Source organism: Sapajus apella, unplaced genomic scaffold (genome assembly GCF_009761245.1).
Source record: "Sapajus apella isolate SASKATOON/1434 unplaced genomic scaffold, GSC_monkey_1.0 scaffold70, whole genome shotgun sequence".
In the NCBI taxonomy this organism is placed as follows: domain Eukaryota; kingdom Metazoa; phylum Chordata; class Mammalia; order Primates; family Cebidae; genus Sapajus; species Sapajus apella.
Genome location: NW_022437010.1, coordinates 413,642 through 485,730, shown reverse-complemented (window position 1 = coordinate 485,730; position 72,089 = coordinate 413,642). Strand labels below are relative to the sequence as shown.

At 43.7% G+C, this 72,089-nt stretch overlaps 1 protein-coding gene and 1 long non-coding RNA gene across 2 annotated transcripts in view; one reads left to right on the top strand and one right to left on the bottom strand.

Moving 5' to 3' along the window:
* The window catches only part of NEDD9 (neural precursor cell expressed, developmentally down-regulated 9), a 124,059-nt gene extending 121,379 nt beyond the window's left edge, over positions 1-2,680 (bottom strand). The window contains exon 1 of the mRNA XM_032249940.1: positions 1,557-2,680. Coding sequence (XP_032105831.1) covers positions 1,557-1,568 — 12 coding nt within the window. The 5' untranslated portion in view covers positions 1,569-2,680. The remainder of the gene's footprint in view (positions 1-1,556) is intronic.
* Positions 2,681-63,351: 60,671 nt separating this feature from the next.
* On the top strand, positions 63,352-64,634 carry LOC116531254. Its single transcript, XR_004260338.1, has 2 exons — positions 63,352-63,677; positions 64,486-64,634. It is a non-coding gene; the product is annotated as an uncharacterized LOC116531254 (long non-coding RNA).
* Positions 64,635-72,089: the final 7,455 nt, after the last annotated feature.

The window sequence follows — 72,089 nt, the reverse complement described above, 5'->3', positions numbered from 1 at the left end:
GGCCTAGATTTCCAAAAATTGAGAATCAACATGTATTGGAAATACCAAAGAGCTAATGTTAATCACAGAGACGCAGCTGGAATGAAATACTGACTTGCTTCAGGGAATGTTTTTCTCCCTGTCTCTCTTTGTTTTTGTCTTAGTTTAATAATGCTGGCTGAGTAGGTATAAAAAAATGAGAAGAGAGACATTTTTTGTTTCACTATTCATGAGAAATTAGTATTTATATTGAATGGCTTGAGGATTCACAAATAAATATAGTTTGTTCTAGTTTGGATTAATAATTTGGTTTGGTGGAAGCCTCTGAAGTATCCAGTTCTGTGGCAGACCGTTGCCCCAGAATCTAGTACTAAGGAGAATTTTTTTTTTTTTTTTTTTAAGATGGAGTTTCACCATGACGGTCAGGCTGGTCTTGAGCTCCTGACCTCAGGTGATTCATCCACCTCGGCCTCCCAAAGTGCTAGGATTACAGGCGTGAGCCACTGCGCCCAGCCACTAGGGAGGATTTTTAAGAGGTCATTACCTTGAGTTTAAAGCATCACCGTGATAAGACAATCAAATTCATTTTTAATCCCTTCTAGGGAAATCCTTTTGTTACTTATTAAAGCATTTAAAGAAAACATTTCTTGTTATATTTAACTTGGAGCCTTTCCCCAGAAAGGAGATGGGGCTGTCCTCGGCTTGATGTGGCGCCCAGAGCTTTTTCATCTGTGTGCAGTTGACGGTTGATTCTCTGAGATACAGAAAACAGTTGATGGATCTCAATAGATAAGGGAATTCACTTTTTTTTTTTTTTTTGTGCACGAGTTATTCTGTATGCGTCTTCTCATTTCATCCTCTGAACAATCTTCCTGTCAGCATTTTATAAATGCAGAAACAGAGATTCAAAGGGGTCAGGTAACTGGCTCAGCTCAACGCTACTACTAAACAGAAAAGCAAGGACCGAAATTCAGGTCTTTGTGACACTCAATGCCACCATGCCATGTGACGACGCCTGCCTCCTTTAGAGGCCAACCAGTAGGTAAAACTACATATCACTTCATCTACTGAATTTTCATAAAACCTTCAGGAAGCCTTGGTTGGATAGAAACATTGATTACTTTAATCCTACACTGTACCCCCAGGCCAACTCGATTTTCTTGAGGAACGACCAAATGGAAACTGAATGGTTTGAAGGTGACTGGCAAGCAGAGAAACTTGACTATTTCCAAACCTGGGTAATCAGTTTCTGAATGAATAGTTCAGTGAGTATAACTTCCAGGCTTGCATGGGCACTGTTATGTTAAGTGGAATAATCTGTCTGCCTCCCAGAAGACTGTTTCCCCAGAGATTTCTAAATGTGTATCCATGTTAAAAACTCACCTAACAGAGCAAAAGCTGGCAGTCTAAACTTAACGGTATTTCCCCCGAATGTTAGCTGCAACCCCCAATCGCTGCATGCCTGTATGACAACAAAATGCTACTTGTAGTATTATTGCAGAGGATTTAGGCTGAGCAAGCTGGAAAAGGGGAATACAAATTGCATGGGTTTTTTTTTTTTTTCTATCAGTACTCACCCTTGTCCACATTTTCCCCCAAGGAATGTTGAAGCTCTGGATCTCGGAAAGGACAGCTCCACTGTTTTTAGTTTCCTGACCAGTTTCTTCGTTTTCATAACTCTACTTGAAGAACATGTGATGTTTGCCAGCGTCTGACGTTACGGACCTCACAGCTTACTGAATCTGAAAACAGGAGATAGAGGTGGAAAGGTTGGTAAACTCTGAAAAAACCTGAGATGCTTTTCATCATTTAAGGATTGCATCATAGCAGTTGGAAAAGCCAAATTCTTAGTCTTGAATGGAATCCATCATCCGTTCATTCATGCAACCAAAGAAGGCATTGATGGGGTCCTTACTGTGCATTAGTTGGAACTTCAAAGACACATAAAATATAGTCCTGTCCTCAAGAAGCCCACAGTCTCACTGAACAAACAAAAAAAATATAGCACAATAAAATATTACCTCATTTCTGGTCAAATGTGCAGAGGGCACAAAGGAAGAAAGTTAACCTTGGCGGAATCTTGAGAGATGGGTAGATGTTTGCCAGGTATTTTTTATGGATGGTAGAGGTGGGAGTGAACCTTCCTTGCCTGTAAGTTTTGGTCTTGTCATTTGTTTATTATTTTCTATTCTCCCATCCCTGTGACCTCACCGTTCCCCTCTAAGCCAACTTAATATGTGGCTGCTTTCATCACTTTGTAACCACCAGATGTGCCTGACTCTGCCTCTCACCAGCAGCTTGTGAAGGTCACCGTAGCCATATGCTTTTCTTGTTTCCAGAAAAGGAGAAAAACTGGTGTTTTGGAAATGTGGCTTTTAAATAGCTTAGATGCAAAGCCCAGAATTTGATTTTTTGGGAAAAACATGGACTCAGCTTTCGGTGAGTTAGAACTGGCCAATTTTTCACTTCTCTTTCAACACCTTGCAGTTGGAAGGCTGTTTTGAGATGGTGTGTGTGTATGTATGTGTATGTATTTATAGGCTATAGTTGGGATATATATTCTTAGAAAACCTGATATTTAAGCCACATGGGGCACATGAATATCCTCTTGAGAACTGGTAATGTGAATCTTTGTAAAAGGACAGTGTTTTTCCTATCAAGAATAAAAAAATCAAAAGTAAATGGTTGTTTTAAAAGGGGAAGCAGAAAAATAAGAATTGTGTCTGGCACATAATAGAAGCTCAGCAAACGATTTAATGAACCTATGCAGCCACCTGAGGGGGAAGAGAAGTCTTCCTCGAACTCCTTTCCAAATAGGAAAACTGGGAGTTGGTCTCCTTTTGCTTCTACCACGATGGGAACAGACTCCTGTAATTTTGGTTTGATAAACACAGTATTTATAGTCTTGGCTAAGAGGGGGGAAAAGGAATTTTCCTCTGAGGCACTTGCAGTGGCTAGGCAAGAGGACATGGGCCCATGACTCATTTGCTCTGCCTGAACCCATGTGTGGTTACCCCAGTATCTTGGCCCCACACCGTGTGGAGAACCAGAAGGGAGAGTGATTGAGTTTCCAGCGCCCTGCCTCTCGTTTCTTGAGGTACTCACACTGTGAGGCATTTTAACTGCCCAAGGCATCTGTGCTCCTAAGACAACCTCTCAGAGCTGACTTGTCTATAGGGACACCATAAACTACAGTATGAGAAATCATACACACACACACACACACACACACACGCACACACACACACACACACATACACACACACCCCATTAATTATTTACTGGGAAATATAATGCACATATAGAAAACTGTATAAAATAAATGTATAGCTTTATAAATATAACTGCCACCCAGGTCAAGACAGAGCATACTGCCAGGACTCTAGAAGCCTTCTAAGTGCCCTTTCCAATGCAACCCCTTTCTTTCCCATAAAGGCGGTACTACCCTTACCCCCATGCACCGGGGACTCTGCGTTGGGCCTTGTGCTTTTGGGCTTCCGGCTCTCCTCCAGTCATGCACTTTCTCAAGGGGAAAGAGGTCTGTGGGACCAAGAGACCACGCCCCCCTGGGACCCATGTCCCCTTATCTAGACCCCGTGCCAATGACCAGGACATTGGGACTTCCTGTCTAGATGATTCCAAACCTACTTCCAGGTCTTTGTGGGCTCTTCCTTAAGTCCTTCTTCTTGATATGGGGTCTGGAAGCAGATATTCATAAAAGGCCATGGGTGGAGGTTAACTTGAGGGCTCAAGAGTGATATATACGAGCACCAAAGCCCTTGGGTTGTGGGATGGAGCAGGGGTAGGGCATCAGGGTGGATGGCTGGGTCTAGGGGCTGCTGCTTCTTGTGGCAAATGTTCCAGCAGGAAGATCCAACACGCCACGCCACTGGGAAGGCAGCTGGTACCAAACTCATCCTTTCACAGGGGTTCGTGTCCCCAGAGCATGCTCTGAGAGTTGTGGCAGCGCTGTGCGCAAATTGCTGAATTGCCCAGATGGGACCAGTCAGGACCGCTGCAGAGGAGGGAGACCAGCTGGGGAGTCTGTCAGCCTGCAGCTCATTAGTATGCCACATCTGGCAGCATCTGTTCCTCCAGGAGGCAGCAACGGCTATGCTCTCTGGTCACCAGAAAGCAAGGGGCATGAGTAAGTCTTTTCAGCAGAAATAGCCACATCCTCCTCACACGCCCACTTCTCTCTCTGCCTACTAATGCCCCCAAGCTTACCCACTTCACCCTCTTGCCAGTGTGCTCAACCTCCTTGCCCTTTGTTCTTTTAATGCATTACCCAGCCAAAGCCCAGCCTTGGATGAACTCAACTGCTTACTTACTCTACGTCAATCAACCAGCTGTTGAGCATGGCTGGAAAAACCACACACGCTGCAGATGGCGCCACTGCAGACTCAGGGTCACCAATGCCATCTAGACCCTTGTTACTGTCAGGCAGCCTTCTGTAGTTCCCTGGCCAGCTCGCCCTCCTGTTCTCCTACTTTTCTAATTAAAATGAAAGTAGATCATCTTCTGCAATGCTACACTGAATGGGCCCTAGTCTAGAAACAGCGGGCTGTTGCAGTTTATACACAGCAGATGTTTCCAACTTCCCCATGTTTTTCAAAGTCTCTGGTTTTATTGCCTGTCCCTCTTCTGAGCCCCAATCTTAAACCCTGCTGTTAACCTCAGTAGCCAGTCTCCCCACATGCTCCACAAAGAAAGCAGGAGCCCTCAACTTCCCTTCTCCATATCTGCAGATGCACTTTGCATTTCAACTCATCCCCTTTTCCTTCTCTCATCCTTGCGACAGCAGAGAAAATGTCTCCTCTCGTGCCCAAGTGAATCCCTCCACCTGTCACTCAGTGCCGTCCTTTCTTGTCATTGATGGGACTTTTCTCCATAAATGACCTCTCTCCTGACTTGCTACCAGCAGTCATGCCTTGCCCTTACTACGCTGAAGTCAGGTTTTTCCCCAGCTGACCGAGTCCTTCAGCTCACATGGCCTTCATCTGTTCGGGGGAAAGCAGAGATTTCTGGTGTCTCTTCTTGTGAGGACACTAATCCTGTTGGATCAGGCCCTCACCCTTACGACTCCCCTTAATCATAATTACATCTTTAGGAGCCCCATCTCCAAATATAGCTACACTGGGGGTTAGGGCTTCACATAAAGATTTTAGGACAACATAATATTCAGCCCATGACACTGGCATATAGTATATAATAATTATCTATCTATTATTATTATTATTATTAGATATTTTGTGCTCAGCCTGGCCACTTTGCTGCCCAGGCTGTAGTGCAGCGGCACTAGCATAGCTCACTGAAACTTTAAACTCCTGGGCTCAAGGCATCCTCCTGTCTTAGCCTCATAAGTAGCTGGGATTACAGGCACATGCCACCATGCCCGGCTAATTTTTTAACTTTTTGTAGAAATGGAGCATCCTACTATGTTGGCCAGAGTAGTCTCGAACTCCTGGCTTCAAGCAATCCTCCCACCTCAGCCTGTGTCGTTGCTTTTAAAAGTCCTCCCTGAACTCTGCTTTTCCCTTTAGCTATGGCCCTGGTTCTCTCCCACCTTCATAGCCAAGTTGTCCATATTTACTACTTTCAGTTCCTGTTTTCACTGGTGACAGTCTTGTGTTTGTTTTCTCTCCCTCACTAAGGGGTCCTTCCTGACATCCTTTCTTCTAAATCCTTTTCCGTAAACCCAGTGGACCACTTTGAGTCTGACTTTACTTGACATCTCTGCAAGATTTGACATCACTGAACACGTTTCCCCTTTTAAATGATGTTCTTTCCTTGCTGCTAGTCTGTCTGGGTGTTTCTCTTCACCTCCCTTCATGGCATTGAGCCTCCAGTTCTGTCCTCAGCCTCCTCCACTTTCTTTTTTTTTAAATTAATAAATGTTTTAAAATTATACTTTAAGTTCTGGGATACATGTACAGAACACAGAACATGCAGGTTTGTATAGGTATACATGTGCCATGGTGGTTTGCTGCACCCATCAACCCATCATCTACATTTGGTATTTCCTCTAATGCTATCCCTCCCCTATCCCCCACCCCCTGACAGGCCCCAGAGTGTGATGTTCCCGTCCCTGTGTCCATGTGTTCTCATTGTTCAACTCCCAATTACGAGTGAGAACATGTGGTGTTTGGTTTTCTGCTCTTGTGTTAGTTTGCTGAGAATGATGGTTTCCAGCGTCATCCACGCCCCTGCAAAGGACATGAACTCATCCTTTTTATGGCTGCATAGTATTTCATGGTGTATATGTGCCACATTGTCTTTATCCAGTCTAGCATTAGCAATGGCAACAAAAACCAAAATTGCCAAATGGGATCTAATTAAACCAAAGAGCTTCTGCACAGCAAAAGAAACTATCATCAGAGTGAACAGGCAACCCACGGAATGGGAGAAAATTTTTGCAAACTACCCATCTGAGAAAGGGCTAATATCCAGAATCCACAAAGAACTTACACAAATTTACAAGAAAAAAAGAATCCCATCAAAAAGTGGGTGAAGGATATGAACAGACACTTCTCAAAAGAAGACATTTATGTGGCCAACAAACATATGAAAAAAAGCTCATCATCACTGGTCATTAGAGAAAGCCTCTTCCACTTTCACCACCTGCAACCACAGCTTCAGTTTCCACCTGCAGCTTCAGGACTCCTGAACCTGTCTCTCCAGCCCAGGCCTTCTCTCCAAGTGGCCCTGGACAGCTCCCCTCGATGCCCGTCTCCTACTTTGTGCTCCACCTCTCCAAAAGACGCACCCCATCTGCTAATCCAAACGGATGTTTTCAGCTTTTGTCTCCTCTCAGTGAATGGTGCCACCACCCACATTAGATACTGGGCCTCATCCTAATGCTGTCCATTGTCCATCTTTCCCCATCAGCTTCAAGACGTCCTCTCAGCAATACCTCCTGCAGTGCTCTTGCACCTCCCCGTTCCTCTCTGGCCCTACTGCTGTCACGTTCACGCCACTTCCGTTCTCATCTGGATTACTGCATGGGCTCTGGAGACTTAGCTCCTGCCTCATCTCTCTGTAATCTTTTCTTCAGGCTGTAGCCAGAGCTGATGTCTCTAAAATGTAAACTCTATCACGTGAATTCCTGATCCCTAAAGTTTTTTTTTTGTCAAGTGATGAAATTTCTAAGGTTATGGAATTACTATGAAATGTTTTAAGTTTGATAATGGTAATATATATATATATATATATATATATATATAACACACACATACACACACATTAAAGAGTCCTTATCTTTTGAAGATTCATACTGAATATTTGCAGGCCAATAAACCAGTGGGGTGAGGTGAGTGGGGAGACAGTAAGACAAGGTTTTTCATGTGCTGAGAATTATTGAAGCTAGGTAATTGATACTACTCTTTCTACTTTTGAAACACTCTACAATAAAATGTTTTTAAAAGAAAATCCCTAAACTCAAGCAAAACAAAAAGTACTGCAATGTCTTTCTTACTGTTCTTAAGACAGAGTCCTAAATTCTTAGATGGCTCATAAGGCCATGCATGGTCTGGCCTCTGCCTACCTTTCTTTCAAGTTCAGGGCATCCAGTGCTTATTGAAGATTTGTGAAGTGGATGGATGGATAGATGGATTCGTGGGTAGGTAGATGGATGGGCAGACAAATGGATGGATTAATAGATGGATGGTGGATGGATGGGTAGATAAATGAATATCTGGATGGGGAATGAATCAGTGGGTAGATATATGATGGATGGATGGACAAATGAATAGATAAATGGTGGGTGGATGGATGGATGAATAGATGAATGGGTGGATGGTTGAATGGATGAATGAGTTGAAGAGATAGATGGGTGGATAGTTGGTGGATTGATGGATGAATAGATGGATGGTGGGTGGATGAATGTGTAGGTGGGTGGATGGATGTGTAGGTGAATGGATGAATGAGTGGGTAGGTGGATGGATCAATGGTGAACGAATGAATAGATAAACGGGTGGATGATAGGTGAATCGGTAGATGGATGATAGATGGGTGGGTAGATGAACAGATGGATGGGTGGGTGGGTGAATGGATGGGTGGATGGAAAGAGAATAGCCAAGGATCCTAAGTTCCTACCCTCACTCTGCAAGTAACTTTCTTTGAGATCTTTGAGCCCTCACCCTCTTTGGGTCTCAGTTTTCTCATTTGCTACAGGAAGAGTAAACAAACTCATCATTTTTTTTGGAGAGAGGTGCCAGTTTAAACTCTTTTATTTTGGAACTTATGGTGATATTTGTTTTTAAAAATTGTTTCATCGTTACAAAAAACTAAAAATTTACATCTTCTGGATTAGGTGACATTCAGATCCTTCCCAACTGCAATAGACTGTAGTTATAAAGAGGTTTTACAAGTTAAAACATGGATTTGGTGAACATACAGTACAGATTTTTCTCAAAAACCCTGATTTAATAAAAATTTTTTTTTCTCTGGTAAAGGAAACTTGTTATAGGACTTACTAACACAATTCAATTTGTAAGCCTTTTAAAGACACTCATATAAAACATTCGTAAATTAGAAAAGCAGTCTTTTCTTGGACCATATGTTGCTATTTGGGGTTTAGAAGTATGCTCACTGTCCACATGGTGCAAGCAAGCACTCTACATAAACAGGACCTTTAGGTGAGGAGATCCCTGTGGATTATAACTGTGGCTCCTCCATACTGTTACCCCGACTCAGCACTTGGTGCATAGTAAGTGCTCAGTAAAATTTTGCTTTTAAATGAGGACCTAGGATGAAGAAGACTCTCAGTGGGGCTCTGTTAGAATTTTCAGTGATAGGAAAGGAAAACAGCTTCCTTCCAAAGAAAGGAGTAGGTGGGGAGAAATGTGGATGAAGGAAGGCGTACTCTTGGCCCAGGCATGGGTAAAAACGGAAAGGCTTCTGCTTGTAGGGTGGTTCTCTCTATAGATTGAAATAAGCAGGATTGAGCAAGGCAACTTTTATGTTCCCCTCTAAACAGTCTAGGTTCCTAATTTCCTGGCTAATTTACTTCATTTTGTACACTGAGGCTTGTGAACCATCCAGTTTACGTTTTTCTGCTCGTTCCTTGGATGTTTCTCAGTCTGATATCTGACCCTTCTATGTAAGGTCCTTGATGGAAAGCCACATGGCAGCTGCTGAGATCAGCCAGGTTCTTCAAACCACTGTAACTCCCATTCAGCCACGTGCAACTGGCAGTATGTGATGGTATTCACAGCAGGAAGGACTGCGGGATGCGAGTCAGGGACCAGGCTCTAGTCCCAGGTGCGCAGCTTCGGGCAACTCAGCCACTCCTGAGTCTCAGTTTCCTCATGTGTAAAATAAAGAGATCAGACAAAAATGCATCCCCAACTTTGCATCTTATTTAGGTTATAACCTGGATATATAATCGATGTGATACGAGTACAGACCTTTATCAGTTATGAATGTTATAAATTTAGTGATGCGCTCTGGTTTGCCTGTCACCAAATGAGTAGTATCTTAAGGGAATGGAGACTGATCTAGCTCTGTCTTCCAGATGGTTCTGCCTGAGGGTTCTGGACCCAGGACCAACGCAGCCAACAAAGCTACTTCCTGACCGCTGACAGTGTTTGAAGTAGAGGTCTGTTGAAACTACAGAGTTGCTGAGTTGTCTTCCTTAGCAACTTTATTTCCCCAGGCTGTGGAGCCCTACCAAGGTTTTGCTTGACAATTGATGAGAAAGTCCTTCTACCACATTGGGATCCACACAGTTTATTTTGGTAGGTAACTAAGACAGACAGAGATCATTAAACCCTTCATAAAACAGCCCATCAGCCACCTGCTTGCTGAGCAAAGGCTGCTCTTTTGCGGGAAAGATTGTTCTTCAGCCCACTCGGGTCCCATGCAAGATTCTAACCAGGTTGCCTGTGAAAATTTCTTGGTTGTGATGTATTTCTTTCCATTTATATAAAAGCAACCAATAAATACCAGTGATCTCGTCAGGCCATGCCAAAGAAGAATTTGTAGGGGATTTAATATCCCAATGCATTGGACATACTTGAATTTGGCTGAACAGTCAAATTGGGTGGTTTGGCTCAATTTAACCAGTTTAAATGTTGTTGGTGTACAGCTTTGCAAATGACTTTGGTTGTTACCGAATGATTGCTGAAGGGCATTGACTTATACATGTATTTGAAATCCTCAGGTGTGTTTTAAAGATCTACAAAACAAGCCTTTCCTTTGTTGTAAATGGGCAAGACTCAATAAAGGGAGTGAGATGAAAAGAGCTATTAGTTCATCTGTTGGGGCATCCAAATATGCACCCTGAAGGAATAGCAACAAATAATTCATGCTTTAACGTGTTCTACAAACAGCAAGATGTTCCAAACTATTGCCAACAACCTGACCAGGAAAAAGGGCATGGTGGTGATCATGAAATAATTGAGGGTAAAAGGCAGGGTTATAAGTCCTTTAAACCCTTTTGAGCTTAGGTAATGTCTTGCTGGGCACATGGCTCTGATTCTTTCTCTGGTCTTTGCCAGCAGATTTTTAGGAATCTCCTGGCAGAAGAGCATTGTTTGCGGCACCTTCCATTCCTGCAGAGCTCTTGGACGCTATTTACAAGGACTTTCAATTGCCTCCTTTGCCCATCTGGTATTAATTTTTATTTCTTCGTTACTGGGTCTCTGATTCATCTCTACCCAGACCTTTGAGTTTCCTGAAGGCTTTCCTTTCCCAAATGAGGTGCCACACCCAGGTAAGTTCACTTGCTGTTTGCTTTGAGGAAAGTCAGGATCTAGAGTTCCCTAGCTCAGAGAATAAGACTATGATTCATTTTATCATTCAAGTCAGGATGGAGAGGATTTCCTTCATCTCCCTTTACTCTCACTCCCATGTCTGATCGGCTTATCAGTGATGGGGTTTTGCCATTTTTAGCCTGTAGGATTTTCCAGCTCCCTTTTTCTGCCCGTGTCTCCATCTCAGTTGCCTCTGTCTTAGCTCACAGTCTCTCTCCTGTACTGTTGCAATTGTCTTCACATTGTATCCTAAAGGCAACGTGGGTAGGCTTGGAAAAGCTTTCATTGGGTCCTAAAGGCAATGTGGGGTAGGCTTGGAAAAGCTTTCATTGGATCCTAAAGGCAATGTGGAATAGGCTTGGAAAAGCTTTCAATTTCATTTTCTTGCCATAAAAATCACACTGAAAATAGTGGCTAATTAATTGAAGGGGCAGTTGAAATGGAGGTAGAGAGGATTATATAGCCGTGCTGCTGCAAATGAGAATTATAAGGAAGGTTTGGATTAAGCTGGAAACAGACACAGCGAAAAGGAGAGAAAATAGTTATTTAGCAAGGAGAACAGAAAGAGCATAGTAACTGATTTGAATTACAAGGTGAGGGAGAGGGAGCCCTTGGTAACAAACATCTCCAGGATAAAAGCTTTGGAGGCTGCATGGATGCTAGTCGCATTCTGAGAAAGAAGAAATTAAGAATTAAGCTTATGGGGAAACGGTGAAGCTGAATGCAGCATGTTAAGTTCTGGTTTCGCGTGGAGAATGTCCAATGGGGAGAGAATCTGTAAGCAGTTACATATCCCAAGTCTGAGATTCAGAGAGAGCAAATGTTGAAAGCAGAGATTTTATAGTCATGAGCTTAGAGCTGAGAGTTAAAGCAACAGCGCTTATAACATCAGCCAGACAGAGCTCGTTAAATGAGATAGGCCGGGTGTGGTGGCTCACGCTTGTAATCCCAGCATTTTGGGAGGCCGAGGTGGGCAGATCACCTGAGGTCAGGAGTTCAAGACCAAACTGGCCAACATGGTGAAACCCCATCTCTACTAAAAATACAAAAATCAGCCGGATATGGGGGTGCAGGCCTGTAATTTCAGCTACTCGGGAGGCTGAGGAAGGAGAATCATTTGAATCCGGGAGGTAGAAGTTGCAGTGAGCATTCTAGCCTGGGCAACAGGGCAAGATTCTATCTCAAAAAAAAAAAAAAAAAAGAAAAAAAAAGAGACAGATGGCAGGATCCTGGGGACTATCACTCCTAGAGGGCCACACAGAGGAGAGAGGGCTGGAGGAGATTCATTATGGTATGTTATTACGCAAAGAAGACAGGAAAGAATTGACAATTAGAATATGGAGATTCTTGAGATCACTTTCAACAAAGTGCGGGGGACAGGTGCCAACTGCCACTGGGTTGACCCGTGAATGAGAGATGAAAAACTGCAGATTCTAGACTTCTTTTTCTAGAAACTTTGCTGTAAAGAAAAGACAATGAACCTGAAGCAGGTGATTGCATGCGTGGCCAGTGCACCCGAGAACAGGAGGGCACATATGATGGTTAATTTCATGTGTCCACTTAACTGGCCGCAGGATGTCCAGACATTTAGGCAAACATTATTCTGAGTGTTGCCATGAGGGTGTTTTGAGATGAGATCAACATGTAACTCAGTAGATTGGATAAAGTGGGTGGCCTTCCCGAAGTGACTGGGCCTTGCTCAATCAGCTGAAGGCCTGAATAGAACAAAAAGGTGAACCTTCTTCTGCATAAGAGAGAAATCCTCCTGCCTGGTTGTCTTTGAACTAGAACATTGGCTTTTTCTCACTTTGGACTTAAACGGAGACATCAGGTCTTCCTGGGTCTCAAGTCTGCTGGCCTTTATGCTAGAGCTATATCATCAGCTCTCCTGGGTCCCAGGCCCTCAGACTCAGACAGGAACCACCCCATCTGCTCTCCTGGGTTCTCAGTTTGCCAACTCATTCTGCAGATTTTGGGACCTGCCCCCCTCCCTGATCACATGAGCCAAGTTCTTATAAGAAATCGCTTTCTAAATATATATATGCATCCTATTGGTTCTGTGTCTCCAGAGAACCCTGAGTAATACAGCACAAAATGGAAAAGAAAACAGAAAAAATAGAAAGGAAGGAAGGGAGGATGAAAGGAAGGTGTAGCGGGGGATGAGAACCACAGCCTGCGAGCTTTGCAAGTGTGGGAAGACAGTGGGTCACTGCTCCATTGTCTGTGATCTCTGACGGCATTGATGATTCATTCATGTTACATAATTAGAATTCACCTTCAGACTTTACTGTCTTACAATTTCGTCTCATAGAAACAAGGCTCCCTAGCTTGGCTTGTTTTCTTGTTACTCAGGGGCTGTTGCTAGCATAAGGTCATACTTAGAAAACTGAACCCTCAATAAGATTACTCAGAGACTTGGCAGCTTTTTCTCTGGCCATTTTGTCTTTAAGTTAAAAAAAAGAAAAAACAGCTCACTCTTCTAAAGTAATATTACATGGCAGTTTCAGATATGTCCTGTAGGCCAGCCCTGAAATGTATGGTCTTTCTGGATATTCGTGAGAGAGAAGCTTTGTTTTTAAAAATGAAAAAAAAAATTGTTTTATGAAAAAGCATCTCTGATAACCCAGTTTTTAGGAAACTGTCTGCTGAGAAGAAGCAATAGGAAAGGGAGAATCGTCCAGTTTATCCCTAATTCATTTCTGCCACGGTGATGGGATAACCCAGAAACCACCAGGGCCATTTAACCAAGAGATTTACTAGGCTCTTAGAGTTCATGACGTTTCTGCTTTGTTTTTATAAAATTTTTGTTATAATATCAAAGTGACAAAGATAAACCACTTTATCTGTGGTTGTGCAGATGCCATTTGGAGTATCTGCCCAGCTTAAAAGATTCCCCTGGCTGTTCTGCCCACTCAGAACAGCAGGACCCACATTTTAACTTAGACACCATGACCAAGCTCTGCTGTTCACAGCTGCCTGGCCCAGAAATGGGCGCCTGGCCCCAAGTTCAGGGCCAACGCCCTTCTCTGGGAATGGGGAACCAAAGCAGAAAAGCATCCTGTGCACTCACACTCACACACACAATCACACGCACCCACACACTCACATATACATGCACACTAACGTGCACACATGCTCTCTCACACACACCCATGCACACTCACACATGCACTCACACACTCATGCGCACTCACTAACATGCACATACACACTCGTGTACACTCACACACGCACCTTCACACACTGTCACACACACGCACACAAAGATGCAACGCACACAAACATGTAACACACACGTGCACACAAAGTCACTCAGTCTCTCTCCAACTGTGAATTTAGTCACTGTGAGCTTCCACCTTTACCTGTTGTGAGGATTGAATAGAAGAGAGAAAAAAATATTTCAAGAAAGAAGACTCAAACCAAAGCAGCAATGGGTGACAGGCCCAGTATCCCCGGCTGTCCTGCGGTCTCCCAGCTCCTGGATGCTGTCCCTTCTGGGAGCACAGCTACACGTCTGCCCTTGGTACTATGAGATGTGTCCTTGTCCTAAAAGTGACCAACCCCTGCCTCTCTTTCCCCCCCAGCCCACCACCAAGCTGAGTTGAACTGTATTTGTTACTCACAGTAAAAAAAATCCTAATTCATTAGGTTACCATTTTAAAAATAAAAATATATCTCTTTTGGGTTGTCTAAAAAAGAATCAGGTTTGATAATTTTGACGGTTGCAGCTGTGGGAAGTGAGGGGGGAACTGGTCTTCTAAATAAATAACCTTTTATACTCTCCCACCTTTTTCTTATCCCAGGAAAGCCTCAGGAACTTGTTGAAATAGGGACTGCCACGCCCTGTTGCACTATTGGTGAAAGAGAGGTCCATGCAGTGCCTATGATGACCAATTTGTTCATGTCTATCCCAATTGTACGTGCATACACCCACTCATCCCCAAATTCCATCCTCAGGAGTTGATGCTGCATAGAGACTTGCACATGTGCAAAAAGACAGTGCAGAGCTGCTTGGTACAACATTGTCGGTGATAGCAACATATTGGAAGCAACCTGAGTTTTTGCTAATAGAGAATTGGCTACATAAATTATGCTAATCTATGCAACTTGTGTACTATGATGCTATAAAAAAGAATGAACAAGGCCTTTATGTTTGGAAAGATCTCTAAGCTATAATGGTAAATGAAAATTGTAAGGTGCTGGGTGCAGTGGCTGACGCCTGTAATTCTAGCACTTTGGGAGGCCGAGGCAGGTGGATACAAGGTCAGGAGTTTGAGACCAGCCTGGCCAAGATGGTGAAACGCTGTCTCTAATAAAAATACAAAAATTAGCTGGGGGTGGTGGCGTGTGTCGCTAGTCCCAGCTGCTCAGGAGGCTGAGGCAGAGAATCACTTGAACCTGGGAGGTGGAGGTTGCAGTGAGCCGAGATTACGCCATTGCACTCCAGCCTGACAACAGAGTGAGACTCCATCTCAAAAAAGAAAAAAGAAAAGTGTAATGTACAGAACTGTTTTACAGGCTATCACTTGGGGGCTGACAACAGCTATTCAAATGTGCTTACACATATGTTGAAAACAGTTTGAAAAGAAAAATAAATCAGTACCAGCGGCTTACTTGCGTGTATGAATCGGTGTATGGCAGGGGTGGGGTGAGGGCAGGTGGCTTAGGTACAAGACAGGAATAGCAAAGAGACTTTTTAACCATATACCTCTTAAGAGGTTAAAAAACCTGTTGAAACATGGCTGTTAACTATGAGAGAGAGAGAGAGAAAACGAGAGAGAATGGAGGGAGAGAGATAGGGAAGGAAGGAAAAAGAGAGAAACAGAGGGGCAAGGAAAGCAAGAAGGAAGAAGGGAGGGAGGGAAGAAGGGAGGGGAAGAAAGGAGGAGGGAGGGGAAGAAGGGAGGAGGGAGGGAAGGAGGGAGGAGGGAGGGGAAGAAGGGAGGAGGGAGGGGAAGAAGGGAGGAGGGAGGGGAAGAAGGGAGGAGGGAGGGGAAGAAGGGAGGAGAGAGGGGAAGAAGGGAGGAGGGAGGGGAAGAAGGGAGGAGGGAGGGGAAGAAGGAAGAAGCAAGGGAAGGAGGGAGGAAGGGAGGGAAGGAAAGAGGGAAAGAGGGAGGGAACTGGCTGTTTCCTGAAGCTACAGCTTAACAAATAAAGCCAAGCCCACCAGCAGCAATATTTTGAGCAGTGAAGGATGATGAAGTCATGACTCCGAGAGGCTGACTTCCCTGCGTGTAGTGTGAGTGAAAACCTGGGTCTGTTCCATCAAAGAAGGCTATTTTAAAGGGCCATGAGCCCAGTGAGGGCTGTAGGACAGACGCACAATTGCTTGCAAACAAGCAGCAGGGCAATGAGCTGTGTTTTGTGTTTGTCCGAGGTTTTTTTGGTCTCTCAAGGGAGCTGGGAGAAACTCAAGTCTGAAACTCAAAGCCCTCTCAGTCATTCCTTTTCCTTCAACTAGATCTGAACCTCAGGAGATCTGGAGCCTTTGCTGAATTCTGCTGGGAACCGAGCCTTCTGCATATTATTATTGTTTTGCTAATACTTTTTGCTGGAAAGTACATCAAACCAGCATGTGCTGTACCTCTTGCTTTGCCAGACTATTTAAAAGCAAAAGTGACCAAATATCCAACTTAAGGCTGATCCAGGCTTTTCATGATCTAGCCAGCGGAGACAAAGTTTCCAGGAAAAGTACCTAGGGAAGGCCAAGGATTTTAGAAAGTATGTGTGGACAAACAAATGCAATATTAGTGGGCTAATTTCCACTTTGTGAATTCATGCCCATCAATGATACACTGGATAAAGAAAACGTGGCACATACACACTGTGAAATACTATGTAACCATAAAGAAGAATGAGTTCAAGTCCTTTACAGGGACTTGGATGAAGCTGGAAACCATCATCCTCATCAAACTAACACAGGAACAGAAAACCAAACACTGTATATTCTCGCTCATAAGTGGGAGTCGAACAGTAAGAACACATGGACACAGGGAGGGGAACATCACACACTGGGGCCTGCCGGGGCGGTGGGGGACAAGGGGAGGGAGAGCATTAGGACAAATACCTAATACATGGAGGGCTTAAAACCTAGATGATGTGGTGATGGGTGCAGCAAACCACCATGGCACGTGGATACTTATGTAACAAATCTGCACGTTCTGCGCATGTATCCTAGAACTTAAAAAAAAAAGAAAAAGAAATGCTTTGTGACTTAGTCAGTACGCTGATGGGAGCCTGGGTCCTGGCACCTGAGGACTGAGCTAGGGGAACCCACACCCAGGCTGCCCAAACACACAGTAGCAGGAGAGGTCAAGGGGCCTCTCATGGCTGCGGATTTTTAGACACGGTATTGCCATTGTCAGACGTGTGGCTAAGCCTGCAAGGACAAGAGGGGAAGGAGGGAACCCCCTCCTCTCAACCCTGCATCATCCTGAGTGATTTCAACCTCTCTCAACCCTTCTCCTCTCTTTTCTCTTCTCTCTTTCTCTGATGGCTCATCAGACATCATAGAATAATGGAGTTCAGTGTTTCTCAAGGGACAGTCACCTGCACCGTTGTCACCAGAACTGTCCGTTTCAAATCCCAATTCTTGGGGTCTGCTCTAAATTTGCCTACCAAGGCTCTAGGGGTGAGGCCTGGGAACCTGCATTGTTTGCAAACACCCCGAAGTGATTCTTACATGCTTGAAATCAGGGCTGCATTGATAGAAATGAAAAGGTCTTAGATCAGCAGCCAAAACACCCAAGTTCAAATCTATTTACTACCTGTGTGGCCTGGAGCAAGTTACCTATTCATTCCCAGCGTGGGAGTCTATACTATTTTACAGGATTTTTTTTAGGAGTTATAGGAGATATGCTGTTATGTTAAAGGAGTTATTTTTTTTTCTCTTTGAGGATTAAATGAGACAAAACATATGACAAGGCTGGGGAACACTGAGATTTTGCTACACAGTAGTACACGGTACCCTGGAGAGTTAGAAAAGGGATGGTGAGCTCACATAAATCTTTGTAGGCCTCAGGATACATATATTTTTGCAGTGACTTTCAAGGCTGACCTAACTCTCTTTGGATGGACACAGATCGAGGACACTTGACCACTGAGTGACTTTACTATACCTGAAGGCCTTACTAACTTGCCCAGGAGTGGGGCATATAGTGCTCGAAGGAAGACAAAGCAATAAAGAGACACTTTGGTGTTTTAGTCATGAAGTCCTCACCCATGCCTATGTCCTGAATGGTATTGCCTAGGTTTTCTTCTAGGGTTTTTATGGTGTTATGTCTTATGTTTAAATCTTTAATCCATCTGGAGTTAATTTTTGTATAAAGTGTAAGGAAGGGATCCAGTTTCAGCTTTCTGTTTATGGCTAGCCAGCTTTCCCAACACCATGTATTAGATAGGGAATCCTTTCCCCATTGCTTGTTTTTGTCAAGCTTGTCAAAGATTAGATGGTTGTAGATGTGTGGTGTTATTTCTGAGGCCTCTGTTCTGTTCCATTGGTCTATATATCTGTTTTGGTACCAGTACCACGCTGTTTTGATTACTGTGGCCTTGTAGTATAGTTTGAAGTCAGGTAGCATGATGCCTCTGCACATGTATACCTATGTAACAAACCTGCACGTTCTGCACATGTACAAGAACTTAAAGTATAATACAAAAATCAAATAAATACAAATAAAAATTTAAAAAATAAAAAAAAAGAGAGAGACACTTTCAGAAAAGCAGGTACTGCAAAAACAAAGAACCAGTCCAGCTGTAAGAGCACGTGGTGGGAGTGGCGTCTTCACCATCGTGTTCCTCTGTGGGGCCCATGTGCTCAAAGCCACAGGTTCTCAACCAGGGTGATGATTTCCAAAAGGGGGCATCTAGCAATGTCTGGAGACATTTTTGATTGTCACATGGTAGCGAAAGGGGGTTGCTACTAGCGTGTAGTGAGCAGAGACCAGAGATGCTGCTAAACATCCTATGGTACATTAGACAGTCTTCTGCAATGGCAAATTGCCTGGCCCTGAATGTTCATGGTATCAAGGCTGAGAAACCTTGCTCTAAGCTAACGCAGAAGACTCAGTCATGGGTGACAGAAGGAGGCCCCTAGGTGGGTAAACACCTCTGAGGGTCAGCCGCCTGCTGCGGTGCTGCAAAGTCTCCCAGCTGCACAAGGTCCCAGCATCCTGCTCATTGGCGGGTCACCATTAACCACCTTGCACATCACATGTTCAGCATAGCTGGTTTCCTGCCCGTTCTCATGCTGATAAATCAGGAAAAGCATTCTTAGAACAATAGAAAGCAGAAGTGTTGCTCTCTACAGGGCAGCGGAGAGGTTGCCTCACTCCTAGAAGGTGTCTTGTTTTTACCAAGAGCGTAGAGGGATGAGAGGAGCTGGAAGGCCACGCTGAGGAGCCACGTCCAGACACATGAAACATACAGCCCCCCACAGGATGCCGGGGAGGGCACTCAGTGCTTGGGCTCAGAGCCATGTGGCCACTGGTTTCCAATGACCCTTTGCTGGTATCTCACTTCCGTGATTCCCTTGCCTTCATTTGTGGATCTCTTCCGATACTGCCAGCAGGATGTCTTAGTTAACCGGCACTCGGGCTCTTCTCCCTCCACTTTGATCTTCCTGTCTCTGCTCATCTCCTCTTTCCTGGCATGGCATGTACTCTCGGGCTGTACCTCTGGTAGTGAATCTCTGGCTACCCTGGACTTCTGCTTGTACACACTGCCCTGTGTGCAGGTCTGGACACCTGGTGTCCCTTCTCAGTGCACCGCCGGTCCCCTGGGATCTCTTCGCCATTTTCATGCATGCAGGGCCAGCTTTGTGGCACGTCACCTGGGTGCTTGCTTAGGACTTGGTGCTCAGAAGCACTTCTTGATGGGTTTCATGTTCTGTGGCCACCATGTTAACACTGTAATAGTTTCCCCTTTGAACTTGTATTTTGTAAGTGGATTCTGACGAGATGGCATGGTATGAGCATGAACACATGAGATGCGTGTGCCTGTCCTTTCTTGTCACCCCATTCACATGGAACATTGGCCGTGAGCACAGAATTCTGGTGTATTCATGATGTGTGCAAGTTCATGGAGTTTCTAAGTGACTGCAAGGGAAATGTGTTTTGTCTATGACTGAGTTAGCTGGGGAGGGGGAGGGACAGTGACAGCCGTGAGAGGCCACACTTTCCATTTGAGAACAAAAACTTGTTTCAAACACAAAGGCTGCAATGGTATTCTAAGAAACACAGATGACCAAGGAAGCTTGGCTTGTCCTTTCTTACTCATGTTACTTCTTTGCATTTGCAAACAACTTACACTGAAAATGAAGACACAGAAGGAAAGGGAAAGATAAAGCAACCCATAAGCTTTTTTTTTTTTCAATTCTTCCTTACTTGTCAGTGAGCCAAATGTAGAGAGCACTGATAGAATGTACATGTAATCAGGCCAGGCATGGTGGCTCATGCCTGTAATCCCAGCACTTTGGGAGGCCAAGGCGGGTGGATCACCTGAGGTCAGAAATTTGAGACCAGCCTGGTCAACGTGGCAAAAACCCGTCTCTACTCAAAATACAAAAATTAGCAAGAAATGGTGGTGGGCACCTGTAATCCCAGCTACTCCGAAGGCTGAGGCTTGAGAATCACTTGAACCCGGGAGGCAGAGGTTGCAGTGAGCTGAGATAGCACCACTGCGCTCCAGCCTGGGGGATAGAGTGAGATTCTGTCTCAAAAAAAAAAAAAAAAGAGTTTGCATTATTGAGAAGTGAAATAAAAGGGGTGCATCATTTTTCACTGTTCTGTTAAGAATGAAATATGCAAATTGCATCATTTTAAACAATTTAGCATAAAAATTAAATGCTCACATTTTCTTTTAAAGCTGGTTTTGCGCAATATAAAGATGAAAGGTAAGATTCATGCTAATGATTTAACATTTTAAATTTCCTTTACTTAGAGTGGCAGTAAATTGCAAATAATAATGATTTTAAAAGCCTTGTGACAAGTCAAAAGAGACACTGCAGAGGAAAGAAAGCAGCTTTTATTTTAATACCTCTCACAGCAGAGGTTGTTTTGTTCCTGCTTTTTAAAAAGGGCACCTACATTTTCAGTTTGCACCGGCAAACCTTTCAATGAAACAATAAAGCAAATTTCCTTCTATTAAATAGGAGCCACTTTTTATCTCCCAAGTCTACACAGAACCAATGTTCATTTTAACAAGTTTCTCAGCCGGGTGCAGTGGCTCACGCCTACAATCCCAGCACTTAGGGAAGCCGAGAAGGGGAGATCACCTGAGGCCAGGAGATCGAGATCAGCCTGGTCAACATGGTGAAACCCCGTCTCTACTAAAAATATAAAAATTAGCTGGGTGTTGTGGCCCACGCCTGTAATCCCAGCTACTTTGGCGGCTGAGGCAGGAGAATCACTTGAACCCTGGAGGCAGAGGTTGCAGTGAACCATGATTGCACCACTGCACTCTAGCCTGAGGGACAGAGCAAAAACTTCATCTCAAAAAAAAAAAGAAAGAGAAAAAGAAAGAAGAAGGAAAAAAAGGACGAGTTTCTCCCAAGTCCGCTGGACTTTGTTACCGGAAAGTCTTGGGAGCCGGGTATTTAGCTCTGCTGTGAGTTAAAAGCAACAGAGGAATAAAGCACAGCTGCAGAGCCCGGGTCCTCCCCGCTCATGATTATAGCTTGCTGTGGGACTCCGCCAAAATTGCCTTGTGTGTTTATGGCATCTAAGAAATTCTTGAGAATGGTACTGATCTACCAATTAAACACACTGGTATGTTTGGCCCCATGTGGCAGACAAGGAAAAGGGTTTATATTTTCTTATGGGAAATATTTTCTTTCTTATGCTTAACTTTTATGTTCACATAGATTTTCAAAGTATGGCCAAAGTCTATGAACTCCATACTGGAGTCGCCTGGACATTTTGGACTTTCAGAGCTGCACGGGTGGTGTTTTACAGTGTATGTTTTTCAACACAGTGGGGATTCACATTTTTTACATCATAAAAATTCACCAGCGTCCCTCTGCCCCTCCCAGCTTTTGTCACTGAGAACATAGAAGCAGGTGGGCTGCCTGAGGCTTGGGCAACGCCCTGGGCTTGCCTGGGGCCCAGCTGCCCCTGCCCCTGTACCACCTTCCTTCCTCCTCCACTCAGGAGTGAAAGGCCCCACGGTTCAGGCCGTCTGGATTTGGAGCTGTCATTTACAGTTGCCCAAACTTTGAGGATGACTAACTTGTGAGAACAGGAGATGCAATCAGATAAGAAGAACACTTTTGAGAACCACGAAAGAGAGAGAAAGACGTAGCGTTGTGTGGTGACAGCAGGGATGAATTGGCGGTTGGAGACTTGGGTTTTAGGTAGAGTAACCATATAATTTATTAATTGAACTGGATTTCTTTTGAAAGTGACAGGGATTCCTATTGGTGTTGATGCTGGGACAACAGGAGCACATGGGAACTATCCTGGTGTGGCAGAGCCACCATAGTTCTAGGACACTTGTCATCCAGCTGCCAGCAAGTCACATAGCATCTCTGGACCTCAAGTTCTGAAGAAAGAGACAATTGGGCTACAATTTCCTTAGTTCTTTTACCATTAAGGACCTATTACTAATCTCTCTCCACAATCATGATTTCAAAATTATCATGTCAACTAGGCACTGAATGACATATGATGAGTGCAAGTTCTGTCAAACAGAACTTTTTTTTTCTTTTTTTTTTGAGACGGAGTCTCACTCTGTCACCCAGGCTGCAGTGTAATGGCACGATCTTGGCTCACTACAACCTCTGCTTCCCAGGTTCAAGCAATTCTCCTGTCTTAGCCTCCCGAGGAGCTGGGACTACAGGTAAGTGCCACCCACGCCCTGCTAATTTTTGTATTTTTAATAGAGACGGGGTTTCACCATATTGGCCAGGCTGGTCTCAAACTCCTGACCTCGTGATCTGCCCGCCTCGGCCTCCCAAAGTGCTGGAATTACAGGTGTGAGCCACCACGCCCAGCCAATCAGAGCTTTTTGTCAGCGTTGAAATAACCAGTTACTGCACCGTGTTCATACAGTTTTAGGCAAAAGAAAAAAAAAATACCTTGACATTTTAATATGCCTGTGAGTCCTATTTAAAGTACTTTGAACAGTTCTGACACCATTTTTGAAAATGATAATAGTTTTTTAGTCCCTCCCACTATCTTCCCAGTCAATGGACATCAAAGTCTGGAGGTTAAAAGCCATGTGACTGGATGATCTATTGGTTTGTATCCAGTTCTAGTCTTCTCCGCTCACCTGATAAGTTTGGTACCTCATGCTGTAAAATATAGACAGAGAAAGATGATGGCAAATGAAAGAGGGCCTGCTTGGAGTCAGAAGCTGCAGTCCATTAATGTGGGTCTAGCAAGAGGGCCTGGATGAGGATGTTAGACGGGGAGGCAATCCCTCATGCTAGGGTGCCTGGACAAAGTTTCTGCAGAGGGAAAAGAGGATGCTTTGCCTTGGGGCAAATTTCCTCCTGACTTAAGTCATCTTAATCCACAACTGGGGGAATTCTTAGGGTGTATTCACAACATGAGATGAACAGGGAGCAGGAATGGAACAGCTGTGCAATGGCTATTCTCTTTGCTTCTCTTCCACTCATATGAGCTCACTCTAGGGCGGGATGGGCAGTCAAAAGCCCTCCGCAGATCAATAACAGCAGGTAAATCTGAGGTCTGCAGAATCAAAGAGTGAAATAAAAAGAACAGGCCTGCTGCCTGCTCTCATAGGTCGTACTAGCATTCTAGTTTCCACGGTAATGAGCTTGCAGTGTGCTCAGTGGGGGCAGCGCCCCTCCCACCCCGTGGCGCCCGGGAAGGCGTGCGTTGGTGAGTGGATGGCTGTGACAATGACCAGAGGAGGACATCACTTGCATTTTGTGCCCTGTCGTATGCTGGAGACACTCCCATAAAGAAGATTCATCCTACCCAAAATATCAAAACCAGCTCCACTGAGAAACTCTGAATAAAGAATGGACTTTAAATTCATACGTATCGGGAATTGTTTGGATCCTGTAACAGGGTTCAAATCATCCTGGACAACTTCCTATGGTGCCAGACCCTTGGGCAGAACTTCCAGATGGAGCAGATTGACTCCTGGATAAAAGATTGACTCTGGATAACTGCTCCTGGATAAAGGAGCAGCGGGCATCCCAGAAGGCAGCGGGCAACCCACCCCAAGCCTAACGTAGACTAAGTGTTGGGTATGGTTTCTCTTTTCTCTCAAAGTTGACAGCATTGTTGAATCATTGTCTTCATTTACTTATGAGATGATTGGCATTGACCTTCAAAGTGGAACAACTTGAGCTAAAGTCAAAAACTGGTGCGCAGCAGCTGGGTGACTTTCATCTTTACTTTGCCTTCCATGCTAAGTGTTGACTTCCGCTGAGTTTGATTTCATTCATTTCAGCTAGATGTGTGTGGTGAATAAACTTTTCACCAGCCTTCCCCTGGAATGGTTGAGTCAGCTCTGGTGCGAGTTAGTGGCCCCAGAGGAGGGCAGGCCAAGACGCCCTCTCCATGAGATACCTCCTAAAAGGAAAGAGGTCATTGATGACCCACAAAGGAGGCCAGGACCATAAATATTTCAGAATTCAGTTTTCTTAAAATCTCAAATAATGAAAAACATTCGCTTGTTTAAGCCTTTTAAGTCCTCCCAGCTTTGGACTGGAGCCCCAGTGCCTGGCTGCAGAATTCCATGGTGAGGCACAAGCATGACATCATGTTCAGGAGGAATGCACAGCACATAAAGCCTCGCCTGGGTCAGAGACAAGTGCTGAGCTCTCAAGAGGGCCCTAAGACAAATACACAAATGTGGCCTAGCACATGTCAAAGACTCTGCAAGGGCAAACATCTTTATGACTTTGGTCCTGGGAAGAGAGACCCGGCCTGGGATTAGAATTTACAGCTGACAAGCTGCTGATGAGGCAGTAATGCCATTCAGCATGAGAATGGCCACTTTGGGAACTGGGAGTTTAGCACACGAGGCTGCAAGTCTCAGAGTGAAGCCAAGGGGCAACTCCTTCACCTTGGCTGGAATAAGTTAACTCAACCCCACAGCCTGTCCCCCGGGACCTTTCTCTGCCTTCCTTTGGATTTACAGGCCTCCCTGCAGTTCTTTAGGGCTTTGACATACATGACAATTTAACATCAAGGGAATCCCCAAGTCAGGGAAAAAATATCTTTCTTGGCTATAAACGTCACTCTGAAATTCTTCTCAACTGTAGTGTTTTAAGAGCACTTACAATGTGCCAGACCTGCCCCGTGCAATGCCCTTTCCCTCTTAGAGCTTACGGCTCACAAGCACACTTACAGATGTCCTCCCTGACCCCCCAGAGCTCCAGCCAGCTTCAGCGTCGAGGTCCCCTAGGGGACATTTGGCAATGTCTCGAGACGTTTTTTGATTGCCGCAACTGGGTGGCAGGGGCAGCTGTTACTGGCATGTAGGGAATAGAGGCCAGGGATGCTTCTAAACATCCTATAACGCACAGGACACTCCACCACCAACAAAGAAAAATCCAGTCCAAGATGGGAATAGTGCTAAGCCTGAGAAACCGTGCACTGGAATACGCCTTGCCTCCGCATAAGCCAAGAAGGAAATTATTTAGATTTGCACCATCCAGTGGAACTTCCTGTGATACAAGAAATGGTCAGTATCTGTGCTGTCCAGTGTGGGAGCTACCAGCCAAATGTGGTTATTGAGTGTGTCAGATGTGGCCAGTGTGACTGAGGAAGTGAGTTTTCATGTTACATCATTTTAATTAATTAAATTATAACGATCCCGTGCAACTGGTAGCTACTCTGTTAGACTGTACAAGTCCACACAACGGGAGCTTAGAAGCACTGAGATCACCTGCCCCTAATCAGGTGTCCCTTCCACTGGTTTATGACTGAAAGCCCACAGTTGGACAATCCTTCTTTAGCTAAGACTTTAACCCATGTTGGAATGACATTATCCCTGGGAGGGAAATGACCTTTAACTTGTAAAGAGCTGCTGCTAATTTAATATGGCTAATGGATCTGAAAGACATTTTGGCGGGAACACAGAGCACTAGGGGCCTAGAGTGAAAAACAGGACCCCGTGAGAATGACCGGGGGTAAGCTTGGGGAGGGGGCAACTAGGATACACAGGGGGAGGTGGAGACACAGGCTAGAGGTAGCAAAGGCAACCAATGCTTTCTTTACTCATATACGCTCTGCTGAGAATGGAAGCCAATTACTCAGCATCCTTATCAGACTCATGTCTGTGAAAACCAGTGACAAAGGGTGCCAGGAAAGGCAAGGTCCTTGACAAAGGGCAGCCTGTTTCCTGCTCCCTCTCCACCTCCCCGTGGCTCTTAGTCCAAGCCCCCAAGTGCTGAAATATTTTGGTGCCTCCCCCCATATCTAAAGCCAAATTAAAGCAATACTAAACCACAAAACATAAAATGATTTTCCTTTTTATCGATTATAAAATTCTGGATAAATCCATCACAGCCTCATTGTTCTCTGTTAACCTAGCACTGCTTTAGGGTCCGAATATTAGGGCTCTTTTCCTTGTGATCCATTGCTGATCTAGTCTATTGTGCAAATTTTCACAGATGGAATATTGTGTAGATATTCTACTAAGAAGATCCTAGAGAAGAAAGTCACCAACCTCACCTGGTAACTCCCTCTACCCATGTTTCTGGAGAGGAGGAAAAAAGAGCTGAAATAGATGGAACCCAACCCAAAGCCCTCTCTTCCTAAATGTTCTGCAGGGTTCAAATGGGAGCTCCTGGTAGTATCGGTTCTGGTGATTTTCATGGAGGACAATGGAGACTGATCTCCAAGAGTGAGTTCACCAGAATCATGGCAGCCAAGGAGAACTGCATGATAAGAATGGCTGAAAGGATACAAATTGTTCTGTCCAGAGAGACACAAGTTGAGAGAGAAGTAGGGCTGAGAGAATAGATAGTTGTGAGCGTCAACTCCTCCACAAATGGTGAGTTTTTCTGAAACAACAGGGTGAGTGAGGAGAGGTGGGGGTGTAGAGAGGAAGGGAGATAAATTTAAAACAGTAAAATAGTAAAAAGAGGGATTAGATAAAACAGTGTGTGGTGGGCGTGGGGAGGAGATGTGATTTAAGAGTCTTTTGCCCCAGTGCTAAAGGATGCAAAAATAAAGGAGTTCAAAAATGTTGAAATGTAAAATGACAGTTCCATAACAAATTATTGACTGGAGGTAACGAAAGATGCCTAAAGCTAATCTTGTGAGATTAACATAGGAAGGTGCTCCAGCTCCTTCCCAAAATGACCCCTTGCCATTCTCCAAAATGCAACACTACACCTACCTGATCACAAGTCTTTGGGTTTATTTCCTATGTCCACTCTTGCTGTGGAATAAGGTCGATTAAACCTCACGAGTCAGTTTGCAATTTACTGACATTCGACATAAGCAGCTTTTACGGGTTGGTGCTGAAACAGGCTGAGAAACACAATCCCTCCCTGGGTAGAAGTGGGAGCTTTCCTGTGGCTATAGCAAGCCCAGACATATGGGGGACTGGAGGGGAGCTGCAGTTCAAATGCAGTAATAGCTGTTTTGAAACTGATCCACTCTAAGTCTTTGAGTGCAATGGCTGATTATTGGGTCAACAAACATGAAAAGCATTGTCACTGGCCCAAGTTTGAAGCAGAAGCAACATGTCTTTCATGAGCATTTAGGATGAAAGATGTAAGATTAGAAAAAAAATGTCGGTAACAGTGAACATCATTTGAGGGTCTTTGTAATGTGTGTTTTGCCCTAAGAGGAAAAGTAAGGCAAGATGTGTGAAACGTCCTTGATCTTTCTGCAACCTAGAGCTGTAAGCCCTGTATTACCTTCATGTTTCCATTACAGGAACTGCCAGGTTGGTTTTCCAATGAGACTTTCAACTCTCAGCTTGATAAGACTGTGACTGTGTGGTGCAGTGAACAATGGTTCAAGGACTACTTCACTGAGTGTGAATGTGACTGCATTATGCCTATTTTAAAAATCCTTAAAATTCATCAATGGTTCTCCATTACCTCCGAGATGGGGAGTCTCCTTGCTGGGATGTACAACTCTCACCTCTCGCTTCGCATTGAGCTATGTCCACGTTTCCAAGTGCTCCATGTTCTCTTGTAACACCGCAGCCTCGCACACGCCACACCCTCATTTTAGAATCAGACGTGCCTTCTCTACCAAATCATCCTAAGCAGCTCTCGAATTAGATGCTCCTTTGCACTCTGTGCTTAACTTGTTTACAGCACACATAATGTTCTATTTAAGTGACCTCCCAACAAACCCGTGAGATTCCAGAAGCCGGAGGAAGGCGCTCTGGAAATAAGCATTCTGTTAGATGCCGAGAACATGTCATCACCCACATGTTCTCAGCATCTAGCACCATCCCAGGCACAAGTGGAGCAGAGGTAGATTTGTGCTTGATGATTGAATGGATGAGTTTCAGTGAACTGTGAATGATGGGGAGCTTTTCAACAAAGTCACACCCCATGTTTTCCCTTCAGCAGAATAAACACTGCATAGAAGCAGTTAATAGTCCCCTTATGTGAGCTCAGCACATAGATATACGTAAAGTCCCACGGGTTCCCATAAGCCAAATAAGACAAAGTAAGAACAGAAAGGGTCCATACACTTCAGAAAAAGGAAGGAAGGAGGAAGGAAGGAAGGAAGGAAGGAAGGAAAGAAGGAAGGAAGGAAGGGAAAGAAGAATATTTTTCCCATGAGTCTACTCTCAGTAAAAGATATTATTTAAATAGTATTTTGTTCTGAGGCTTTGTCCATGAACCAAAGAAGAAAGTGAAATATATTGGGTTCTATCCATGAAATTAGAAGAGGAACATTTTTCAGTTCCCAATCAATCAAAAGACACAGGTTGCTTTCAACTAGAAGCCATTTCTGAAGAGACACAGGAGTGCAGGAGAGTTGCGTTAGGCAATGCAAACCAAGCTGAGCCTGACATGAAAGTGCAGGTGAATGAGTCAGTTCCTTTCCCAATATCTCCCCTAACATTGCCTTTTAAGGTTTTGGAAGAATACACTTATTATTCATCTCAGTTGGATTTACTGTGCCTCACAGGTATTGATTCCTTTTGCTCTTCCTCTTCTAGCTGCGGAAAGAATGAGCAGAGGGAGTGCTCGGACAGGCATGCCCCCCAGGATGTGGGAAAGCCATCAGGCAAGTGGCAGGTGCAGAGGCCACGGCCAGGGCCACACAGCCTGGAGAGGGCCTCCCTCCTGGCAGGGAAGGCTGTCTCTACTTGCTCCTCTCTGAGAATACTCATCAGGTGTGGCTGGGGGTTTTGGCAGCCTGCAGCTGTGTTTAGGAGGGCATTTGCTTTATCTACCACATCCTTTGAGGATTTCATTGTAGGCCATTTTTTCCACTTTAATGAATGCTCTGGCAGCTTGTGAACGTGGGGCTGTGTCTGCATGCCCTGAACGGTGATTATGTTCACCATTGTTGAGACTGAATGTAACATATATTCACGGATCCTTCTGCCACCTCCTTTTCACGGGATGGGCTCTCAGTTCTGGCCAAAACAGGAAGAAAGCTGTAAAAAGAAGGGCTTAGCCCAAAAGTTGGAGTTGCTCAGTTTTCTTCCTTTTCTCATACCCCATCAGCTAATTAATCGCCTCCTACTGCTGTTTATAATTCCTTAACAGTTTTCAAATCTTCCCCTAGATTAGCTAAATAAAAATAGCACATCAACCAAAAATCAAGTTCGATAAATTTACTAATAGGGAAATATACGAAGTGGAAAAAGCTGTGAATGTGAACTCTAAAATAATGACAAAACAGTTTAAGTAAATGATTATATATGCACATAGATATGATTTTCAAAAGAACTTCATAGGGTTCACACACACAAATAAGAATACTTATTTCTGGAGAGTTAAGGAATGTTTTTGCTTCATTCCTTATACATTTTAATTTTTTTTTTTTTTCTGATGATGTTTCACCATGATGGCCAGGCTGGTCTTGAACTCCTGGCCTCAGGTGATCCACCCACCTCAGCCTCCCAAAGTGCTAGGATTACAGGTGTGAGCCACTGCGCCCGGCCACATTTTAAATTTTTTAATCCAAATTTTTTTACAGTGAGTATGTATTATCTTTTGTCATCTGAAAAAATAATACAAATAAAGAAGTTAAAATAGATTTAACTGGATTTGTACAAAGAGGGGAAGATAAGGGTGCCCCTGTTTTATCCATGCCACCACTACCACAGTTTAGACTATTGGTCATAATTTTTTCTTACTTGCAAAAAATCTCCTTGCCTGTTACCGTCTCTTCAATTTCTTCCCCCATTATTCATTCTCTCTGAAAATATTAGATTGGTGCAAATGTAATTGCGGTTTTTGCATTTGTCGGAATCTGCTGTTTGATATTGGAATACATTCTTAAATGAATGTGGTTATGTTACACATCATTTTAATGGACATTTCTCATTTTACTTTTTTTTTTTTGCTGATGACTTATTACTTGCTGTTTATTTTAGGTTTATTTTAGACTATGGAAATGATGCTAAAAAGCAAATTCAAGCAATTCTTTAATTCGAGTTCAAAATGGGTCATCAAGCAGCCAAGACAACTGGCAACATCAACAACACCTTTGGCCCAGGAACCGCTAACGAATGTACAGTGCAGTGGTGGTTCAAGAAGTTTTGCAAAGGAGATGAGAGCCTTGAAGATGAGGCATGTAGCGGCCAGTTATTGGAAGTTGACAAGGACTACTGAGAACAATCATTGAAGCTGATCCTCTCACACCTACACGAGAAGTTGCCGAAGAACTCAACATCAACCATTCTGCCACTGTTCAGCATTTGAAGCAAATTGGAAAGGTGAAAAAGCTCGATAAGAGGGTGCCTCATGAGTTGATCAAAAGTCAAAAAAATCGCCATTTGAAAATGTCATCTTCTCTGATTCCACGCAACAACGAACCATTTCTTGATTGGATTGTGGCATGCAACGAAAAGTGGATTTTATATGACAACTGGTAATGACGAGGTCAGGTTGGACCGAGAAGAAGCTCCAAAGCACTTCCCAAAGCCAAACTTGCACCACAAAATAGTTAGGGTGACTGTTAGGTGGTCTGCTCCAGTCTGATCCATACAGCTTTCTGAACCCTGGCAAAACCCCTGCATCTGAGAAGTATGCTCAGCAAATCAATGAGATGCACCAAAAACTGCAACACCTGCAGCTGACATTGGTCAACAGAAAGGGAATAATTCTTCTCCATGACAATGCCCAACTGCACGTCACACAATCAGTGCTTCAAAAGTTGAATGAATTGGACTACCAAGTTTTGCCTCATTCCCCCATATTCACCTGACCTCTCGCCAACCGGCTCACACTTCTTCCAACATCTCAACAACTTTTTGCTTCCACAACCAGCACTGTGCAGAAAATTCCTTCCAAAAGCTTGTTGAATCCCAAAGCACAGATCTTTATGCTACAGGAATAAACAAACTTTTTTCTCATTGGCAAAAATGCGTTGATTGTAATTGTTCCTATTTTGATTAATAAACATGTGCTCGAGCCTAGTTATAAGGATCTAAAATTCACAGTATGAAACTGCAATTACTTTTGCACGAATCTAATGTCTCTCAAAACAGGAAATCTGACCAAGTGGCTCCTCTAAATCTTCTAGGGTTTCCCGGAGGATAAAGAAGTCCCAAATCCTCAGGCTGAAGACAAGATCCTTCCAAAGCTCGTCTGCACCTGAGATTTAGTTCCAGTTCCTGTCTCCATCCCCGGTAACCAGGGGTCTGTCTGGGCTCCCTTGCTTGAAACATGACATGGCCTGGGACTCCCTTTCCCCTCCTCACCTCCCCCTGCCCTCACCTCCCTCAGAGTCAGCCTTCCACAGTCAGCTCTTATGAGAAGACACTTCTCAGAGGATGCCTTCCTTGGCATCGCCAGGTGGAGCTAAGGGTTTTCTTTCTACCTCGGTCACAGCTCTACATTTATGATATCAATATGATTATAGCCATGCACCACTTAACGATGGGGACATGTTCTGAGAAATGCATTGTTAGATGACTTTGTCACTGTACAAAATGCATAAAGTGTACTCACACAAACCCAGATGGTAGAACCCACTCGTCACCCAGGCTATTTGGTCTAGCCTATTGCTGCTAGGCTACAAAAGTGGACAGCACGTCACTGTACTGAATATTGTAGTCAACTTGCAATACAATGGTCTGTATTTGTGTATGTGAATACTGCCTATCTAAACATAGAAAATGTTCAGTAAGAATATGGTACAAAAGATAAAAAGTAGCACATCTGTATAGGGCAGTTACCGTGAATGGCGCTTGCAGGACTCAAAGCTGCTCTGGGTGCGTCAGGTAGTGAGTAGTCAGTGCATGTGAGGTCTAAGACATTACCATACACTACCGCAGACTTTATAAATACTGTACATTTAGACTACACTACATTTATCAAATAATTTTTCTTACTCCAATAAGAAATTACCCTTAGCTTACTGTAATTTTTTTTTACTTTATAAACTTAAATAAAATAAAAACTTTTTGACTCTTTTGTAATTAAAAAGTAAGACACAAGAGCATACATTAGCCCAGCCCTACACAGGGTCAGGATCAGCAGTATCGCTGTCTTCCACCTCCACTTCTCGTCCCGCTGGAGGGTCTTCAGGGGCAGAGACACACAGGGACCTGCCATCTCCCAGGATAACAATGCCTTCTTCCGGAATACTTCCTGAAGGACCTGCCTGAGGCTGTTTTAAAGTAGATTTTTAAAAATAAGGAGCAGTGACTGACGCCTGTAATCCCACCACTTTGGGAGGCCAAGGTGGGTGGATCACGAGGTCAGGAGATCAAGACCGTCCTGGCCAACCTGGTGAAACCCTGTTTGTACTAAAGATACAAAAATTAGCCGGCCATGGTGGTGTGTGCCTTTAGTTCCAGCTACTCAGGAGGTTGAGGCAGGAGCATTGCTTGAATCTGGGAGGCAGAGGTTGAAATGAGCAGAGATTGTGCCACTGCACTCTAGCCTGGGCGACAGAGCCAGAGTGTCTCAAAAAAGAAAAAAAAAAGAGAATGTGAACACTCTAAAATAATGATTAAAAGTATACTACAGTAAAAACAAACTAATAACATAGTAATTCACTATCATTATCAGATATTATAGGCTGTACACAATTACATGGGGTGGCAATACAGTAGGTTTTTTGACACCAGAATCACCACTAACATGTGAGTAATGCATTGTTCTGTGATGTTAGGATGGTTACAACGTCACTAGGTGATAGCTAGATTGTTCGGCTTCATCACAGTCCTGCGGGACCACCGTCCTATATACGGTCTGTCGCTGACTGAAGCGTAGTCACTTGGTGTATGTCTGCATTACTTTACGCGTCTTTTCTCCACCTACAGGGCAGGAAGATGTTCTGTCCAACTCTGTCCCTGGCTCTGAGTGTGGTGCTGGGCATCAGTAGGTGTTTAATAAACACTGTTGACTGCATATGCCTTTAGCTGACATGGATGGGGAGGGAAGAGCAGGGGATCTGAGTTCTGTTTCGTGGATTTATTGCTCTACTTAGTTCACCACGTTTAAGCTCTCTTCTTTCCTCAGAGGATGGTAGGGCGTTAAAAACCTTTAAGGTATTCGGTCATATCAGTGCATATTCACTTTATACGTCTGGCACATGAGGAGATGCATGTCACTACCTGTGCCTCATAGACACATAGCAAAATATCTCCCCTCAGTAAGCAATTTAACTCTGGGGAAGTGTCCCTCAGTGTCATGAGTTGAGTGCTGTCCCCTCCAAATTCTTATGTTGAAGTCCAAACCCCAGTGTCTCAGAATGTGATCTTATCTGGAAAGAGGGTTGTTGCAGACGTAATTAGTTAGCATGAAGTCATTAGGGCACCCTCCTAATCCAATAGGACTAGTGTTCTTAGAGGAAAATTTGGACATAAACACAGCTGCATATAGGGACAGTGACACATGAACATGAAAGCAGAGACTATGGTGATGCCCCTACAAGCCAAGGAATGCCAAAGACAGCCAGCAAACACCAGAAGTTAGGAGAGAGCTGTAGATTCTCCTTTGCAGCCCTCAAAAGGAGCCAATCCTCCTGACACCCTTGATCTAAGATCTGACTTTTAGTTTCCAGAACTGGCAGACAATAAATGTTTCTTGTTTAAATTACTCAGTTTGTGGTATTTTTTTTCTACAACAGCCCTAACAAACTAATACTCTCAAGGATCCTTAAGGGAAGCATCAGAAAGAAGCACTTTATCCTAAATCTCCCCTGTTGAACTATCATTTTGAAAACCATACTCTGGCATGATTCTGGAGCCCCTTGCAAAAAGGAAAGGAATGGACGTATTCTAGCTCTTTTAAAAATTAAATATGGTTGTTATTTTCTTTTTTCCTATTCTTTTTAAATTTTTTCAGCTGAGAAATAAAACTAGCTGAATCTAGGTGCATATACAAACTGAATTCAAAAGACACAAAAAGATACAGACTGAAACATAAGTCTCCTGTTTATCTTCAGGCCTAGCTACCCATTTCCCTCCCCCAGAGGCATCGTTTGTGTGTGCAACTGTATGTATGTGCAAGTGTATATTTAATTTTTCTCATACATTGTCATAGACTATACAATCATCTATATATTGCTTTTATCACTTTATTATAGACACTGGAGATAACTCTCTATTAAAATACCAAATATGCCTAATAGTTTTTGATGACTGCAAAGTATTTCTTTGATGAATGTGTTTTCTGCCCATTTAAAATACATTCTCTGTTGACTTTATCAATCAAAACAAACAGCATTTCCAAGTAATTACTTCTCAGCCTGGATGAGACTGAGCCTTTCCACTGCTCTCTCCTCCATTAAATAAATGGATACTGTTTTTCCACCTGAGGTTGTTAGATATGCCTCACACTCTATGAAAATCCACTTTTCTCATGTTTTATATAGGGGTGGCCAAAGCAGAGCAGCTCTGTTTGCTGTGCAGCTGGTGCATTCTACCCCACTAGATAGAGTTCACCAAGTTTTTCTCCTCTCATGAGCTATGCTAAAAATAATCAATTGGATACATGTTATGCCAGATGAAATGTGAGACAACATGCATTAATCACAACTTTTGATTTGTGTATTCATTACCTTCCTGTGGCCTGTGGGCCATTATTCACTTTCTCAATTCTGCTACACTGAGATTTCAGGACTCGCCTGGGTTGTGTCTATTTGCATTCTAGAATCTTTCCTAAATTCTCATAGAAACAACTGGGAAATGCATCTTGTTAAACAAGACTGTGCTTGCATTTGTCATCTAATTTCCAAAAATAAGTTAATAAAGCCATTCAGTGGTACGATAATGATATCCTACTTCATATGGTTGATTCCAAATGTGAGCTTAAGGAGATAATAACCATGTGGAACTCATAATTTTTCACTTTGAATATAAGAAGCTCTTTAAACATTAGTGATGGCTGCCAGTTCTGGTGACCTTCAGAATTCCCTTCCCTTTTTAGAGTCTCTGTATCTAATTCATTCTTCCAACCCTAACTCATTGCCTCTCAATAGTCTTCAAAGATCTCTTCAGTGTAAATGAATAATGCATGAGCCTTCCTTCCTCACACAAGAGCTGACAGTATGGACCTCTACTTGGCTCTGGTCTCCTCCAGTGTTGATTTGAGATATTTTTTCTATGCCAGCTGCACACATCTCTTGAGAATCAGAGCTGAGTGTGGTACCCTTTATTCACTGAGTAGATCAATGTCAATGTCCACAAGGTAAAGAAATAATAAACAGACATTCGACCTCTCAGATAGCAAGAGTTAACACTTACTTCATATGAATCAGGTAGCATTTAGAGAGTTTTAGAGGAATTATTTCATTTAATTGTCATAATATCTTTTAGGTGATAGGTATTCTTATTACTTCCATTATATAGAAATAAAGAAAGACACACCCAAAGTCACACAGCTAATCAGGCTTCAGATGATGTGACCTGCCACACTAAGGTAGCTGTCTCCTAGTGAGCCCCAAACTCTAGAAATGAATAAAAACTCAGCCATCGACCTTGAATAAGTCAGAATTTTAATTGGATTTGGAAGTTTAATAGATTCTCTCAATGGCCTTCTAATTCTGCACCCTGCTTTTGTCCTGGAGGTGTTTCCAAGAGCCAGTGTGATCCTGTTAAAACCCAAACCAGTTCTTGGCCCCAAACTTCCCAATGTGGCAAGTTTTCATCTCATTAGAGTAAAAGCTAGAGTTCTGATAATGGTCTGGAAAGCCAGTGTCGTTCCCGCCACCATGCCTGTGGGACCTCCTTTTCTGCTGTCTCTGTCCTTAGCTCCCTGTGCTCAATGCTGCCTCCTTACTGTTCTGAGTCTGGCATGCTTCTGCCTCCCACCCTTTCCATTGACGTCCCCCTATTTAAAACTCTCTTCCCCTGGTTAGTTATCTCATCATCTTCTTTGGATTATGACCTAAAGGGACACTTTTCTGGCTACTGATCATGATGGAATAACTAGTTTCAGACTATTTTGTCCCCTGTAAATAATTACAGAACTGAACAAGTTACATGAAACAAGCTAGTTTTCAGACAATGGAAAAAAAACAGCCCCAGATGGCAACACTGGAGAGAAGGGAGTGTGAGGTGAGCCCCAGAGTAGTCCAGCTCTCTGCCTGGAGACTTGAGTTTGAGCAGAGCACAGGGCCGAAGAGGCAGGGATCAGAGTTTGAGGCAACTGAAATAGCTGGAATCTGTGCAGAGAGGAAGCCCTAGAAGTCCGTGCATGCGTGTGGGAAGCCCCGCTGTCAGTCCACAGCTGAGGGTTTGACTGCACACCTGCAGGCTTGCCACATGTCAGCTGCTATGAGCTTGAGATTGAAACAACGTAACAGAGGTTGAACAGTTCCGGGGGTAAATATGCAAGCATTGAGATTCAAATTAAAATGGAGTTCCTCAGTCACACTAGTCACATTGAAGTGTTCAATAGCCACATGTGGCTAGGAGCTGTCCTACTGGATGGTGCAAACGTAGAACACTTTATTCAGTGCAGAGAGTTCTATTGACCAGTGCTGAGCTACAGCTTCTACAATGTAACATTCACAATGCCCCGTATTCAATGATAAATCACTAGACTTAACAAAACAAAACAAACAAAAACCATATTAGGGTACTGTAATCCATAGTAAGAAATAAAAGCAAAGGAATTATTCTAAGATGGACCAAATGTTGGATTTAGAAAATAAAGACATTAAAACATATATGTTTTATAATATATAGTCAAATAATTAAAAATAAATTAATTAGAGAAAAATGGTCCTAAGTTGTGAGTAAATGAGGAAATTTTAGTAGATAAATCGGACCCTTAAAAAGAAACAAATGGAAATTCCAGAATTGTGCAATGCCTGAAGTGAATCATGCACCGGAGAAGCTCACTAGCAGGGTAGAGATGATAGAAGAAAAAGTGAAGTTAAGGACATATCAGTAGAAAATATCAAATCTGAAGAACAGAAATACAAAATATTAAGGAAAGATGAGCAAAGAGTCAGAGACCTGTGGAACAATATCAGACAGTCTAACTTAAGTGTGTTTGGTGTCCCAGAAGGAGAAGAGAGAGCAGAAAAATATATATCTCAAGAAACAGTGAGGAAGGGCTTCCCAAATTTAAAAAAATGACTTAAGAATCCACGAAGCTCAAGCAGGATGAAGATAAAGGAAACCCCAGCTAGGTGCATCAGTCAAATGACTGAACACTAAAGATAAAGATACAATCTTAAAAGCAGCTAAAGAAAAAAACACACACAGGAAAACAAAGATAAGAATTATTACTAATTCTCATCCAAAACTGTAGAGACTAGAAGACAATGAAACAACATCCTTCGAGCATTGAAGTAAAAATCCTGTTCACACAGAATTCTATACAAATTGAATAAAAATAGTCTTCAAATTTGGAGGTGAAATGAAGACATTTTCAGATAAGCAAAATTTGAGAAGATTCATCACAAGCAGATCTGAACTGCCGGCAATGCTAAAGGGTGCTCTTCAGTATAAAGAGAACAGTACCAGGAAGAAACCACACAAAGAATGAAGAGTATTAGAAATAATAAGGAACTGAGTAAACAAATTACAAAACATTCATACGATAGACTCAGTAAATGAAAAAATAATCACTGATAAATGCGATAACATGGCTTAAGCTAACCAAAGGAAGCCACATTCAAAAGACTTTACAGGCATAGTTGCATTTATATTAAATTCTAGGACAGGAAAAACCAACCTATAATAATATAAATAATATTTGTGGTAGCTTGAGTGGGAGTAGGAGACTAAATATAAAAGAGAAAGAGGGGCGTTTCAAGGAAATGGAAATTTTCTACAGCTTGATTAATATACATTAATATACATTAGTCAAGAGCCACTTACCTGTACATTTAAATGTGGGAATTTAACAGAAGATAAATTATACCTTGATAACATTGGCTAAAAAAGAAAAAAAAAAACCTTAAAAAAGTTAACTTTGGCCAGGTGCAATGGCACATGCATGTACTCCCAGCACTTTGGGAGGCCAAGGCAGGTGGATCACAAGGTCAGGAGTTCGAGACCAGCCTGACTAACATGGTAAAACCCTGTCTCTACTAAAAATACAAAAATTAGCTAGGCGGGCATGGTGGCACACACCTGTAATCCTAGCTACTGGGGAGGTTGAGGCAGGAGAATCACTTGAACCTGGGAGGCGGAGGCTGCAGTGAGCCGAGATTGTGCCACTGAACTCCAGCTTAGGTGACAGAGTGAGACTGTGTCTTCAAAAAAAAAAGTATCTTCTCAGTGAGGCTTACCCTGAGTACCCTATTTAAAACTGCACCCCACTACTCCCTACCTTTAATTCTCTCCCTAGCACGTATCTCTAACGCACTGGATATTTTTATCTTGCTTTATATTCCCTTCTAGAATGTAACTCCATTTGGGCAAGAACTTTTGCCTGTTATGTTCATTGCTGTGGACCATACCAAGAACAGTGCCTAGCACATAATACGTGCTCAATAAATTTACATGAATGAATAAATACAGGAATATATGAATGAATGAATTTACCTTCTTTACTGTTATCAAATGTAAGATGAGTAGACAGCCTAAGTCATACTGTACTAATATGTTGTGAAACTCAAGACACCAGATTTTAGTCTAATTCCAATTCAGAAGGCAAGAAACCTAAGTAGAAGGATATTAAACATAGACTAAATACATGTGCCAGCAGTTGGCATGCTGTGTGAGGTACTTCATCTAGGCTTTTGGGTGAGCTATAGATGTTTACAATGAAGGTAACCAGGTATTTGTCTATACTTTATCCACTAGAAGATAGGGGTGTTTTAGGGAATTAGGATAAGAGGGAGAGAAATGAAGTTACTTCTCAAGAGACAGGGTTGGGTAGGCTGCTATCCATCATCAAGCAATCTACTAAATCCAGGCCCCTTTGGTTCTCAGGGAATTAGTAAGTATAAACTCTTAGGTGTAGTGGGCTCATGTCACTTGGGTTGCATATATCTCTGGCTTCAAAAATGTGCTGATAAGAATGTGTGATAGACATAATATTCTAACATGAATGTGACCACATTCCACAGCGTTAGAAATCTCATATAGCATCAAATTCCAGACAATTACAAAAATTCACCTGGTCCACTCTGTTGGAAGTTCCCCCCTTTTGAAGATGTTGGTTCTCGAGAAAGAGGGTACCTTCAAAGCGGCTCAGATAGGAGGGTGGACAAAATATCAGCAGCATCCCATGGTAACACATTCCTGTCCTAAGCATCACACTCTTCCAAAGAAATGCTCAAAATGCATTTCAAGTTTCAGGTGGGGTATGTTTATTTCAGGTAAGTAGCTGATAAAATAAGATTCCAACCTACAAAGTCATGTGGATGACTCTGCAATGTGTGACCTCAATGCCACCTCCTTCGGGGCAAACTCCAGCCTATGGCTGATCTCGACTGCACTTTGTTGGCTTAGCACACAGTCTAGCATGTGACCACAATCTGCTGGGTGCTGTGTCCTGGATGTTAGCCAGCATTGCACCCCTCCTCCCCTGCCCATCGTGGGCATCAGCCTCTCCAGCCGTGACATTCAGAACACAGCCACCTTATCTCCTCATTTGCTTTTATTATTTAAAAAAAATCTTTCATCTCTTGTTTTCCCATCTCTTTCTCTTTTCCCCTACTCTCCCCCTATTATAAAGTTGGTATTCAAAAAAACTGTAGATTGGGAATCAGGTGTGGGAAAAGAATGGGGAGTACTCATACTTCTCATTCCAAGCCCTTCTGATGATTAAAATTATAAATGCCAGGAGTCAACCCTTTCAATAAATAGGAAAGGAATCTGGGGAATTCTTGTGGAAGTAGAGAAGATACTATGGAAGAAAGGTATTTTTGTAAGAACTTGTCTAGAATAGGGTGGTGGAGAAGGGGGCTTAGAAAGAGGAACCAGGGTGAGGCAGGATGGGAAGGAGGGTGAGGCAGGATGGGAAGGAGGGTGAGGCAGGATGGGAAGGAGGGTGAGGCAGGATGGGAAGGAGGGTGAGAGTAAGAGGGAAAATAAACTTGGAGATTCTTAGAGAAGAAAGGGGGAGAAGAAATCCACCCAAGGGAATGTTGAAGATGGCTCAGCAGGGAAGAGCTGCGCGGGGGAATGAGAGATGGAGAAGATGAGCTGATTTAATGCTTTAAATATGAGCCAAGAAAACAGTGACAAGGAACTGTGACATCTGTGATTTATTTTGCTAGTGTCTGGTTTTGGGCAGTGTGAGGCAACATCAGGGTTTTGAGTTACTTGTACATAGAGCTGTCTTTGTTCTCAGAACAGCAATAGAAGAGATGGAGCATCGAGCAAGATAGCAGGTGAGAGAGAGAGAGAGAGATAGCGTAGATAGTGTATTTGTGTGTATGTGCTACATTTGAACACCTTAAGGGAGACTCATCTCCTGCCAACTATATGTGGAGTCAGGATCTCCCCACATCCCTGTGCTGTGACGGCTGCAGCGGACTGTGGCCTCAAGTCCAGGGGAACCTCAGATTGTCTAAGATGGGACCTGCTCTTAGCTCTCCTGTCTTCTGTCACCAAGTTTCCAAAGAGAATTCCTGGAGAAGGAGTGATCTTTTCACCCTCATCAATACTGGTAGAGGACTTTTCTCTGAGTAGAAAGTGCATTGGTTACAAACACCAATACAGTAGGAAGGAAAGCAGCATTTTAGCTGAGATCAAAGGCCAAATCGGTGTGAGAGATGAAGCATAAACAATTTCCAACCTTATCTTATACCGCCGTTCCGTGGCTCATGCCTTGCAGGCCAACTGGCCTCCTGGCTGTTCCTCAAACAACGTCTGCCCCTGCCCTGTCTGCACAAAAGCTCTGATCCCAGACCTCAAGGTACTCTGCCCCCAGGATCTCCCTATCCAAGGCATCTCCTATAATAACACATCTCCTTTTTAGATCCTTCATGGCACTTGCTTGCCACACTCTGACATGATCTAGTGTGTTTATTTATTTCTTTGGCTTCTTTGTGTCTCCACCATTAGCATATAAGCTCCATGATAACAGGAATCTTGTCTATTTTTTTTTTTTTTTGAGACAGAGTTTCGCTCTTGTTGCCCAGGCTGGAGTGCAATGACGCGATCTTGGCTCACTGCAACTTCCACCTCCCAGGTTCAAGTGATTCTCCTGCCTCAGCCTCCTGAGTAACTGGGATTACAGGCATGTGCCATCACATCTGGCTAATTTTGTATTTTTAGTAGAGACAGCGTTTCTCCATGTTGGTCAGGCTGGTCTTGAACTCCCAACCTCAGGTGATCTGCCTGCCTCTGTCTCCCAAAGTGCTGGCATTACAGGCGTGAGCCACTGCTTTTGGCCTGATCTTGTCTATTTTCTCCAGCACTGGGGACAGTGTCTGGCACCAGAAAGTGCTCAGTAAATGCTCATTGAATGAACAAGCATGCCTGTGAATGTAGTATTTGTATCTTTTATATTCCATGGAAGGGTTTTGTTCTGCATTAGGTACTGATTCAGCAGATTATCCCAGCCCCACTATTCCATGTCATGATGATGATAACCCTTAACTGACAAAAGAACGTGGAAGACCAGTGTTAACAGTTCAAGACTCACCCAGAAGAGCAATGCTGTTTATTAAGGGAACAAATGTCTGTGGTTCACTTTTGTTGTGCTGTTTGTTATAAGAAGGCTCAGAGCCCCCCCCACAACAGGTCAATTGAAAGTGCACTTTCTTTACTGGGTAAAATAAACCTGATTATGATGGATACACTAGAATTCACATGCAAAGATGGCTTGGCTCTGTCTTTGATTCATCTCCATAGTTTCTGTTTGCAGCTGGCCTGGACTGGAGGAAAGAAGGGGCTGGGGAGGACGGGAGTTACAGATAGGATCTAGGCTGGCTGCTGGCCCAGCAGCTACCTTCAGCTTTTCAAGGCTCCTTGACTTGCTTTGATCACTCAGCCAGTAGTCACTCAGGGCAGTTACCCTGACTTTGTGCTTAGTAGGGTCCTAGCTCATGGGCATCCATGTGGAGAGGATGTGCAAACCTCTTTTCTCTGTGGGAGCTCATGCTCAACTGGCTTCAGTCCAGAGCATCTTAGTCAGGACTGGCCTGAAAGCTGTGTTGTGAAGGGTCAGCCAGCTTCTCCCATTCCCTGCTCTCCAAACTCCATTTTTATGCTCCAGTGCCTTCCCCTTGTCCTTCATGCATCTCCATGGGCTAAGAGGCCCCAAAGCACAGCTCACCAGCCTGCTCTCCTGAGCCCTCCCCACCGACCCCTCCACTTTCCAACTTCACCTCGGGTCCTTGTGTTTCCTCTAGATGAGCAGGGCCAAGAGGTGCGGGATGGAGGGGAGCACTGGGATACAAAGATCGGATGTCTGGCCACTCCTTTTTATCTTCACGAGCTGCAACTTTGGGGAAGTCACTTCTCTCTGAGACAGTTTCTTTATTTATAAATCTGGAATAAAAATTCCTGGCCAACAAAGGTCTAATATCCTGAATCTATAAGAAACTTTAGCAAATTTACAAGAAATAACCCCATTAAAAAGTTGGCAAAGGACATGAAAAGGCACTTCTCAAAAGAAGACATACATGCGGCCAACAAGCATATGAAAAAAGCTCAATGTCACTAATCATTAGAGAAATGCACATCAAAACCACAATGTGATACCATTTCACACCAGTCAGAATAGCTACTAACAAAAAATAAAAAAATAATAGATGCTGGCAAGATTGTGGAGAAAAGGGAGTGCTTATATACCATTGGTGGGAGTGTCAATGAGTTCAACTGTTGTAGAAAGCAGCATAGTGATTTCTCAAAAACTCAAACACAGAAATACCCTTTGATCCAGCAATTCCGTTACTGGATATATACCCAAAGAAACAGAAATTATTCCATCATAAAGACACATGCACACATATGTTTTTTGTAGCACTGTTCACAATAGCCAAGACGTGGAATCAACCTAAATGCCCATCAATGGTAGACTGGATAAAGAAAATGTGGTACATATACACCATGGAATACTATGCAGCCATATGAAGGATGAGATCATGTTCTTTGCAGAAACGTGGATAGAGTTGGAAGCCATTATCCTCAGCATATTAACACAGGAACAGAAAATCAAACACCGCATATTCTTACTTACTAGTGGGAGCTAAATGATGAGAACACATGGACACATGCGGGGGAACAACACACAATGGGAACTAACCGAGGGTTGGGGGTGACAGGAGGGAGAGGAGCAGAAAAAACAACTAATGAATACTAGGTTTGGTACCTGGGTCACCAAATAATCTATACAAAAACCCTCATGACACGAGTTTACCTGTGTAATAAATCTGTATATGTACCCCTGAACCTAAAATAAAACTTAAAAAAAAAACAACCCTGGCCTATCTAGCTCAGAGAGGCTCTTGGTTTGAAAGAGACAATGGATGGTGTGCAAACTGAAGGTCACATTGACCTTCTAGGCTGAGATGTTCACAGTTTCCAGTTCTTTAGGAGCTGGCCTGGGCAATATAGTTTGATATAACAAACAATAAACTAATTGACGCCTGGATGTTAATGGCCAAAAAGTGCAAGGGTTATCCCATTTACATGGCATGTAAACACGGTAACATATATAACTCTCCAACCTCTTCATGTATATCCAGTGCTAAGGAGGAGATTATTGCAGGTTCAGGGTTTCAGTCTGACCTCTAGAGGCAACACGTTAAGGGAAAAGAGGCTTTTGAACACTCAAGCCATGGTTTTGACTATTGTCCTCTTGGCCATGCTCAAAGGTATACATACAAAGTCTTGTATAATCTGGGCAGGGCCCAGGATGGTACCAGAGGCCGCCGTCACCATTACATGACTCATTATTTTGTAACTCTTGCCTCATCCAAACTTTGTTTTTCTCTCGGTTCCATTTCTCTTTCAAATGACCTGATTACAAATTGCAAAGGCCAGGCAGACCTGGGCAACCCCAAACAGAAGTCTCACCATCTGCTTTGGCAACTTCCTCCATGACTAACTGTGGAAGCAGAAATACAGACTCACAGACTCTCGGAGTAGACAGGATCTCAGAGTTCGGCGGGCCTCCCCTCCCCTCAATGTCACTGGTACATCAACACAACGATTGGCTTATTGAACCCCTACTTAGTGCCAGAGGTCATGGTGGGTGCTGCAGAGGATATGACGACACTGAACAAGGCTCTGCCACTGACCTCACAGTGGGGACACAGGTGAGTGAGCAAGTGAATGGGATATCTTATACGCATAGCATATATAGGTAAACACTCAGGGGCTCATGGCAGGGAACATCACCCAGGGTTAGGGGGCGGTCAGAAAGGTGTCTTGGCAGAAGTTGAGTCTTTCCAAACCCACTTCTCTTTCTTAATATATAATTGACAAAAAAAATTCATACATAGTAATATGTACAAATTGTTTTATGTATACATTGTGAATGCCTCGATGATTAAGCTAATCAGCAACCTCACAGAATTGCCATTTTCTTTTGAGAAGTGGATTCTTAAAGGGAGAAAAGGAGTGAGCTGGAAAAAGTTTCATAGGTGGAAGGGAGACGTTCCAGGAAGAGTTTACAGTATGTACAAGGGACATGGGCCAGAAAGGAAGAGAGATGGGAAGAAGGAGGGGAGAGACAGAGAGGGCTGAGACCAGCACCAGGACCAGGAAAGGAAGCTGAGCTCTTTGCATATTTAGGGAACTGCCAGGAGTCCCCAGGCTGGATTGTGAAGTTCAAGGCCAGGAACAGAGGGAGCTAAGGCTGGAGCAGTAGGATGGTCCAGTTCAGGAGGGGCTTCACGGAGTTGGGACTTCATCCTGATGGGGTTCAGGACATACTGCCCCCCAAAATAGAACGTTGGCATTTGAGAAAACAGCAAAAGCAGGAAGGTCACTCTCACCTTCCTTTGTTCCACCCTTCTCTCTGAAGCAGGTCATCAGTCCCAGGAAGGATTTCCTGACCTTCCCTTGAGGTAGGACGTCGGACCCTGGTGTGAGTGATGCCTGCATACTCGGAGGAAAGGAACATCCTTATTTCTGAAGACACAAGGACACAGAGGAGAATCTGATCCAACAAACCTGGTGACATTCCCTCCAGGTTATCACCCGCTTTGCTGGGCCACGCCTCTCTATGACTGTGCGCTCTTCCTCCAACCTAGCATAGCAAACACACAGGCTTCCCTGTTTCTCTGGTTCTTCATTTCCTCTCAAAGGTTCCTGTGTCATGTAAAACTCACATTTCATGCGTTTGTATGTTCTTCTCTTGTTCATCTGTCTTTCATTATGGGGGCCTCAGCCATGAATCCAGTGGTGGGTGAAGATACCCTGCCTGCCCTGCAGTCCCAAAAGCAGCAAGGGACCCCTGAGGGTTGTGAGCAGCATGGTCACTCGGGAACGCCAGGCGGCTGCTGAGGTTTCTCCGGTGGCCCATGGGTGCCAGCTTCTTCCACTGTAAGGTGGGTCAAGTGGCTCGCACATGTGCATTCAAGCAGGGCCCAGAGCTGCCTCCACACGGACACAGGCGGGGGCCCTTTCCGACCTCCCCGCTCTTCCACAGGCCACGTTCCTGAACTCTGAACACTCTCTGAGCCTACCTCGCCCCCAGTTTCCTTTAATTCAGGGTTAACATGTCTAATCCCTTCTCCAGTTCTCTAGAAAAGTGAGTTCTTTACACCACAGGCATTCCTTCAGCCTCTGGATACAGATGGAGCATACACGTCCTCGTGAGCAGTGTAGATGTTAAGCCTCAAGTATAATCACTTGGTTTCTTTATACAGCTTCTTTCTCTGAAGCTAGGAATATCCTGATTTAGATACCCTAATGTCCACCAGCAACACGGCACCACAGTAAGGAAGGATCCTGCCAGTCGGAAAGACCAGAGTTTAAATTTTGGCTCAATTATGTAATGTTTGTGTGACTCCAAGCAAGTGACGGAGCCTCTCTGAGCTTCTGTTTCTTCATCTGTATAAGGCCAACAATATCTAGCTTTATGAGCTGTGACGATCTCAGTTAATATAGATAGCATCCTTGTACACAGTAGCACCAGAGCTCCAATGCCTATTCAAAACTAGGGACCATGGTAATAGCAATGGTGATCTCACTCTTCCACTTATAGGTGTATAATCTGGGTCTCATGATTTAATCAGAGCCTCAGTCTCTCCATCTATTAAAAGAGAATAATAGCAACTGTTTGGCAGAGTTATTTGAGAATTCAACAGGATAAAGGCACATGCGGCACACAGCAGGCTCTTTAAGTAGGCGTGTGTCCTTGCCTGTCGCCCTCCAGTGGATTCTCCTGTCCCCTTGAGCCATCACCTTTGTTGCTAGGCTTTTGTCTATCTCCAGATGTTCCCATTGGGGTCCCAGGTTCCTTCTGGGTGAACATCCTCTGAGAACATCAGGATCTCCTTTTCGGTTGACCGCGATCAGAGGTATTTTTCTGTGCCTGTTTTTCCTCTTGCCTGGCTGTCTCCCCTCCCCATAAAAGGGTATGTGGAAGTCCTACCTCCCTGCACCTGTGAATGTGACTTTATTTGGAAATTTGGACTTTATTTGGAATGATGCTTTCCCCAACTATATCACATGATTACATCAAAGATCATGTTAAGTATAGGTGAGTATATATATGCATATACACACAAAAAATTTATACACATATATAAAATCATGAAGCCTTTTTAAAAATAGGAACGGTTAATTATGCATAAAACATCTCCATTCGTGCACACGAGTATTATTCTCTCATAATAGATGGAGAAACTGAGGCTCTGATTAAATAATGAGAAATCTTTGCCGATTTCATCAAGTTAAGATGAGGTCATGATGGTGGGCCCTGATACAATATGACTGCTGTTTTCGTAAGAGGGAAAGAGAACGGTGTGTGAAAGAGACACAGAGGGAGAGGGCAGCCCTGTGAAGAAGGAGGCAAGGTTGGGCGAGACGCCGCCACAAGCCCAGAAACGCCTGCGGCTGCCGGAAACTGGAATAGGCAAGGAAGGATCCTCCCGTGGAAGGTTCAGAAAGGGCGTGGCCCTGCCAGCACCGTGATTTCAGACTACTGTCCTCCAGAAAATCTATGTCTGTCATCTGAAGCCACCTACTTTTTGGTACTTTGTGATAGCAGCCCTGGGAAGCTGACACAGTGGCCTCCGTACTAGAGTCCCTAGGACCGAAAGGTTTATTACTTTGTAAAATAGACCTTCCTAAAGCCCACCTTTAGCATGGAAAGCTGGAGACTCAAATCAGAGATGTATTGCATGATTATATAGAAAAAAATACAGGTCGGATGGAATAGGGGCGGGGTGATTAAGAAGAAAAGCAAATTGCTTAAAAAGACCCAAGCCACCGCCTTGCTCATGGATAAGAGAAAGCCACTCATAAAAGTCGAAAAGGACTGAATTGAATGTCAGGGCAGGAAGAGTGATGGGGGCCTTAATTCAACGGTCTCGGGGGGAGCTGGCATTTTCATGCTGATTTTATCTAAGATTTCAGCTTGAACAAGGGATACGGTTTACAGACTAAAAATTAGCCACAAGGTATAACTTTACCCCTGGCTTAACAGAAGACTGAAAGAATAAAGCAAGCAGCTGTGTCAGAACTTGCCAGGCAACATGAAATGCTGTGGTTTGAACAAAGCTGAGCTGGGCTGAGAATGAATTACAGGAAGAAAGGCAGGAAGAAAAAGAAAGAGCTCCGGGGCTGTTTATTCTTTGTGTACGGGACGCATTGAAGAAAGTACTGAGTTCCACGTCACCAACCCAGCTGGAAAACGTGGGGGCAACCGAAGCAGAGGGAACATGAGTCACCAGCTACTAACTCTCAGGAGCTCCATATTTGGGAGCTCGGCAAAGGGCTTGTCGTTTTTCGGATGGAGTCTCGTGAGTTCTGGGGCTGCCGCTAGCTTCAGCCAAATGTGGTGCGTGCCTTCAAAATTAGAACTGACAATGATGGCCTTGGAGTCATGTAACCTAGCGTTTCAGGGGAAAATAGTACCTAGATCTCAGTAGAGTGGGGATAGAGGAAGACATGGGGCTGCGCACTGTTGACCGTGCATCAGCGGATTAGTCGGTCAGCCCTCTCGAACTGTTTAAGACCACCGTGGACACTTGCTGCTTTCACCTACCTAGCATCTGTTCCTCCTCTGCTTCTAGGAACCATCTTTGACTTTATTTTGGGGACTTGCATTTCTCTATTCTTAGTCCCTGGTGCCAGGGGTGGATGCAGGACCACAGTCTGGACAATCAGAGTATGCCATTGTCCTGGGGGCAGCAACTGGTTTAGGGAAGGGGCACAGCACAAGTCAGCCCAAACAGAGTCCATCCTAGGGACTGTTACAAAAGCTACTGGGGACGAGATGCTGTCAGCTGGGTTGCTGGGAGGATGCGGGTGCGTGGAGCTGCATGACCATCTTCCTATGGGTTCGAAGAGGGACGATGTCCGGATGCGATGGAACCCCATCCAGTTGTGCCTGAAGATCTTTTCTCTATCTAAGCTGATATACTCCATCCTTTTGTTTTCTTTCACTGGCAAACTAAAAAGTTCTGACTAATACACAGATCTCAGTAAGGCACTGTAGGTGCCATGGCAAACATCACACAAATATATGGAAGCCAGAGAGAAAATGCACATGGCACGGTGGGTCTGAAGTCAGATAGAGGAGACATGGACACAGGAGTATTCCAGGGTATTTTGGAATACTTACGAGTATGTCAGAAAACATAAAATAATGTTTTAATGTTCCCTTAAATCCTTCTGGAATGAGGGAATAAAAACAAATATGGTTTTTAAAAGAAAACCATAGTAATTTAGTAAGAACTTCTCAAGGGGCTAGAAAAAAAACAGTAATTTGAATTCTTCTTGCAGGAATATGGCATAAGAGCAACAACAACAGCAATAATAAATCAACCAAAACACAAGAACTGTGGCTGTAGTATAGTCTCCGACCTAGGCTGACCAGTTGATCCTGGTTGGTCTGGGACTGTCCCTGTTTTACAACTGAAAGTTCTAACTTCTGGGAAGCCATTAGTCCTGGGCAGACCTAAATGATCAGACACATGTTCTCAGGTCATTTTACTTTTCTGAACCTCAGTTTCTTCATCAATGAATGGGGTCTATGAGGCAGGAGGAGGCGGTGGTGGCAGAACCATCAGTGGTTTTCAAACCATATTTTTGAGAACTCTAGATTTGTTGTTTTTTTTTTGAGACAGAGTCTTGCTCTGTCACCAGGCTGAGTGCAGTGGCATGATCTCAGCTCACTGCAACCTAAGCAATTCTCTTGCCTCAGCCTCCCAAGTAGCTGGGACTACAGGCACATACCACCATGCCCAGCTAATTTTTGTATTTTTAGTAGAGGCCTCATTTCATCATGTTTGCCAGGATGGTCTCAATCGCTTGACCTCATGATCTGCCCCCCTTGGCCTCCCAAAGTGCTGGGATTACAGGCATGAGCCACCTTTCCTGGCCTCTAGATTAGTATAAAGGGCTGCAACAGCCACTGCAGAAAGGAAGGTACCAAGCAGCCTCCACTTGTGCTGCAGTCAATGGAGTTTCTCCTCCATGTGTTTCAGTCGAGGTCTGCCTAATATTTGTTAGAAGCGGGGAACCTGCTATCCGAGGGACCTCTCTCTAGAATTCCAAGATTTTTTGTTATGGGGCAAATGGCTCTTATAGACCAGTGGTTCCCACACCTGGCTGATCCTAAGAGTCATCTGGGAAGTTTTAAAAGTAAATACTGGCTACCACACCTGGATATTTCTACTCTGTTGGATTTGGGAGGAGCCAGGGATCTGTATTTTTTTAAAAAATCTTTGCAGGTGACATACATATAAATTATTCACAAATGTCGGTATGCTAACTCTCATTAATAATATATTACTTTCCACACATCTCACAAATGGCCAGGACACATCATTGAGACACCATGTTCCTAAATGTCTTAAATTTTCCATGCATCAGGAAAGCTTGTTAAAACACAGAAGGCTGGGCCCTGCCCCCAGGGTTTCTGTTTCAGTAAGGCTGGGTGGGGCAGGAATTTGCATTTCTAAGATGCTCCCAGGTGGGCGTCTGCCACCTTCAGAAGCATCATTTTAGACCACAGGCTCACCTGAGTGTCTTAACTGGTCTCTTTCATCAGTCATCATTCAACCTTTCCCTTCTCCTCCCCCGGTATAGCACTCAGTAAATTACTGATGAATAAACGTGTGGATAAATGTTTTATGCCCTTAATGACGTGACCTTTCAACAAGCTTTCTAAAGAATATTGTGAACTACACCCCTTCGCATGTAAGAAGGGTTTCTGCTGGTATCTAAGGAATATTGTGTCATGGGATCTCAGTTGAGGACATGGGTGGGGACAACAGGATTTCCTGCTCTCGGCTTTATAGACTTTGTGCTGAATACAATGAAGTGACTGCAGCCTCCTGTTCTGGAGCCTCTGGCCAAGACCCCTGGGCTCTCGTCAAGCTCCATTTTGCTTGTTTTTCACTTTTGAAGGCTGGCAGATTTCCTTTTCACCCACCAATTCCTTTTGCCTTTCTGTAGCTTGTTGTCATATTTAAGTTTTTAAATTGATTTGCTGGGATATTACGCAAGCGTCTTCTGGCTGCTCAAACTCTTTACTCCTGTGGATAAACTTGTCATTATCCCTCTGGAAGCCCCAAACGACCACTCCAATCCCTGCACAGGCGCTGATCACACCCGCACCCTCTGGCTTGTTTTTCTTCTTCGTTGGTGCTGCCACAGCGGCAGGCAGCTTGGCACTGTCTTTCCGCCCATCTTCAGAAGTCTGAGAAGTGTTTCTTGGACTACAGAGACCTACTCATAGCCACAACCCAGACCTCAAGGCTAGGCACACCCCAAAGAAAGTTAGAAAGGAAAAGAAAGCCACTGACCTTTATTAACCACTAAATAGGGAGCGCCCCATTCCAAGTTCTGCAGGAACATTCAGATGGTGTATAACTGGCTTTGCAACTTTTATATAACTCCTTGGAATCAGAAACAGCACCCAGAAAATAAATACAAATAATAATGTAATTTTAAAAAAAGATTCCCTCTCTTTTCAGACTCTTGCTTCTATGCGGATCATGTAGACAGTTGATTAGTTAGTATTCAGTCCCATTGCCCCTAAGAAAACAAGATGTGTGCACAAACAGGCAGGAAGCTCGGGGCCTTCCCAACCCCCCCTTGGAAAGAGAGTTTGATTCTGACCAGAACCTATACTTATGGAGACGTAATCTTTTCTAAGTCAGTTCTACAAGATCAGCTGAACAGCAGTGAGTCTGCAGTGATGAGTGAAAGCAGCCTTCTCTCTCTGCCTTTCCACCCAGGCCGTCCCTGTGGGTCCCGCCTCCAGAGGTAACCATTCAACTAAAGAAGCAATGGCTCTGCTGTCACATAACCTCAGGAGCACTGCAGGAATAACCTCTTTCCCCTGATGTCAGAAGCTACAGAAATGCCTGCCAGTGCAGAACCGTCCTCCAGTGCAAACTGGTCTTAGGTTTGTCCATGTGTGCCCTGGAAGGTTCTGGAATCTTTTTGGTGTTGGATGAATGACATTCATGTTTCCGAAAACACCTCCAAACCTGGCTGACAGGAAAACTGTGTTAGAGAATAAATAAAGTTGAGCGTTTACAAAGTTTTCCACTGAGAAGCATTTTGAACAGTCAAGTCCCCCTAGAGGAAACCTGGGTGTTTTCTTGTTGGTGGCCTTGGGGGCTTTTGTGAACATGGCGGGTGGTGATTGACTAGGTGGTTGAAAGGATGAAAAATGACCTGTGCGCCACTCTTAATAATTGCCTCTTGGTGTATAATCAGGACTTTTCCCCCTTGTTTTACAAAATACGTGGGTCTTCCATGTAAAAGATTGTGGAATGATAAGGAGGGAGTGTTGCAAGGAGAGCGTTAAAAAACTGGTATCATTCATAAAGACTGCGGAAATCCAAATACTGAGAGAGAGGCTAAGGTCACACCATGGGCAGGCCGCAAGAATGAGAACACCAGCCTAGCTGTGCCTTAGCTATGCATATTATCAAAGGGGGAGGCAAACTATGTAACTCTCAAAGTTCATCTTCTTAGTGGTGAGTCAGGAACAAATATTTTGCCAGAGACACGTTAAGTCTGAAAAGCTTAGAGAGACTTAGAGAGCTTCTCTATGTAGTAGAGAGAATAGAAAGATCCTGTCCTACTCTATCGTGCTCTGTTCTCCATGTGGAGTAGCAAGCTGGCAAGCCCCCCCAGAAACGAAAGGCCAGAGGGGTTACAGAGACAGAGTCAGCAAGGGTTTCACTTGGGACAGGGTGGAGGGATGTCAGGGAAGGATATATGTTTATCTCTGTGCTAGGAAACTGTTCAAGAAAGAAGCTGACGCTTTCTATAAAGCCTTCCTGTTTACCCTTCAAAGAATCAGAAACAAATGGGTCTTTGCCCAGGAGGCTACAGGGGTCATTTTCCATGTTTGAATTACTCTGAGGAAAAGGGTAGAGGAAGCTTCTGCCCAATGTCCTGGAATTATGAAGACATGCCTAAATGACTTCAGAGAACAAATGCCTATCTGTCCCTATTTCACTATTTTTTTGTAAATTCACATTAATAGAGATAACTACAGATATGCCAGTTCAAAGTTATCTGTAAGTTCCTCTCATTCTCTATAAACTTTACCTTTGCCCCATGTCCTTCTAGAATCTTCCTTTAGAAGGAGGGCTGGATGTCATTATAGCAGTTCTTCAAGGGCTGCTTCAGCCCTTGTTAAGGCAGAATTGGACATTTTTCTCTTTCATAATATCCCAAACAAGTTGTCACATGTTGTTAGCCCTGGACTCCAAGGAAACCCATCATATAAGACTGGCGTCCAATCTGCAAACCACTGTCTTTGTCGTGAAGATGTTCTCTTGTTGAGAGACTTTAACGTGTTGCTGCACCATTTTGTTGCCAGATTGCAAGTCCTTTGAGACTTGTTTCATGCCATGAGGGACAAATCATATCTTGAAGTGGCGTGGTTAACAGTTACATTTAAAAAAAGGCCTTATTACACAATCTTCTGAAATTCCTGCCTATATCATCACAGGAGGATGTTTGATGAGCAGAAGTTGGTATGGAATTCATAACTAAACCGTGCATCTGTGGGAGAATTCCTCAGGCTTCCATCACTAGTGTGTGACAGAACGAAGACACAACAGTCCTATCCAGCTCCCAAAACTGTGGTTCCAGGGCACTGCTGTGGGAACAAGGCTCAGTCTCTGGTGCCACTCAAACAGGAGCGTATGGATGGATCAAAGACAGATCAAGCAAAAGAAACTCTCCTCAGGGTGAAGAGGAAATGAGGAAAGAGTTCAAATACAGAAAGCGTCACAGAGCAGAAGAACCCCCAAGGGAGGGCATGAGCCAGAGTCTGCCAGGAATTTAAGGAGAGTCTTAGGGAAAAGCAGAAAATGAATAACCTGCATAGGTGAAAACTGTGTGGTCACCAGTTAGCCAGGTGACATGGTTTCCTCTGTGTCCCCACCCAAATCTCATGTCACAATGTAATCCCCAGTGTTGGAGATGGGCCCTGGTCGGGGGTGACTGAATCATGGGGGCAGATTTTTCCCTGGTTGCTGTTCTCTTAATAGTGAGTTCTCATGAGATCTGATTGGTTGAATGTGTGTACCACCTCCCTGCTCTCTCTCTTCCCCTTGCCCCAGCCATGGAAGATGAGCCTGCTCCCCCTTCACCTTCTGCCATGATTGCAAGTTTCCTGAAGCCTCCCCAGAAGTTGAGCAGATGCCAGCATCATGCTTTCTGTACAGCCTGCAGAACTGTGAGCCAATTAAACCTCTTTTCTTTATAAATTACTCAGTCTCAGTTATTTCTTTAGAGCAGTGTGAGAACAGACTAATACATCAGAGAAGGGTACCACTCCCTGCCTGCATGGAGCACTTAAAAAGCAAGAATGAGCACTTTGATCCTCATATTCTATGGGCAATGAAACAGAAAGAACAGAAAAAGAGTGTCCGCCCAGATCCTAGAGGTGGGCCAAGGTAAACGAATGTATCAGCTTGTTTGTCTGTGTGACTGTGTGCGTGTGTGTGACTGTGCATACATGTGTGATGCATGCGTGATACCTGTTTCTTATTGCCATTTACTTTTGGGGGTAATCAAGCTTTATTCAAAAAGTGAAATAGTGGAGGAATGGTCTCCATAAATAAGTAGCTTGTTCTGGAAATAAGAAAACAGCCTTTGACAAGGCTGGTTTGGGATTTTGCTAAAGGACACCTGTGTGCTCAGACAGCAGTGCCATGGGGTCAGAGTTGGAGGATGGGGGCCCTGGTTAAAGTCAGGCCAAACTCTAGATCATATCTTCTTTATCTCCTGTATTAGGCCATTCCTGCATTGCTGTAACCCGAGACTGGGTTATTTATCAGAAAAGTGGTTTAATTGGTTCATGGTTCTGCAGGCTGTACAGGAAGCACAGTGGCTTCTGCTGCTGGGGAGCTCTCAGGAGGCTTACAATCCTGGTGGAAGGTGAAATAGAAGCAGGCACGTCACGTGGTGAAAACAGGAGCAAGAGAGCAAAACAGAGTGGCAGAGGGCAGGGTGGAGGTGCCACACACTTTATACAACAGGATCTCACAAGAAGTCACTATCACAAAGACAGCCCCAAGCCATGAGGGATCCACCGCCATGATCCAAACACCTCCTACCAGACCCCACCTTCGATACTGGAGATTACAATCCAACATCAGACTTTTGGGTGAGGACAGAAATCTAAACAGTATCATCCCTATTCACAGCAGATTGTTAGGATATGCTTGTAGCTGATGAGAAATGAAAGCCAAGCCATTTTTACTTCAGAAACTTATGCGTATATGAAGAACATCTATACAGTCTAATTGTGACCCTGAAGAACAATATTCAACATTACAATGGAAGCTCTAGCAGTTTAGAGGAGGGAGAAAACACTGGAGGCTGGGATGGGCTAGGGGTGTTCAGGAAGTAGGTGGTGTGTGAGCTGAGCCTGGCATATGGAAAGGAGAAATTAGTGTGAGCAAGGGCAGAGGTACAGATATCCAAGGAATATCTGGGAGATTGCATAGAAAAAAGTCTTCATGAATTGTGCTCTGCTTGTTGCAATGAACTGAATGCTTGTATCACCCCCAAATTATATATTGAAGTCCCAACACCCAATGTGATGGTGATAGGAGGTGAGGCCTTTGGGAGGTGATTATGTCATGAGGGTGAAGCCTCATGAATGGATGTAGTGCCCTTATCAAAGAGATCCCAGAGAGCTCTCTAGCTCTTTTGCTGACATGTGAAAATACAATGAGAAGGCAGCAACCTGCAACCCAGAAGAGGGCCCTCACCAGACACCCTGATATCCGAACGAATTTTAACCTCCAGAACTGTGAGAAATGAATGCATGCTGTTTACAAGCCACCTAGTCTATGGTACTTGGTTCTAGCAGCCCAAACCGATGAGGACGCTAACATAACCCATTTTCATCCCTCTCTTTCTCTTTCTGTTCTGCGTGTTCTGCCTCTTGCTTCGCCTTTGCATGTCTTCATCCATTGAGTGGCATATGTAGACCCAGCTAGTAGCAACCTGAGCTGCCACGAGCACTTTGATCCTTATAGTCTACGAGCTGCACATCGTATTTTTTTCTAGATGCCATTATTTGTTCCTCAAATTACGGCATTAACTGCAGTCCCACTCTTCTTTCACTGTAACTCTTGCTTGCTTTTCTCACCAAAGGGAGATACTTGTGTAGGTGTCAAAATCTGGCACTCCGTTGACTATAGTCATCCAGGAAATAGCCACCTACTCACTTGGGATATGTCATGAGCTGCCAGACCCAAAGATGAAGCTCTTTGATTAAGTGGAAATGCATTAGCATTTGAGTGTTAATGGAACAGACCTTTAATAAACAGTCACCATGTGTGAATTCTATTCTTAAATCTGTGGGGATAGAAATGACTAAGTTTACAAAATCTTCATTTATTGGAAGGGACCGATGTATAACAACTAAAAATGCTAATGTTGAAATAAACTATTGCTCTAAGACTCTGTTTCATCCTACTCTATGATCATATGACAATCTATATGGATGATGCATATTTTTTAACTTAAAATTGAAAGGATCCTTCTAGCCCTGTTGAAATCCTTAAAAAAAAAAAAAACTCAAAATACTAAAAGACACCTCCCAATTGGTTGCAGCTGATGACTTCATTTCAATGCACAGACTTTGGTGGTGCAACTGATTGGACATTCACTACAATTACTTAGAGTTACTTAGCATTCACAGCTAGCTACTGGACATTCTGCTGCTCTGCCCAAGGACATAACCAAAGACCAGAAAACCTGGGGAAAGATAAGATGGAGGCAATCTCCTGATTTAAAGAAATTGATTAACTGCTTTGCATTGAGAGGGGTAGGTAGGAGAAATTTCTTTGACAGAAATTTTTTAAGCCTAAAAATGGTTTGCAATAGGATGATTTCAATTACAGTAAGATGATTCACTACCTAGAACTTATGGAAGAAAAATTCTTATGGCTTTGTGGATACATATATTGAAAAATGAAGGACATCAACAAAGCATGCCTCATGGAGTAGCAGGGGAGGTCTAAATTATGCTCATGTGGGGCATTAAGTAGCAAACCATAAATGCACTCTGAGCAGGTTTAACCTGAGAGAGAAGCAACCTGATGGTGCTTAGAGCTCCAGGAAGCTCTGTCTTCAAAACACAGCTGGGCTGAAAGGCTCCATCTGCTGTGAACCTGAAAAGAGAGGGACCTACCAACTCCATCCCCAGTTACGGTTTGCAGAAGGATGCTATTTTGCTCATGGTAGAGTGATGTGAATAAATGCATGAAGCTTTTTTATGGATATGAGAATTCAGATTCCACTTGGACCAAGTTTGACTGTGCAGCCATTCTAAACCTCAGCATTTTTTTCCATGTAATAGTAAGGGCTAAAATAATCTGTAGTGCTTCCCACAAATTAGGCACTGCTGTAAGCAACAGACACATATTACCTTATGTAATCTCACAGCAATCAAAAGGTAGTATACAGAAAAGACTTCACACAGGAGGCCTGACACTGCCGTCTCACTCCTGCTTGCAAGGTGGGCTAGCATCCGGGAACTTGTGAAGGGTTCCTGCAGGTCCACAATAGGAGTGGCTCACTGTGACTGAACTGTGTGCGAACAACATGGTTTCTGCTGAATACCTGCTTTCCTTCTGGGAGTCTGGACTGTGTGTGCTTGCCAGACAGAGGGTGTCTAAGTGACCTGCCTTGAATCACAACTTTGGCACTAAGTCTCTGCCGAGCTTCGCTGGTAGACAACATTTCATACCTGTCATAACGCGTTGCTGGAGGAGTTAAGTGTGTCCTGTGTGACTCCCCTGTGAAAGGACTCTTGGTAGCTCATGCCTGGTTTCCTCTGTTCCTTTCCCCTTTGCTGATTCTGATTTGTGTCTTCGAGGTAAGAGAACTTAGCTGTGGGTGTGACTGTATACTGAATCCTGTGGGTCCTCCTAATGAGTCATTGAACCTGGAGGTGGTCTTGGAATCCGCCCACAGGTGTGTGACATTATTGTTGTCTCCATTTTAAGGTGAGGAAGCTGATTCATGGAGAGGTTAAGTAACTAGACTAAGGCCACACAGGAGGTACATGGTACAACCAGGATTCGAACCCAGGCAAGCTGGCTCCATGGTGTTTGCTTCTAACCCCTAAGGAGGCTCCGAAGTTCCCTCAATAGGTGGTTGTGAATCAGAGAAGGTGTGTTCACTCAGTACATATTAAGTGCCCAATAAAACATAGGTAGCCTCCCATAATGGTATGCAATCTCCCATCCCTTCTACCTACTAACTAGAAATCTATCATGCATTTTTCACCATCCTTCTAACAAGCAGAAAGTTCCTGAGGCTGAAATATCTTTGAAGAGGAGGGAGAGACATGGAATGGAAGTCATGCTATTTTTTTTAAGCAATAGTATCTATTATGGTACAGTTCCTTTATAAGCCAGATGGAGCCTCTGCGTTTCCTCTTCTCTTTCCTTACCTGCTCCCTGGTCTCTCTCACCCTGGCACAGGGGTAAGAGCCGTGACGGTCAGTGTCGCTGGCTGGGCATTCAGAAAAACTTACTAGAGCAGGAGTAGGAGGTGGGTGGGCAGATTTGGGGGAGCCCTTCTCGTGATGGTGACTATATTTTCTGCCACTCACCCCCCAGATGGGGACACGCTGTCTGACAACAGAGTACTTAATGTTCTGTTTGTTGAAATCATTATTTCTCAACCACCCTCACCCCTCCCTACCTTTCAAATGTTCTAGTTAATGCAGAAACATCCCGTTTCTTTCCATTGAGTAAACCAAGTGACCCCAGCATTCCATAGACCTATTCTTGTCCTGCTTTCAAAGAAAAACAGCTCTTCCTGCTGACCGCCTGCCTATAATAAGTCATAGCTTAGTTGGTAGATCTGAATGTCCTAGTTAGAGATAAGTTGGCCAAGGCACAGCACGTCTATGTGTAGAATTTGGGAGAAGGGACTAAAGAAAGATATCATTGATTTATAAACCTCATCTTCACCCTACACTCCTTGAAATTCCTCTTCAGTAGAGAAGCAAAGCGTCTTATTTATAGTAAGAAATGTAGATTAAAATGTAAATAGCAGAAGAGTAGTGGCTTGGAGTTACATTAATTGAAATCAATGAGACCAAATCCTTCCCTGAAAGCACATTTTGACGTAAAACTGGAAGGAGTCCAAGGATATTCGGTACTTAAAAACAAAAGCTTGATCATAACAAATGCCAAGAAAAAGAAGAAAGAAAAAAATGGGGCCGGGTGCAATGAATGGCTCATGCCTGTAATCCCAGCGCTTTGGGAGGGCTAGGCGGGCGGATCGCTTTGAGCCCAGGAATTCGAGACCAGCCTGGCCAACACGGTGAAACCCTGTCTCTATTAAAAACACAAAAATTAGGTGAGTATGGTGGCATGCGCCTGTAAACCCAACTACTTGGGAGGCTGAGGCTGGAGAATCGCTTGAGCCCAGGAGGCAGAGGCTGCTATGAGCTGAGATTGTGCTACTTTACTCCAGCCTGGGGGACAGAGCCAGAGACACTGTGAAAGAAAAGAAAAAAAAGAAAGAAAGAGAGAGGGAGGGAGGGAAGGAGGGAGAGAGGGAGGGAGGGAGGGAGGGAGAGAGGGAGGGAGAGAGGGAGGGAGGAAGGGGGAAGGGAGGAAGGGGGAAGGGAGGAACAAAGAAAGAGAGAGAGAAAGAAAGAAGACAGAAAGAGAAAGAAAGAAAGAGAAAGAAAGAAAGAAAGAAAGAAAGAAAGAAAGAAAGAAAGAAAGAAAGAAAGAAAGAAAGAAAGAGAAAGAAAGAAAAAAGAAAGAAAGAAAGAAAAGGAAGGAAGGAAGGAAGAAAGGAAGGAAATAAATAAAGAAAAAAGGGATTTGGGATGAAAAACTGGTTGTACCAAAGGGTCACTTCATACTTGCAGTAGATTTTCTCTTGGGATAGCCATTAAGAGTTAGCACTTTAAAAGCAATGTGTGAGAGGTGGAAACCAAAACAGGAACTGCCTGTCTTGAAGTAAGATGCGTTTAGTCTGATGGAAACCAGTGTCTTCACACCAAAGGCGTATGCTGCAAGAATGCACAGCAAGGAGTCGCCTCGTCATCGAATGAGCTCTAAGCAAATGACCTAGGAGACCCAGGTTTCAGCCCGAGCTGTGTCATCAGACCAGTTGCCCAACTTCACGTGAGTTGCCTCATCTTTCCCGCCACAGTCTCCTCAGTTTCACTATCTGCAGAGTGGGAGACAGAATAAACACGCCCCAGGACCACAGTGAAAGTGAAATAAGATGATATGAGTCAAAGTGCTCAGCTAATTGTAAAATAATATCTAAATCTTGGCTGTTAATATTTTGATCCAATGATGTTACCTAGCACCAAGATTGAAGAGGCAAATCAAACATTAAAAAGAAAACCTAGACTATTTTTTGCTGTACAGGACATAAGAAAGGAGGCTTACCTTGAGAGGAGAGCCTTATAAAGCTCATTTAAAAATGGAAAGGGCATTGCAATGGATTCTATGATTGGTTGAAATATTAGCCTTTCTTCATTGTAGCAACTTTAATCCTTCCTCTTGGGTTTGTCTGGTTAAAATCCCACACAGCGGTCTAAAACGGCAGTGGGCACCAATTAAGATTTAGGTCAGAGCCTCTGAGGTAGTCAGTGATTTAGTTTCTGGGAAAGGAAGACAAAACCTTACCGATGGTTGGATAAGAATAACATTCCTTTCTATTGTGATCATCCTACATCAAGGAAATGTTTGAAATTTAGGCAGTCTGTTAAAGTTATTATATGGCCGAACTTTTGAAAAACACAGCAGCACAAATGTGTTTTATCAATCTTTACTGTTGGTAAGAATCCTGAAGAAAGGAAATTTGGCCAACCTCCCAATGCAGTCCACTCCAAAATGGATCGTTAGAGGACCGACTGCGTCTACCAGTCAGATCTACCAGCCAAGAGTCCCCACTCCCCTCACCATCATTCACACGTCCTGCGCTTTCTTTGCAAGTGAAACAGACTGCCATTAGGTTTACAGTAACCTGCAATTAGCACGTCTCTCAACTTCTCTTACAAGGAACTTATTTTTCAGTGGAAATTTTTGTAGTGGATCCTGTCTGATGTTTAACTCTTCCCTGGAGACCAAAGTCCCCACTATTCCAGGAGTGAATAGCATCCCTTTGAACCAACTAGGGACTGTAATTTCTTAAACCTAGCTACGAGCCATTTTGGCACCTTCTACACAGCACCCTTTGCAAGTAAGTCCTGCAGAGTTATGAAATTCTGGCCTCCTTGTAAGTGTCAGTCTCAGGGACCTAGTCACATGTGTTTTCGTGGGTGAGGCTGGTCCTGTGTTTGCCAAGGTCAAGCAACTCAATTGCCGAGGGCCTGCTTGGAATCTACTGTGCACAGCCTGGCCCTCAGTGGCTTCTTCCCTCGCTCTTGGGCCCTGATGGGTATTTGCAAGTTGGGAAGAAGACACCAGGCTGGGGCAGGGGTAACCAGAAACCCAAACAGGTGGAGAAAAGGTTCAAAATGGCAAAACAACGAAGATTTGCTTAATTTACAGATAAAATAAAAGAAGCATAATTTAACCTATCAACTATATTTATTCCTGCGGTTCTTCATTAGCACAGAAAAATCAGTTGTTTGTATTTTAAGAGTAAATGCATCTTTCTTCTATTCCTGAATGAGGCACACCACCACATCTCTTGATGCGCTACTAATCAACACACAATAAAACGAATGATCCCCATGCTTTCCCAACTTTAAACCCACTTGCAAAAAGTCCCATGCTGGTGGGGGCGCTGCCACCAGTGTGGATCTTTGTTCCCAGCCAGTTCCTGGCACACGTATGTGTGCACTGCATACAAATTTGTTGACTGATGACTGACACACAGATGGGTCTACAGAATAATAAAGGAAAGTTAGCTTTAGAAAATCCTCCATCTCATTTGAGTGCCTGTACCTATCTGCTCTTGTTTATCATCTATCTAGTCATGAGATGTCATTTTGGCTTTCTTTGCAGTGGTTGGGCTGAATTTAACTGGATCATTTCATGTATGCTATAAGCCTTTGTGTTTTATTTTTTTCTTGCTTTTCTCTTCTGGAATTCTTTGCCTCTGATGAACCCTACTCATTCTTTAGACCCCTTCTCTTTTATGAAATCTCATTCCCTCTCCTCCTCTTCCTTTCACTAGCTAATGTGTATTAGCACTTAATGCGTCAGATACCACTTTAGGTGCTGTGTGTGTATTGACTTTTGTAACACTCAAAAATCATCCATTGACTCATAAAACCTTCAAAACCACGAGTGAGGTGGGGCTCTTATTCTGAGAAACAGAAAAGTAAAGTAACTTGCTCAATAGTACATGGCAGGTGGGTGGCAGAGGTGGGATTTAAGCTCAGGCAGTTGGCTTGTAAGCACTTCAGCCTTCTTGAATCTGCTCATTTCCTGAACCCTGATGATCATTTTCCCAACTTGTGTTGTTTGATAGTTGCTTTAGGACTGTTCCCATGCTGCAGAGAAAGAATCTCCTTAGAGAGTATACGCATTAGTGCTTCTTACATTGCTTAGAACTTTTTTTTTCTGGCTTTGCTGTTTATTTTTGTCAATTATTTATTAACAAATTAACAAAACAAGAAAACAAGTCAAAACAAAAATGATCAAAAGATAATCCTGATGAGGGGGAAGAATTATTATTTTTAAGTAAGATAGTCGTAAAAACACATTCCTGCTGTTAATTTCTGTTTTTGAGATGGAGTCTCTGTCACCAGCCTGGAGTGCAGTGGCATGATCTCTGCTCACTACACTCTCTGTCTCCTGGGTTCAAGTGATTCACCTGCCTCAGGTCCCAAGTAGCTGGGAATAAAGGCACATGCCACCACGCCCAGCTAATTTTTGTATTTTTGGTAGAGATGGGGCTTCACCATATTGGCCAGGATGGTCTCGATCCTGACCTCATGATCTGCCCGTCTTGGCCTCCCAAAGTACTGGGATTATAGGCATGAGCCACCATGCCCAGCCCCTACTGTTAAATTTTATTAGGAACTCTCCATTTCTCCAACCATTGCTCCTGTCTACCACACAACCTAGCATGCATGAGTGATTGTGCACGTGTACACACAGGATTTAAAAAATCTGGACAAGTTTTCAATCACAAAGCAACATGGGCTCGTTTTTAAATATCCAAAGACAGACAATGTCTACTGCAGAAAGTGAACCTGTTTTATAATGACAACCCCAAAACATTTAAAAATATTTGGGGGTTCTATATTTTGCTGGACTTTTATTCTATAAGGAGACAGATAAAAACGGGCTTGTACTGTATGTTCTTTTGCATTTGCTGCTTTGTATTTGGCTCACATCTTTGTGTATATCCTCTTTATTCTTTTTCACCAGTAGCACAGTATTCCGAAGTGTGGACTGCCAAATGGTAATGAGGACCCTACTGATGGACTTTTGGATTGTGTTCATGTTTTCAATATCATGCTCAACTGCATTTCACATAGCCTCAAAAGAAAGAAATCTGTGCTAGGTTGAACTCAAACAGGGAGTGTTGGGCCAAGCAGCTCTTCTGTGCAATTAAGAAAGAAATTACTCAGCAGATAGAAAGTATAACATAGGAGAGGCTAACGCTTCTCTAACTGGGTTTTCAGGGAATAGCATTAGGGATGTGAAGTGAGGTACAAAGCGTCTTTTCCCTGAGGCACATTTTGTTTAATGATGCAACAGACACATCTCTCTTTGCTAAGTGATGCTTGCAGGAACCCACAAGGCCAGCCCCCGAATCACAGGCCTGCTCAGAGTAAGACACTGTACGCAGCTCTGCTGAAGTTTTCCTGTGCTGAAGCAAGCAGTGAGTGACATTGTCTTTGAAAAATGCTCTGACCAAAACCATTCTTTGCTCTGCTATGTTGAGGAGAGCTCTGTTTTTCAATCAGGCTGTTATTCAAATGCTGGAGCGGATCCAAATTTGCTTTCCTGAGGAAAAGTCTGCCTTTGGCTGCAGCACGCACACACGGCTGGAGTGGGTGGGCTCTGGCCTGCCGGGCCTGCTCCACTCGGGGGGTGTGCAAGAGGGACCCCTGTCCTCCCAAGACCTGCATTCCAGTCCAAAGAGTCCCCTCACAGACCCTCTACGTGCACACAGCTCTGCTCAAGCCACCCTTTCTTCCCCTCGCTTGCCTCATGCTTTTCTTTTTCTTTCTTTCTTTTTTTTGACATGGAGTCTTGCTCTGTAGCCAGGCTGGAGTGCAGTGGCGCAATCTCGGCTCACTGCAACTTCTGCCTCCCAGGTTCAAGCAATTCTCTTGCCTCGGCCTCCCGAGTACCTGGGACGACAAGCACAAGCCACCACGCCGGCTAATTTTTATATTTTTAGCAGAGACGGTGTTTCATCATGTTGGCCAGGATGGTCTCAATCTCTTGACCACGTGATCTGCCCGCCTCAGCCTCCCAAAGTGCTGGGATTACAGGTGTGAGCCGCCGTGCCTGGCCCTCCTCATGCTTTTCTATGTCCTTCCCATTCTACAAGGGCCATCCCAGCTTCACTTCCAAGCAGGCTTCCCTACTTACAGAGCACCTCTCTCCTTGCCTAGTACCACCCTTCCTGCATGCTCACCTGGCGATCCACTCACTGGCTCACCCACTTAATCCTTCAGCAGATGTTCCTCCAGTACCTCCCATGTGCCAGGAACACAGCAGGGAGCAAAACCAAGTCCAGTACCCACCCACGGAGCCAACGCTTCCGAGGAAGAAACAGATTGTGAGCCAGTCCGTCAGCCTGCACTGCATCAGGTGGTGTTGAGGACAGGTAACAGGTGACAGAGGGGGCCCCGTGGCCATTTTGCATGGCATGTGAGGGAGGGCTGCCAGGTAAGGTGACCTGTGGCCTAGAGCTGAATGACGAAGGGGAGGGAGTCTTGCAGGGATCTCCCAGAAGCTCCTTCCAGGCAGAGGGACTGTCAGTGCAAATGTCCAGTGTTGGGCACTTTCTTGGCCTTTTGGGGGAACATCAAAGAGCCCATTTAGCTCCTCCCTCCCTGAAGCCTCTGGTAACCCCCAATCTTTTTACTGGCTCCATAATTTTACATTTTCCAGAATGTTCTAGTTAGAATCATACAATGTGCAGCTTTTTCATATCGGCCTCTTTCACTTAGTAACATATTTAGGTACTTTTTAAATGCAATTTTTATTTCACAAATGTATATGTTCTTTCTTCAACTCAAATGTAAGATTTTTGAGAGTAGTGGGTTGAAGGCTGTAGATAACAGGTGAGAAATCATGATAGTGCTTTCTTAGAATAATTCCGCTCTTTGAGATACATCTATGTGCGCTATGCATCCCTGTATCCTCCAACCCTTACCTAAAATTTCAATTGGATTATTACCCCTAGTCTGTGACATGCCAATATTCTAATTAAAGGCTGATCCTTTCTTTCTTTTAAGAAAAACTTTAGCGGATGCATAGTAGGTATATATATTTATGGGTTATATGAGATGTTTTGATACAGGTATGCAATGCATAATAATCACATCAGGGTAAATGGGGTCTCCATCACCTTAAGCATTTGTCCTCTGTATTTCAAACAATCAGTTATAATCTTTTAGTTATTTTTAAAGGTACAATTAAATTATTTTCAACTGTAGTCATCCTGTCGTGCTAGCAAATACTAGGTCTTACTCATTCTTTCTATGATTTGTACCCGTTAACTGTCTTCCCCCCTCAACAATCCCCTCCCTGCAATGCCCTTTTCAGCCTCTGATAACCATCCTTCTACTCTGTCTTTATGAGCTCAATTATTTTAATTTTTAGCTCCCACAAATAAGTGAGAACGTGCGAAGTTTGTCCTTCTGTGCCTGGCTTATTTTACTGAACATAATGGCCTCTAGTTCCATCCCCACTGTTGCAAATGACTGAATCTCATATACACTCCATGGCATATATGTACCATATTTTCTTTATCCATTTATTTGTTGATGGACACTTGGGTTTCTTCCAAATCTTGGCAGTTATGAATAGTGCTGCAATCGCTTTAATATATTGATTTCCTTTCTTTTGGGTACATATGAGTGGGATTGCTGGATCATATGACCGCTTTATTTTTAGTTTTTTGAGGAACCTCCAAACTGTTCTCCATAGCGGTTGTACTAATTTACATTCCCACCAACAGTGTATGAGGGTTTCCTTTTTTCCACATCCTCACCAGAATTTGTTATTGCCTGACTTTTGGATATAAGCCATTTTTTAATGGGGTGAAATGATAACTCATTGTAGTATTGACTTGCATTTCTCTAATGAGAATGATGTTGAGCACCTTTTCATATACCTACTTGCCATTTGTATTTTTTCTTTTGAGAAATAAGACTGACATTCTTTCAGGGCATCAATTAAAGAATGCGACCCTCCTCTGTCCATGGCCACATAAATCATGTAAGAGCAGTTTAGCATAGATACTGCAATTCATATTCTAAAATGGATTCTCAGTTCTAAACAACATAAATGTCTTTATTTCTAATGCTTGTCTTTGCTTCAGACAAAAACAAACAAACAAACCCAAAACACAATGAAGAAAGAGGTCAATTAAGTAAACGAGTTACTTAAAGCCAACAAAGAAACAAGCATCAGCAAGCAGTCCTGTCTTCCCAAATCATTTCTTTTGAAATCAAACTCCTTCATTAAGTGGTTCTTTGAACTGTTTTGCCATAAAAATAAAAAAATAAAAACTTATGAAGAAATTGAAATAACTATGTACAAAATGCCCTGGTGACTTTATTTTAAATACATTTGTGTGCAATTTGCTAATCTTCATTGTCATTTATAACTGAACTGTATGTGCTTTTGAGAGCTATGTAATGAATGACATGTTGTATATAACTGTTAAAATATGTCTACGGTCGGTCATCATACAATTTAGATCTGAGGTCCTCAGTAGAAGATGAAGTCCAAGAAGTCAGAATCTCTGTTGCTCTTTTCACTATATCCCAAAACCATATGTATATGGGAGACTGGATTTGATTGACTTCAGTTGTATCTGCAGTGCTTCTTGAAGGCATGAAAACTATGGCAAGTGTTTTTAACTACTCAGACCCCCACTCTCCAATATGTAAGCTCCTTGAGAATGGGGATTTTGTCTGGCTGGCTTTCCTGCTGAATCCCCAGCACGTAATATGGTGCCTGACCCAAACAGAGCCCTTAACAGATGCTCAATAAATATTAGTAACTACTAAGTTATTTCCTAAAATGAGATACAGTCTCTAAGGTGTTTAATTTTATGTGTCAACTTGGCTAGGCCAAGGTACTCAGATATTGATCAAACATTTTTCTGGATGTCACTGTGAAGCTGTATTTTTTAAAAGCTAAGAGTACCATTTAAATCAGTAGGCTTTGAGTAAAACAAATGACCCTCCATAACGTAGGTGAGCCTCCAATCAGTTGAAGGCCTTAACAGAAAAAAGAGCGAACTCCCCAGAGCAAGAAGGAATTCAGCCAGCAGAGTGCCTTCGGACTCAAGTGGCAACATCAGCTTGTCCCTGATCTCCAGCCTGCCAGCCTGCCTTGCTGATTTTGGACTTGCCAGTCTCCATCAAACATAAACACACACACACACACACACACACACACACACACACACACACACACACACAGAGGTTTATTTCATGCAGTTGGTTCACACTGTTATGGAGCACACACACATATTCTATTGGTTCTGTGTGTCTGGAAAACCCTAATACACCCACCTTACTCCTTTGCTCCCTCATTGTATCAACCAATACATGTCATTTGCCAGAGATCACTCTCACCATCCAGACCTCACAACTACTAAAGCCAAACCAGTGATACAATCCCTGAAGTACACTCTTGACTTTAACTTCTCCGCTCCGGTGGAGTGACAAAGAGCATTACCCCCTTAACGATTCAATTCTGCGATGCAAAGCACCTGCCCGAGGAACAGGTGCTGAGAGGATGTTGTACTTGCTAAAGCCATATCCTGATAGTGTGACAGGAGGCACCAGCTTACTACTCTGCTTCGAGGGGAGAATGTTTCCCATGGTGAGGCTGGGCTGCTGAGAGTCTCACTTCCTCTAAATATTTCCACTCTTTACAAGTGAAGCTGTGGGTGGGGATTTCAGAGTCAGGGAAGCTAGTCAAAGGTTACTAAAGGTTCATGGACACTACTATTTGATGACTGTGTGTTAGCTGCAAAGTTCCATATGGAATAAAAAAGGTGAATATAAAAAATACCTCAATGGGAAGCTGATAGATGAGCACTATATGAAATTCGGTTCTCTTCATGATCAAGCAAAGTGATGAACCTTCATGGAACCCAATCTGCTGGTCTGGGGAAGAATGCTTTTGTAAATTAAGTATTCATATAGAATCTTTCCCCAAGGGTTTATCTGGAGGGGAAGTGACAGTGAGCGCGAAAGCTTTAATTTGCCAGCAATCAGCACAGGCTGGACTAGGCAAAAATTGTCTGTCCAGGGAGATTCCTTTTTTCTTTTTGTTTTTATGTTTTAACCTTGGGGAGTCACTTTAGCCCTTTCTCCCTCTTCCATTTAAGGCCCCTTCCCTCCTTTAATGTCCCTCAGCCAAAGCCTGTTTCTAACTTGAGGCAAAGCTTCACTTCTCTGCTCTAGTAGTTTGTGCATGAAACAGGGATAAATTTGGTGGCAACTGTGCCTTCCTGAAATCCTAACTCCTGAAATCCTAACAGAAATGAACCATCATTTCTGTTAATGACTTATCACTGCCAACTAATAGAAATGATAGATTGTCGTATATTCATGCAATAGGATATTATATAGCAATGAAAATGAATCAACATCTCTTGGCACCAGCGTGGATAATCCTCAGAAACATCATGCTGAACCTAAGAGCAAGTCTTGGAAGAATGCATATGTATGATTATATTTACTTACAGTCCCCAAACAGGAAGAAATTGACTATATGCAAACTGCATATATACCTATGCATACATGCCTATGCGTACACTTAGACCTAGGAGTCCAATCGAAAAGTAAAGTAAGGGAATGACTAACAAAATTTTAAGACAATAATTCACTTTGTGTTGGGTGATATAATTTGATGTCCGTCTCCTCCAAGTCTCATGCTAAAATGTGATCCCCAGTGTCAGAGGTGGGGCCTGGTAGGAGGTATTGGATCAGGGGGTGGATCCCTCATGAGTAGCTTGGTGCTATCCCTTTGATGGTGAGTGACTTTTCTCTCAGTTAATGCATACAAGATCTGGTTATTTAAAAGACTCTGGGACCCCCCACTTCTGTCTCTTTCTTCCTCTGTTGCTATGGCATATGCTGGCTCCTCCTTCACCTTCCACTATGGTTGTAATCCTCCTAAGGCCTCACCAGCAGCAGATGCCAGCACCATGCTTTCTGTATTCCCTGTAGAACCATAAGCCAACTAACCCTTTTTTCTTTGTAAGTTACCCATCCTTGGGCATTTATTTATGGTAATGCAAAACAGACTCACACAGAAAATTGGTACTGGGAATTGGAGCATTGCTATAAAGATACCTGAAAATGTGGAAGTGACTTTGGAACTGGGTAACTGGCAGAGGCTGGAAGAGTTTAATGGACTCAGAAAAAGACAGGAAGCTGAGGGAAGTTTAGAACTTCTTAGAGAGGGGTTAAATGGTTGTGACCAAAATACTGACACAGATACGGACAGTGCAATTCAGGCTGATGAGGTCGCAGATGGAAATGAGAAAGTTTTTGGGAACTGGAGTAGGGTCACTCTTATTATGCCCTAACAAAGAACTTGGTTGTACCGTATTCACGCTCGAGGGATCTGTGGAAGTTTGAATTTAAGAGTGATGACCCAGGATACCTGGTAGAAGAAATCTCTAAGCAGCAAAGCATTCAAGAGGTGACCTGGCTGCATCCAGCAACCTAAATCAGATATGGGAGCAAAGAAGTGACTTAATACTGGAACTTATATTTAAAAGAGAAGCAGAGTGTAAAAGTTTGGAAAAGTTGGAACCTGGCTCTGTGGTAGAGAGAGAATCCAAGCAGGCTGTGAAACAATCACTTGCTAGAGAGATTAGCATGACTAAAAGGCAGCCAATATCCAAGACAAGGGAAAAAGGCTTCAAAGGCATTTCAGAAATCTTGAGGACAGCCCCTTTCATCACAGGCCCAGAGGCTTAGGAGAAAAGAATGCTTTCAGGGACCAGGCCCTGCTGAGCTTCAGACTCTGGCTTCAGCCTCAGCTTAAAGGGCCCAGGTACACTCTGGTCACAGTTCTGGAGGACACAAGCCATAAGCCTTGGTGGTTGCCATATGGTGTTAAGTCTGCAGGTGCTCAGAATGCAAGTGTGAAAAAGGCTTGGTGGCTTCCACCTAGCTTCCAGAGGATGTATGGGAAAGCCTGGGTGCTCAGGCAGAAGCCTACTGCAGAGGCAGAGGCCCCACAGAAAAGCTTTACTAGGGAAATGCCAGGGAAAATGTGGGGTTGGAGCTCCCACACAGTCTCCACCAAGGCACTACCTAGTGGAGCTGCAGAAAGGGGGCTGCCACCCTTCAGCACCCAGAATAGATTCACTGGCAGCTTGCACCCTTTGCTTGGAAAAGCCACAAGCACTCAACTTACACCCATGAGAGCAGCCATGTGGGCTGTAGCCTGCTAGGCCACAGGGGCAGAGCTGCTCAAGGCTGTAGGGGTCTGCTCTTATGCCAGTGTGCCCTAAATGTAGGACATGGAGTCAAAAGACATTATATCTTGGACCTTTAAGATTTAATGACTACCCTACCTGGTTTTGGACTTGTGCGGGGCCTCTACAGCCTTTCTTTTGGCCAATTTCTTCCTTTTGGAATGATAATGTTTGCCCAATATCTGTACCACCATTGTATCTTGGAAGTAACTAACTCATTTTGATTTTAGAGTCTCAAAGGTAGAGGGGCTTGAGTCTTAGATGAGACAGGACTTTGGACTTGATGCTAGAATCATTTTAGACTTTGGGAGACTATTGGGAGAAGATGATTGTATTTTGTAATGTGAGAAGGACATAAGACTTGGGAAGCCAGGGGAAGAATAACATAGTTTGAATGTTTGTCCCCTCCAAATCTCATGTTGAAATGTGATCCCCAGTGTTGGAGGTGGGATCTATGGGAGGTACTGGAGCATGGGAGTGGATCCCTTATGAATGGATTAACACCATCTCCTTGGTGATGAGTGAGTTCTCCTTCAGTTAGTTAACATGAGATCTGGTTGTTTAGGCCAGGTGCGGTGGCTCACACCTGTAATCCCAGCACTTTGGGGGGCCGAGATGGGTGCATTACCTGAGGTCAAAATTTCAAGACCAGCCTGGCCAACGTGGCAAAACTCCATCTGTACTAAAAACACAAAAATTAGCTGGGTGTGGTGGTGCATGCCTGTAATCCCAGCTACTCAGGAGGCTGGGGCAGGAGAATCGTTTGAACCCTGGAGGTGGAGGTTGCAGTGAGCCAAGATTGCACCACTGCACTGCAGCCTGGGTGAAAGAGTGAGACTCCATCTCAAAAAAAAAAGAAAAAAGAGAGCTGGTTGTTTAGAAGAGTGTGGCACCTCCCACCTTTCTTTCTTGCTCCCACTCTTGCCGGGTGATGCTGGCTCCCCCTAAGCTTCCAGAGGCTTCACCAGAAGCAGATGCCAGCACCATGCTTCCTATACAGCCTGCAGAACCATGAGCCAATTAAACCCTTTTCTTTGCAAATTACCTAGCGTCAGATATTTATAGCCACACAAACATAGACTAACCCAGTGGGCACTAGGAGATATGGATACAACTGGTTAGGGGCGCACAGCAGGCGTTTAGGGTTGGGAAGTGGGGCAGCATGTAGATATGTACTTATGTTTGTATTCCTATCATTATTTAGAATATACAGGCTAGGTGCGGTGGCTCATGCCTGTAATCACAGCACTTTGGAAGGCCGAGGCAGGTGGATCTCGAGGCCAGGATATAAGACCACCCTGGCCAACACAGTGAAACTCTGTCTCTACTAAAAATGCAAAAATTAACCAGGCATGGTGGCATGCATCTGTAGTCCCAGCTACTTGGGAGGCTGAGGCAGGAGAATCACTTGAACCTGGGAGGCAGAGGCTGCAGTGAGCCAAGATCTCGCCATTGCACTCCAGCCTGGGCAACCGCGCAAGGCTCTGTCTCAAGAAAAAAAAATACAGATACCTCATATGTACTTTTTGGTAGTATAAAATGTTTCACAATATTTAAAAAATTTCTCAAGCTAAATTTATCTAAATCATTCACCCTCAT